This window comes from Rhea americana, unplaced genomic scaffold, assembly GCF_003343005.1.
Source record: "Rhea americana isolate MKP2758 unplaced genomic scaffold, rheAme1 scaffold_234, whole genome shotgun sequence".
NCBI lineage: Eukaryota > Metazoa > Chordata > Aves > Rheiformes > Rheidae > Rhea > Rhea americana.
In genome coordinates, this window is record NW_028186351.1 from 547,339 (window position 1) to 619,427 (window position 72,089).

Genomic DNA, 72,089 nt, shown 5'->3' on the forward strand with positions numbered 1-72,089 from the left:
AATACCATTCTGTCTCAAGCAAAGGAAAAAAAAAAAAAAAAGTCCCCCAAATCCCATATTGCTCCTTACAGTTTTATTACTTAGGAAACTAAAGGGAGAAAGTAAAGGTCARAAGAACTTTAAAACAACAGTAAACTGTTGAGAACAGGAGAGTTTTAAAGGAAGTTACAAGCTTGAAATTACTTTTTTTTTTTTTTTTAAAAAAAGAATCTCTGAAAAAAAAACAGAAATCCCCTTGATTTCCTACTCTCCCCTCACTTCTCAAGGGAAATTACTCAGAATTTTCTCTCTTAGCTTGTCAAGAAAAAGTAGCTTATGAAATTTCAGACATTTTTACAGTAAGAAAGCAGCCATAACTGAGAACCCCACAGGTGTCTTGACTGGATGCAGAAGGAGCTTTATAGCCCCTCGCCATCCTGGGATGACCTTCCTGATCTCTGCGTTTATACACAGCAAACACCACCGAGCATCCTTCGAGGAACCAAGTAGTGGACCTAATTCCGTACGCCCGATCTGGGCATTAATAAACAAACCATGTCTTCCCAGTGCTCCCGCAGAGCCCTGCAGTGATTTACCGCTGCCTGCTGCTCTGCACCCTGGTTCCCCTAATCTCTAATGATTAAGCCATTTCTTAAAATAGGAAAACCTTGGATGGCTCCTGTGAAAGTCTGACATTCACTGCCTTGAAAGGAGAGTTGGACATCTTGATTTTGCAAGTCTGCATCGTCATGCACCTTGAGGGAACTTCGAAAGCCTCTGAGCAATCCAGGTGCTCAATGCCAAGAGAAATCGAAAGCTAGCACTTGRCTTTATTTGAATATCCTAGGCATTAAGGCTGTGCATTTTTTCTAAGATATTTTATGAGGAGGAGGGGGAAGCACTCAGACAGGTTTTTTGGTGCTCCTCTCCTTGCTGCTTTAGTGCAGGTGACCCCATCCACTATGTCTCTCCAGATTCCTTTTCCTTCCAATCTATCTTTTCACAAGGGATCCCATCACATGTGGCAATAAGATCTTTTGATCCCACCATTTCCCTAATCCAGTAGAGCTACCCAAGTAACTCCTCTGTGCTATAGCTAATACCATCAGTGTGAAACTGCTGACAGAATGCCAGCCACAGCCAGTGAAATGTTTCATTAATTATCATAATTGATATCAATAGTAGATGTCAGACTTAATGAATGAGGAAAGTCATTACTGATAAGAGGAGTACGAGAGGAGTCTTCCAGTCCCTGACTTTTAACTCCCAGAAGGAATTTTCCTGGGGCTGTGAATGTCAGCCCAGCCTGGATCTTCCTAGCAATCARTAAGTGAAGGTAGATGCCCTGAAGAGAAGTGGTTTGGGGAAATGACAGCAATTCCCATCCTGCAGGAGTACAGAACGCATCTCTTTGGTGGTGGCAAGAGAAACCTTTGGGGTTTTTACTTTCAGAGGCTGAACTTTCTCCTTTGGTCCCCAGGGGAATCAGAACTGTTTTTAAAAGYGGGCAAGCAGCACCCTTATGTGGTCTTCTCACCATGGAGAACCTGCAGAAAAAGGTTAGACGGCAGCACCAGCACACAGCGTGGAGCTGGGAGGAGGAGGCAGCCCAGGCCTTCGCACGGGCAGGAGCATCGTGAGCCCAGCACTGGCTGTGCTTCATCACGGAGGGGACTCCGAGTCCTCCGAGGGTAGGGAAGGGGGTGGGAGGCAGGTGTCATGAGCAATGGTGAGGACCTCTGTCGACAGCTCTTCCCTAGCTGYTATGTTGGGTTTTCACACGCCTTTTCTGTATGTACAGCACAGGCTCAGCAAAGCTGTTCTTTACACCTGGGACTCCAGGCTGCTAGCACGGCACCATTCCCGCTTATTTCTACAGCACTTAATGAGAATAACCTCAAAATCCTGCAAAAATGTGAGCAACTCGGTATCCGGATCGCCAGTATGGGAGGTAAGAGAGAACAACAAGAAAGAAAACCTTCCTCATGTTCACAAACCCCTCCGCGGTAACAAATTAGCAGCTGAGCCTGGCTCGGGGCCCCTCCGCTCACCAGCAGTACAGATCTGCTCTCACTCACTGCCAACGAGACGTCAGTTCCTCAAAGGGGGAGGTGGGCTTGGTAAAAAGTTTTCACCCACCTGATTTGTAAACAGAACAAGCATCTCAGYAGATTTCTTTTTAACTTTCCTGAGCAAAAATTCATGTGATAAAACATCAGAAATGTTTTCGGGAGTTTTTGTGCTACACTATTTTTCTTTGGGCCAAGTGATTTGAGACCAAAGATCCCCTTGCTTTGTTTAGTTATTCTGTTTTCACCCTCTACCCTGTTTCCCCCCCCCCTCCTGTTTTTACTCGTGGGATAAAAGTCTCACTGGAACATCCCTYGTGGTTCTCACTTCTGCAGAAAACACACAACAACCCTCAAATGAGAAAGAGAGACATGCACTGAAAATGCCATTAACAAAATTAATCCTCATCTGAAATCTGATCAGAGCTAGAACAACCAGAGCACTCGATCTTGTGTCTCAGGCAGCTCTGAAGTCTTTCATTACTGGGCTCACTGGACCAGGGAGGCTACAAGCCTGTACATCTGAATATAGATGATGTACAATTTACGGGTCCGTGGCCTTCTCACTTAACCCAAGTTATTGGCCCATGATAGGGTTTGCTAACCTTGCCGTTTTAGGCAGCAACAAACATTTTATATGCCGTCAATTTAGTAAATCTATTCCCCTGATTCCCTCCTCCCCTCTTTGTCTGGTTTTGTTCATTAATCATCCCCTACTGTTTCCCTGGCAAAATGTGTTAATTTTTATAGGGATTGCTCAGCAAGTCTTAAACGACAGCGTGTTCTCTGGGCAGCGGAGTGTGGCTACCTTGCTGAACAGCCTGGTCAATGAAGGCTTTGTCCCAGMGCAGGTGTCTGGGTGGTGGTAAGAGATGATTTTTCATTCTATAGGATTGAACAGGTACAGAAGACCGACACTYACTGGAAGGCAATAGAGGCATCACTTAGATAGTGGCACACTAGGTCTTTTTCTTAGCTTGGACCTGGTCATTTTGGTAGATCTTCAGGTGTCTGGTGGTGAACATGTTGCCATAGATCRGTGAAGAAGGGTGGCTTGTGGATTTGGCTGATGCCAGTGGAGTTCTCCCTGCTGGCCAAGTGACTTTGGGCAGTTTACTACATCTCCCTCTGCCCCTACTCCCATAGCTTTATATCAAAGAGGCATTTTATGAGGATAACATCTGTTCAGGATATATGTATGCTAACTCCACAGGAATCTATAACAGGGGGAAAAGTGCTGCACAAGCAGGACTCTGCCCAAAAGGACCCCTGGCCTGAAGCAGCGACAGTGGTGCAGATGCCTGGACACTGCCATGATAGGACAGTGTACAACTACCTGTCTGTAAAGATCTCAGATTCTAGCAAAGTTGTGATATCCACAGTGTTTGAGGAGATCCTATTACTTAACAACTACACTGAGCAGGCCTTACATGACTGCCTCCTGGATGGAGAAAACAAAGGAAGAGTGGGAGAAAGGGAACATCTATCATGATGTGTTACAGCAGGGCCTGGAGACATAGAGGAGAGGAAGACAACAGAAGAGTTAGGAAGAAAATCTATGGTTTCGGAGACAGCCAGTGCAGTAGCCCCAGAGCAACCTTTCTTTTCTTTGCAGCTACATTTCAATGCAGAAAGCAGGAAAAAACGGACACTTTCCTGAATTAAGACTACCACTATGACTTTGATGTCAGGATTCAGTTGCACTAATGCAAGCCCATGTCCAAGCTGGCCAGCCAGGCCCTCTAGACAAAACCAGACATTTGCCAAGGGCAATTCAGCCACRCAATTTTCAATGGTTTGTTAGGACTGAATCAGCCGGTCATCCCCTGGAGAAACTCTCTTGCTCCWCTGACTACAGAGAGAACACAGACAGCCTACTCTTAGCGCTGTGTGAACAGAAAGATTTAGGGGGGTTATATGGGACTTAAGCATTTGCTTGATTGAGCTGGTGGGATGCACTGACAGCCCTTAGAGATGATCAAGTAGCTGGATTATGAGTCAGTAGAAGACTAGAGCCAAACTGGCAAAGCAATCTCAGCTTTCTCCGAATGTGTGTAAGAGAGAGCACATGCAAGCCAATAACTCTCCTTGCCTTGGTGACTTGGATTGATGGGTCTCTGCTATTCGCATCTTTGAAGAATCCACCGATCAATACTTTATGGCCCAGCCATCCCATCATCTGTGTGTTTGGCACCAGTTCTTGTAGGTGTAAATAAGAATCATTTCTCAGGCTGCCAGCCTTTCTGCCTGGAAGAGACGATGTTCATTTTGGCCCTTGACATTTGGCTGGATCTTTCCTCCCTTCTCTTGCATCCCTTTGGTACTTCCTTCTTTGCTGACCTTTTCCTTGGCACATTTGAACGTAACAGCAGGTCAAGAATAGATGCAGGATAGATGCATCCTGCCCTTCAAATGTCTGGCTACTAGTAGAAAAGTCAGCTCTCTTGTTAACATTTGAGTATGGTCTTTCTATTGCGGGTCAGGATGGTGCTCCATCTCCCTTCCCACTACAAAACCCTGTGCGCTTTTTATATCCAGTGACGAGCCATGTGGTTTTGCAGCTTAACACTGTGAAACATATTCATATGCATTTTTTCCTGCATGTTCCCTTCAAAGCTGTCTGCCCTGTTAGCATTATATCCACACCAAAGATTTTTTTTTTCCTTAGCACCCTCTCAAATGAATTGCGAGTTTGCTGAGTGAGAAAGTGTTGCATACTGAACACAGGCCAGCTCCCCAAAYCCAGTGCATGCCTCAGCTCCAACGCCCAGCACTGGAAGTGCTAATAAGCCTCTGCAGCTCCTCATCCAACATTCATCCCCTTCCTCTCTGGCATCACCCCCAGTTGGGGAAGACAGAAGAGCTCCACCGCTCGCATTGCAGTGGGCTGACAGGTAGAGACCGYGGGATGAGCCACAATGTTTCATTTCTCTCAGACTAGCAATAGAGCTCCTGTTAGGGAGTTTTTTCTACATAGATTTAGCTGTTTTTGTTGTTTCTTTACCTCTTCCTCTGTTGCTTTGCCAGAATGCCTGGGAGCTGTTGGAAATACTAAAACAATATTATTTTTTCTGTCCTTCTCCTCAGGCATTTTTCATAAACAAGATGACCCCAGCCAGCTTTACAAGCAGAGTCTACCGGCTTATCTTGTTCTACCCTGCAGCAGCCACAGGCTAAGCCAGGCTGCAAYGAGGAAGCACTTTCTCTGGGATGTCTGCTGCCCGTTTGCTGCAAGTGGGTAGGAAGGAGATCAGGTGATACATTTTGGCCACAGACATCCTCTTTCAGTGAAACATTTAAGAAGGTTGTGGAGGAGAATGCAGGAGGGACAGGCTGCTTCACCCAGAGCTATGGGGAGCAACATATATGGGGCAGGAAATATGTTCAAGGATGCTGAGATATAAACTCCCCGGAAAATTGGGGGTGACAGGGAAGGAAACCTCAGGCTGGTGGGTTCAGATTAATTGTGCTGGRTGGTAACAGGCAACAAGCAGAATGATACTTAGCGCTTTCTGAGCACTGTCCACACCTTCCTGAGGGCTGTGCACAGTACATCAATGCTAATGTCTTGAAGAAAGGCACTCGACAAGCAGCAAAAAGAGCTTCTCAAGCATGTATGCCCTAGGAGTGCATGTCTTAATGCAGGCACTTAACTCCATAATAATATTACTGTTATTATTACACTACTCCTGTGCCTGTTACAGTACTGTAGCATTTGATTCCAATTGCCACTGACATTTTGAAATGTGCTGATACAATGAAACTGCATCTCCCACAGCTCCTTAGGAGAGCTGCTAAGAACTGTTCTCCCATGAAGACTGGAGACTTGCCAAGAAGTTTGTTGTGCCGCTGGTTGTACTGTGAGGCAGCATCTGAGGCTCATGCCTGTTTATGCTGTGCATAGATGGTGCTTTTTGAAGACCTGATCAAATAGCTCATTCATGTGGTTTCCAGCTTGCTCTCCTACATCTCACAAAATCATCAATCCTGACAACGCTGCTCACTGCAGCTCTCTAATTCTAACCTTTAGCCTATGCACAGGCTTCTCAAGTTTAATCAACGCATGATGTATTAATGGTAAAACTGCTCCAAACCAAATTCTATAGCATTTGGGCAATCTGCTGAACAGGAAGGGCATTAGTTTTTTGACAGTCAGATTCTTGAAGCAGCCAGCTCTGGGAAGACACTGAAAACCCTTTGCTGCCTCTGGCTGTAATTTTGTGCCAAAATGTCTTGCATGCAACTATCCTGTGATCAGGAGCACTGGATTGTCAAACGAACAGAAAGGCTGTTCTCTTCCCAGGTGAGTTGTCCTCCTTAGGGATAAACAACCTGGTTCTTCTTAGCAAAGATGAAGTTGTCATCAGGAATTTCAGCTACAGGGAGGGGAGGGTTCACACGCTCAGCGTTGACTCACTATTCCAGAAATCTGTCATGGTCTTAGAGCACATTGCACAGGATTGCATTCAGGTGGATTTTGAGTATCTCCAGAGAAGGAGACTCCACAACCTCTCTGGGCAACCTGTTCCAGTGCTCTGTCATCCTCATAGTAGAGAAGTTTTTTCTCATATTCAGGTGGAACTTGTATTTCAGTTTGTGCCCACTGCCTCTTACGCTTTCACTGGGCATCACTGAAAAGAGTCTGGCCCCACTCTCTTGACATCCTCCCTTAAGGTATTTGTAGACATTGATAAGATCCCCGCCTCGATCTTTTCTCCAGGCTGAAGAGGCCCAGCTCTCGCAGCCGTTCCTCAGAGGCAGGTGCTCCAATCCTCTGATCATCTTTGTAGCCCTACGCTGGACTCTCTCCAGTAGCTCCATGTCTCTCTTGGACTGGGGAGCCCAAAACTGGACACAGTACTCGAGATGAGGCCTCACCAGTGCTGAGTAGAGGGGGAGGATAACCTCCCTCGATCTGTTTGCAACACTTTTCCTAGTCTATCTTCCTATCCTAACCCCAAGATGCCACTGGCCTTCTTGGCTAAAAGGGCACATTTCTGGCTCATGGTTAACTTATTCACCAGCACTCCCAGGTCCTTCTCTGCAGAGCTGCTCTCCAGTAGGCCAGTCCCCAGCTTGTACCGGTACATAGGGTTATTCTCCCTAGGTGCAGGATCCTGCACTTGCCTTTGCTGAACTCCATCATCTCATGGTCGCTGCAGCCAAGGCTGCCTTCAGCCTTAACATCTCCAGCTAGACCTTCTTTGTTTGTTAGTACAAGGTCCGGCAGCACACCTCTCCTTGTTGGCTCCTCCACCACCAGTGTCAAAAAGGTATATCATCAGTGCTCTGCAGGAGCCTCCTGGACTGTTTGTGCCTAGCTATGTGATCTTTTCAGCAGATACCAAGGTGAAGTCCCCCATGAGAAACAGGGCCTGTGATCCTGAGGCTACTTCCAGCTGTCTGTAGAAGGCCTCATCAACTTCCTCTTCCTAATCAAGTGGCCTATAGTAAACGCCCATAACAGTGTCACTCATGTTAGTCTGCCCTTTATTTCTTACCCATAAGCTCTCGACACACTCTTCATCCACCCCTGGGCAGAGCTCAATACGTTCCAGCTGCTCTCTCACATAAAGAGCAGCTCCACCATCTCACCTTCTTGGCCTGTCTTTCCTAAAAAGCACGTAGCCATCCATGACAGCGTTCCAATCATGCGAGCTATCCCACCATGTCTCTGTGACTGCAATGAGATCATGGCCCTGCAACCACACACAGATCTCTAATTCTTCCTGTTTATTTCCCACGCTGTATGCATTGGTCTACAGGCATTTCAGAGAGGTAATTGAGTGTGCAGGTTTCCCTGGAGAGGTGGAAGAGGATCCTTCTTAGCCAYGTCTCATACACRCTTCCCTGGCTGCATGGACCCACTAGAGGCATCCYGACTTAAGCTGCATTTTGCTGACTACCCTGTCTTTATAATTCTCCCCTTCCCCCATCTTTCCTTGTTTAAAGCCCTCCTTACCAGGCTGGCCAACCTGTTGGCAAAGACACACATGTTCCACCAAGTAAGGTGTATCCCATCTCTCCCCATCAGTTGTCCATCTTCAGTCAGGGTCCCTTGGTAGTAGGAACCAAAACCCTGTTGCCAACATTAGCAGCATAGACAGTTTTTAACTTGGAAAACCTATCTATTCCTCCTCTAATGGAGCATGTCTCATGTATTTTTGCATACTGATGTACATTTTTCTTCCTCCAATATTCCTTTAGCCACCAATTATCTTACTCACATGTAACTCACATCTTCTCCTTCCTATCTATCCATGTAYCCATCCATTTTTACATCTACCTTTTCTATATGTTAATCTCTTTCTTTCTTGAGACTGACACTATACTATTCTCTTTTGCCTCCAGGAATGAAAAAGAAACCTTCAGCAAATCAATCCTCCAACTAAGCCCAGTCTAAACCCCTAGCTCAACCTGCTTCTTTTACAGAGTTTTATACAGTTTACTTGATTATTTTATCCACCTCAAACATCATTATTTTCTTCCTCTCAAATCCCGAAGTGTGTTTGTGAGGGGGTGAGGATTCTGTGAATATCATTTAAAAATGAAAGCCACAAGCTATATTGTGGTAATAGTCTATTACATTTCTCCTCATATTTACCTCATTCAGCAATTTTTGACTTGATTTGACAATGAAAGTTAATGCTCTGATATATATACATCTCTACGTATTTTCCTTTTTATCCCTTGATTAGAACCRTGAAAATTTTCGGAGGTTTAAATTGAGTAAAGTGACTAACTGGGATCTTTCTGCTGGCTGCAACATTAGCTTTAATTGTCTGCTAATAGCTCGGAGCATTTAGCTCAATCTTCCAATGCACAGACAGAAATGCCTTTGTAGGAGATTTTTGAAACGATAATGGGCTCCTCACCGCCTGGCGCGGGAAGCAGCAGTGTTGGTGGCGGTGGGATGCTCCTGGGTGTGCATCACACCAMGAACATCCTCTGCGACACTCAGAATGACGGTGAAAATCGAGGAATTTTGCCTAGCCTAGTCCTTTTGTGATGCTTGGCACTATTCACCTTTCCTTTCTCTCCCACYTCTGTCACGGACTTCCATCAGCCCACGTTACCTCCCAATACTTTGGTCTGTGCTGCACGCAAGTGAAGGAAGGGCAATGACTGCAGTGTATCGTTCCCTCAGTTACTCCTGACTCATGCCACCCCTCAAGGGCCAGCTTGTCAAGGCAACTCACTATTTGTATTGGTACAAAAAGAGCTTTGCTAGAATAGTTTTAATCAGAAAGAACAGTTTTGCCACGATCTAAACATTTGGCGGGGACACATCAATTGCAGTTACGTTTCTGACGGGCAAAATTTTGAAATCGTTTCTTTCTATTGTCTTATTTTGTTTCAAACATGTCAAAGTACTTTGGTAAGATAAAAACGGCTCATTACAACTTTCTTGTCTTGTTTTAGTTTCCTTTTTAACTTTTATTCTCCAGGATTCCTTTATTGCTGAAAACACATAGAATTTCAGAGGTGAAGTCTTCTGTTATAGCATCGACTAGAAAGGTTCTGAATTCACTAAAACAAAATGACTCAAAACTGGTGGAAAGAGTTGCTTCTTTAACTTCAAAAGAGTAGGGTCAGAATTTTGGTTACTTTTGAAATCTTCTAGTTTAAACTTTGCATTATTTCTAAAATTGTATTTCTACAGTATTTATATTAACYTATATGAGGGCCAGGGAAAAAATAATGGAGAAATTTCACACGTTCCCATGGATTTCAAACTTTAAATCCYAAGTATTTCTACAAAATTCATCCACTGCTGCTGGGATGATTCTTACYGACGTTTTGCATCAAAACTGAGAGTGGCACCACCGAAGTTAAAAATGTGAGTTCACATAATTTGACCTAGAAGCTCAGGGTCTTTAGCCCAGATCTGGAGCAGACTCACATCCTCTCTAGATCAGACACGGAWAATACAAATAAATTGTTCAATAGTCCGAACCTGCCTATAGTTGCTTAGTGGGAATGTTGTACACCAAGAACAAATCACAGCTCTTTATTCTTTCCATTCCTATGGGGATGAACACGTGGGAGAGGACCCAATCCCGCCTGGAGTGTCTGAATTCTTGGAAATTATTCATAAGCTTTCTAGGTTGGCCTGTGAATAGTTTTGAAGCTGTAAGAGCTCCTATCTTTGGCCACATTTTTCCATGCTTTGCACCTGAGATAGGAATGGGAAACAGAGAATGAAATTCCCTGTATGTTGAACAGAGATTCATGAAAAATCTCAAAAAAAAATCAATACTAGTTCAGTAATAAGGAATGGGTACGCTCTTAGCCCTCATCAGCTGCACATTGCTCAGATTAGAAGTGCGTTACTTCTATTTCTGCGTGTTTACCCTGAACWGTATGAAGCAGTGTGAACCATACATCACCGCACGTAAATCAAACAAAGTCTCCTGGGCAGTCAGCAATGAACATCTGCATTCACGGCATTCTTGAAAACCAGAATGACTAGGTTTGAACCCATATTTAAGCCTCCGGTGCTTCAGGCGCTGACCACTGAAATTCTGATAGTTTTTTGCTCACTCTGATAAACAGCAGACAAGAACCTATTTTCTGACAGCCGCACATCGTCYGAGAGTCCCACAGAGCCGGGAAATAACGCAAACTTACAGCTGAACCAAAAAACAGGGTAGGAAAGGACCTCAGGAGGTCAGCAGGTCTTTCTCTTGCCCCAAGCAAGATAATTCTGCCTAAACCACTCCCGACAGATATTTGTCTAACTTCTTAAAGACTTTCAGCAGTGGAAGCTCAGTACCTTCCCCAGGCAATCAGCTCCAGTACTTCACAATCTGACCTTAACAAGAATGTTTTTAACATCTAACCTGTATCTTTCTTGCTGCAATTTAAGCCCATTTCTTCTTCTCTTGTTCACTAGGGACATGAAGAACAATTTCTTCTCTTACTTTTTACCTTTTCCATATTTGAGGATTGTTATCTTGCCACATCCTTCTCTAGGCTAAACTGCTTCAATATATTCGGTTTAGCTCTAGGCCATATTTTGAAGGCTGCTGGTGGTTCCTTTTGCTGCTGAATCCCTTTCAGTTGGTCCASAGCTTTCTTAAAGTATGGAGGTCAAAACCAGATGCACGGGTGGCTTTCTTGGCGAAAGGATGCACTTTGTGGGTTATATTGCTACTTACACTTCCCCATATATTCACCTTTTCTCTATGCCTGAGATTTTTGAGTCCTTTGAGGCTTTGAATCAGATTCAAATTCCCCATCCTTTCCTGCATGCCTGCTGCCATGCCAGCTGTTCTCCATCCCACGGTTACGGATTACTTCTTGCTACATACAGGCCTGACACTTGTCCTTACTGGATTGTATCTTAGTTTTTTTGCAGYTTGTTTCTGCGGTTTGTCACGTTTGCTTTGCACACGCTCTCTTCTCCAATATCTTTACATTTCTTCTCACGATTATAGAGCTCACCAATTCCAAAGCGCCGTTTCTCTATTCTGGTTATCCACGTCATTAAAGAACAYATCAGACAGTGGCAGACCCAGAGCGAATCCCTAGGCAGACCCCACTCACCCGGTCTTTCAGTTTTGACATGTCTCCCTTTAGCCAGGATAGCAAATGCTCRTGATTGGCACCTCTCCACCTCCCTGCATGACTACGGTCAAAACAGCCTGTTTTGGTGGAGCTGTGAGCCTGTGTCTTAGATCCCTCCTCATTTCTACGCCTGTTGCTGCTCCCCGGACTCCCACTGGGCAATGACTTGCTTCTTGCTACAGTCTGCCATCTCTCTGGGTCTCAGCAAAGGACGTTAAGCTCCTCAGAAACACGTTCTGAACAGCAAAGTGACTTAGAAGTTTTGTGCCATCTCTTTATCCATTCCCGTTCAGTAGTAGTTGGCCATGAAGCAATGATTTGTTTCAGGCATCTGGTTTGTGAGATATCAAAATGCTGCTCTTTCTCTCCCATCCATTTTCCATTTAAATGCTGAAAACTATAAAGAGAAAACCTCTCTGAAAACAAACAATGAAGAAACAATCTGCAAAGTAGAGAGTTAAAATCCTTCCAGAKATCAGCTGTGTTTGAAGAAGCCCCTTCAGGATAGGATTAAGTGCAAAACTGGACTGTAAAACCTGAAATCAGGTGGAGTATTCAAAAACATAAAAAAAMCTCCTAAGTCCTTTGCAGTCCCAGATATGTTAAGTTTCAGAGCGTGAGTTGTGACTCTTGGATGAGTTTCAAGATAAACTTTATAACAGTTCCTAATTAAGTATCASCCAAGAGATTTAAGTTTTATTAGGTTCAATTTTCAAGTAAGTCTGGGTACCACTGATTTTACAATTGGGTCTCATGTTCTGGCCCTTGGACTCCAGCTTTCATCCAGGTCCTCATTAGTAAGTAAGTCTGTCTCCTGTTCCATATCATGGACCTTTATTTCTATGGAGTTCTGGACTTCATTTCTTAAAGTAGCTTGAACACAACATCCCAAGCAAACACTAGATTATAACTGTGTATTTTACTTATTGTCACTTCATCAGGGCCCCATACTCTAGAAGGTGTTTCAACTAATGTTAGGGGAAATAAATCGATTCTGGAGGTGCCAATTCCTCCCCACTCTCCATAGAGGGAGGCTGAAGCTTAGAATTTATGCCTAACTTTTGAATACCTAAATTAGGGCAGGTGGTTCACAGCCTAGGAGAGGAACTTTGACCCGTTTGCAAAGGCAGATTCAAACTTCTAACCTGTCCTACTCCTCCTATCTTAGCGGAAGCCACCTCGCAAGTCCTCRGATGTCTCTATCTCCTCAATTCCCTTGACGTGCATTTTCAGTGTTTTTAAAAGTTTTATTTAACGGAATTATTATAATCCAACTATCTCTTCCCTTTCCTCTTGGTGGTAAGGGTAAAGCTAAGGTCAGGCTGTTTTGCAGACAATAAAGATCTTATTAAATTTGTCAAAGAACAGTGGGAGCTTCACCCTGGTGTTTAGCTAAATTTCCCTCGAAAATGTCACTGGCCCATCCAGACACAGAATCAGAAGGTCTCTGTATAAATTATGTATGCAACTTCCTGATAATTATGTACCCTAAGGAATATCATATTCATAAAGATCAAGGTTTAGAGGAGGTTTAGAGAGATGGAGGTTGCTGAGAAGGAGTTTGGGAAGGTAACAGCTCGATTTATTGAAAAGAAAGCACTCACGTCACATGCAATTCAAGTTTGGGGTTTTTTTTTTAACTTCATAGTCAGTCTGCTATTGCGTTCCCTGTGTTCCCCCATTAAACCTGCAGAGCATTTAATATAAAACTTGGTCACAGGTTGCATATTAGCTGAATCATCACATGCTAGGACACTGCATAATGCTATGGGGGACTGGAGTAGGTAGGGGTGGAAGGAAGATCAAGGTGAAGGGGAGGATTTCGGCAAATGCCATCCTGTAAGTCTGTTGGAGAAACACATCTTATTTTTATCTAAAAATCAGCACTACTCATACTTCTAGTGGCATCTGGGCATACTTGCAGCTACAAAACTGCCTATCACATGAGCAAGTGTTGCAGCGAAGTCGTGCTGTCTTGTGCCTTCACTCCATAGGGTTCACTGCTAAATATTTCTGTTGAGCAGCAGCTTTTTATTCCTCATGTGAATGCTCCGTGAAGCRGTGTCAGAGGCACACATCATGTCCCAACACCTAGGAAGTGAGCCTGGCCACCACAGGGAGACAGAACCACTCAAGACCAAAGCTGGGCAGGGTTATAGAAAGCTTGGGCATCCTTTGGACAGCAAGAAAATAATGCAGCCTTGTAACACAGATAACACTAAATACTAAAAAAGTGTTAGTGACAGAAAACTCCAGGGTTTAAGCCAATCTCAGAGACAGAAATGATGCCAGATTAAGTCACTCCTGCTTCCCGGAGGCTGCTTGGGCTATTCTCTGAGCAGCCTGGTTGGGGCTGCAGGCAGATTCAGGCACYGAGACTAGAAGGAACAAATGAAATTAAATTCAGACCATCAGTTCCCATGTCCAGCGGCCTTAGCACTGGTGTTGTGATCACATATTGCTCTTTGGCTGGTTATTTTTTTCCCTAGAGAAATGTCCCTTTGCTGTTTCACTCAAATGGGATTGTATTCCTCGGGAGGAACGATGCTGTGCAGCCAGAAGACACTGGCACTACAGGAGGCAGMACAGTCTGGAGGATCAGTTTAACCAGGACACGCGGCAGATACGCTTCATTTCTGTTTCTATAATTGACCCAATGTGGAGAATTTCACTACTTTTTGTTTTGCCCAAGATTRGGTGGAAACCAGGTTTTGCTTTTGGCTTGCTGGGTATTCCGYGATGTTAGGAAAAGCCTACTCCTAATCTAGTTAGGAGTTTAATCACAATTTTGGAATGTTTGGTGAATTCAAACTGCTGAATTAAATACATTTTATACTGATCTATAAAAATGAAATATTTTCTTTTGATTTCTAATTTTTTCTTACGTTAACAAATTAAGGAAATGTAAAACAATTTCTGACAGGAAGATTCACATTAACTTGAAGGCGCAAAACTCTGCTGACTGCTGAAACTGGGTTTTCTAAATATTTTGGAACATTTTAGAACGGGAAACTCAGTAACAGCAATACGGATTCACCAAACATTTTGGTGTAACTAAATCTGCAAAACTGATTCAGCGCTAAAAGAATTCCCTGTTGTYTGGTCTGGCATCTGGTCTGGCTTGTTACTGCTGTGGGATGTTCCCCAAATCAAGRAGCTCACTGAGCCTCGAAAAACCAGGAGGAAGAGGTCTGTCCTCTAACTAATTCTCTGCAAGGACATGGAGGGGACAGTCTGCACCGTGTTGGCAGCATCGCTGCTAAATGATTGCAAGCAGATCCTCAGGTAAGATGAGTCAACAGTTTTTTTTTTTTTTTTTTTTTTAACATAGCTGCTAAAATGCATATCCCTGGAAGGTCCAACCTGCTATTCCTCGTCCCACTTAGCACTGGACAAAATATTTTTTGCCCATTTTTTTTTTCACTTTAAAACTGGAGATTGGGATTGATCAAAAATGSTTTGAAGAAATGGAATAGAAAAAAAAATCTGCTAATTAATTTTTTCAACTTCCTGCTTCACTGGAAAAAATGAAAATTTTCATTTAAGGTTAACTGAAAACGTGTTTTTTTTTTTTCCTTTTGGCCATTGAACCAAAAAATGTGAGGTGTGTTAGCTCTTATTGGCATTTATTTTTGTTCAATGTTTTTGGTTCATTGCCTCTATTTTCAAGAGACGGCTACAGCTTTCTAATTGTATCATCTGCTGCGTTCAAGAATATATTGAGCAGAAGACTGTGGCTACTCTGGATGATTACAGGTTATTTTGTTTCGGTGCAGGAAAAGAAGAATATTCATTGGTCCATGTTGGCTATAATTTGCGYCCTCTCTCTACGTTCAGATCCACCAACTATTCTCAATTAATTGYATTATACAAGAATTCCGGACTGACGTTTTCTGGAAGAATGTTGCTGTCAGAAAATGCCATTTTAAGATGAGTGAGATATTGCTGAGGAACATGTCAACTTCAATCATTTTCTTTGGAAAAAAAAACTCGCAGAGTGGAACTTGTTTTGATTTTCCATTTTGAACTGATTTTTYGTTTCAGCTTTTTTTCCCTTTGGTATTATAATAACATTCAGTTTTTAAAAGTGGAACAGGAAGGAAACATTTCAATCATTAAAACCAAAAGGCTTTAATGGCCCCCAAAACTATTGAATTTCTTCAGAATTTTACAGGAAATATATATATATAAATCCCTTCCCAGAACTCAAAAAACCCCAAAAGAATAAGAAATGGCGAAGTCTCTTGAGAGCAGACAAAACAATTCCTGCACAGGCTTAAAAACCACTATTAGGAGAAGAGTCAACAGAGTCCACAGTCAATCAATAAAAGATCTATCTGGGTTTTTTTCTGKTTGGTTGGTTGGGGGTATTTTTTATACTTATATAAATCTTTGTCAAGGTTGCTCATAGGTTTGCTGGCTCTGATTTTACCAGAGTAAAATGAGAYACTTTCAGCAACCTTCCCTGCCCCAAGGCCAGAACCCATGGCACACCAGCTCATGACTTCACATGCTGGCTCCCAAGCAGCTCCCAGTTCAGCCTGTACCTCCAAACTGGGATGTGCTTGAGGGATCCGCAATGAGCCAGACGCAAAGCTGCAGTGGAGGTGACCCATCCTCGGGAGAGGCACACTGCTGGGGCGAGGAGGGGCCTTCTTCGGCCCCTCTTGCACTGATGTGCCCTGCGGTCTCCCACTGCAGTCCTCCAGACCTCCTCGCCGTCCCCTAGCCTGAAGTCCAGCTCGCCGTCTCCTCCACACCTCCTCCGAGGGCATGAGCAAGCCACCTGCCAAATCCCAGCTCTGCTCTCCGTGCCTTCCCCCGGGGCTGTTCTCCGCCCGCAGCATCTCCTGCGCAATGATGCATCATTTTCYGGGATAATAAACACCCTGTTTCCCCCCTCCATCTCTTAGATCTCTTTCCCTTGTCTTCAGCGCTTTGACAGCTACACTCCCCCCACCTTTTGTCAAAACACCGGCTTTGATTTGAACCAAGCAGAATAAAAATTGATGTGTGATTGACAGCAGCCCAAACAGACGCTCGATTTGGCAGGCTGAGGTTAGGGGGAATGAGTAAATAAACAGAGACACCGGTGCGGTCAAACGTGTCGCCGACATGTCTAGAATAACTAGCTAGAGGAGTTGCGTTGTGTACTGGAGTGGGGGTCTGAGACCTCCAGTTTGTACCCTTGGCTCATTAGCCAGGTGACTGGAGTAATTTTGCTTTCAGTTGTCAATTTTAAGTTCCTCACTTAGAAAGACTTTACAATGCTTCCATTTCCCTTAGCTTTTCTTGTTGTTTTTGATCYTAAAATTTGTAAAGGACTTGGAGAAGCTGCAGAGGGAAAATACAGCGGAGCAGCTGCATGCATTTTGCTCAGCACCAGCTCACATTTTTTCTCTCATTAGACGGGCTCYGTTTTCAAAGGGACTTCACGCCTGCTAACAAAGACACAAATGTGTATGTGCAAACATTTGTGAGTGCAAATGAGGACTACTTCAGTGGGTGAAAGAATAAAGGCACTTGAAAGCTAGGTTTCCTCCTTCCTTCCTTAGAAAGTGAACTTCCAGACAGAGAAAAATAATTACTCATTCCATCTTAATTACCAAGAGCAGAGTTTCTTCTTCTGGTTCACAATGCATTAAACCATTCAAACACTTCTTTGCAAATTACATGGTTGAACTGAACTTAAGCAACTTAACAAACAGCGACCACCAGCTAAACTTACGGAGAAAAAAAAGACCTTCCTCTAGTGTGTCACTGCCTACTGACTAGGTTCAGACAGGCCTGTTTTGGGAAAGAGATGACATTTCTCATTCCAAAAATAGCTACCATTTAGTGATGTCTTAGGGGAAGACTTCATTCAGTCAAAAGATAACCTTTTCAAAAACTCTTACTTAAAGCCTCCTTACAGCGGGAAGTTGTGCCAGTTAATTACAGCAGTGCTGTTCAACGCTCACGAGCCCCRTCGTGCACACGCTGCTGTGCCAGTACATGCTTCGCATAAACTTAATTAGGATTTACATGGTTGTACTGATCTACCTGCCTTTACGATGGACTTGCGCCTGTGCCATCACTTGTGTGCAAATCAACTTCTAACTGATGCACCCGCTACGGAGGTGGCACTGCCCTGCGATAGCCCGAGACCTCCTGGTTTCCAGAGCAATCTCGTYGCACAGCCTGCTCTGTACAGCCTTGGGCTCCCAGGGGTGCAGCTGGGCTGTGGGGAGCTCAAGGGCAATAAAGTTTCCTTAATATCTCCTGCAAAGGTGAGAGCTTGGAGGTCGGGAATCCCTGTTTCAGCCAGAGTTCTGGGGTCCCGTGCTGAGTTTTTGGGACTCTGAAAGCTCCTGCGGGCTGCAGGCTTCTTYCTATCATCAGGGAAGAGATGGACACTGCAGGTCCATGTATGCAAATCCAGGCCCAGGATTTTACTTGGTTCCCTATCCAAAAGGGGATCCAGGCTCTWGAGACACTTTTACCAGCAATCTGCAGGCTGCAGAAGGAATCTCAGCCCAGCAGCTGTTTAACATGACCCCATTCCTCTGCTGTGTGGAAATGCCGGATGCTCCCGGGTGAAGAGGAGCAGTCAGTGGCAGTCGTCCTGCCCTCAACTCGCGGAGCTCATTGCAAGCTCCTGATGTTCCCTCTCACACGTTTCTGATCTGAAATAATTCATCATTTTGCTTCCCTGTATAATTCCATGTGAATTGATTTACCACCCCCAGACTGAGGTTTTTGTTGTTGTCATTGCAGGTTTTTTAACAAGAGTATGAAAGAAATTCAAGCTGTGCTGCTTAGTTTCAGAGACATGCAGGGCAAGCAAGTCCTCTGATTCCAGTGACTCCAACCCCACTTACTGTGAGTGCTATTTACAGAGATGCTTTAAAGCCAGAAATCAATGTGTGGTTACTGTTTACCATGAAAATGAACATTTCAGCTTCTTATACTAAAAGGGAAAGAAATTTTCTAGTCACCTGTCATTTAAATAGCATCTCACACACAGTCACTAATTTAATGCAAATCTCACACAGCTTCCTTGTATTTGTCATTTCAGTGCATTTTTGTGCCTATAGTTTTTATGCTAATGATCTTGCCTCATTGCTAACTAGGTCTTTATACCTATCATTTCAATGATACTAGTAATTACACAGTTATGTGTGTATATATATGGATGCATGTTCAGTGCACTTAGCTCTCTGTCACCTCTTTTTTATTGCTGCCAGAGAGAAATGAGTTCTTGCCATCAACGTGACAGGGGGGTTTTGTTCGCCACGTTTTTCTGTAACTGAATCTGATCAATATCAAAATTTCAGCCACTGCTCCAGGCAACAATAAATAGAACCCTATGAATTTGGATAAAAAGTGGAAAATCTGAAGATGAAGTATAAGGACACACAACACCTTGCTCTGCTGGTCAACAGAACTGACACCTACTTCTGTCACCTACTGATGCCACGCAWGGACCTCTTCCATTGGCAGGCCCCCATCCCTTCTGTGTCTAGGATGAAAACAATGAGATCCTTATGGATTTACTGCTCAGGATCTAGTAAGAAATAGGAAAAAAAAAGCACTAGGAAGAAGAGAGGAATGAAAAACAGTTGGCTGAGTTGTGGATGAATCCATAGAGAGGGAATGGAAAGAGAGGACCACGTGTCCCAGGTGACAAGYGGGGAAAATAGGAGAAGAACATGGAGAACCATGGTGAGAAACGATGAAGGGTAACTGAGAGACTCCTTCACAGAGAGAGAGATGGAAGAACAGCACAGGGTGCTCTGAGCACCCTGTGCTCAATCCATAGCACAGCTTTCTTTGGAACTCATTGCTCTGCTGCGTTTTTTAACCACGACTCAAAAAATGGAGGGCAGGCATCCTGCACATGCTTGTCTCTCTGTCCTGGCAGCACAAAGTTTTAAGACTCTGCTCAGAGAGCTGTGAGATGCAGCAGTTGGGGGGAAGCAGTGATTTGCYGTAACGAGGAACAGGCTGGGAAGGCAGTTTGCTTTGAATCAGACTTCCCTAATGCACCCAGTCCAGCTGGAAAGACCTGAGGAGCACACTGTTTCCAGAAATCCCAATTTTCTTGTTTTACTAGGTCTCTCCCCATCCCTCCATCAACACAGGCAGTTTGCTCAACATGAGCAGCAATTGCTCTGCAGCTCTTTCCAATATAACACCGAAAACAAGGGAAGAAATCATTTCTTCCTGTGGTACCATAGCAAATCCCCGTCCCAATTTACATGAGCGTAAATGGTGACAAACCCAACTGCTTTAGCAAATCACTTCCAGCCCAGGGCTCTTGACCTGGACCCTCTGCCTGCGCCTTTCTCCTCCCTCCATCACATCTAACAACCAAATTGCCACAGACAGACTCTTTGCAAAGGGGTTGTGTAAACTCAATGACAGCCCAAAATGAAACATGACACACAGTCATTTCCAAGCATGTTGAGAAGAGATTAATGTGCAGCCCTGAAAAAAAGAAAGTTTCATTTTGTCCTCAGTGCTCTTGACAGAAGAATCAACTTCCTCGAACTTCAGCGAAAGCCGAGATGAGCAGCTGATGGCTTCAGCCTCCTTAYGGATCAGGCTGCTGAAGAGCAGCCAGGAACGAGGATGACTCCCCTACCCTTCTGCTTTGATAGAGATAAGGCTGAAATACACTTCAGATTAAGAGGCATTCAGGCTGCTGGAAGGTGACTGGAAATGCTGCAGAGGATGCAAGTGTAAAATGTAAACAGCAACATGGGGAGAAAATAATTGAAAAGAATCTGCCAGGCAGAACGAGCAAGCTAGGAGAGGTCAGCCCTGCATGCTGGCTTCTACTAGGGTTATGCAGAGAAACCTTGGGGATCCTGGCAATTAGAACATTGACGCAGAAGTGTTACTGTCTACTTTATGGAAATATTTCATCATTGGAAACAAAATCAGGCATTTTCTGTACTTGGTGCTGTACAAACTCATAAGGCAAAATAGGCAAGAACTTGGGAAACTGAGGCACAGAGCAGGGAGGTGACTTGCTGAATGAGCTAGGAGCTACGTACCTTTCTTGCTGCTTCTCCAGCCAATGCCTTATGCACCAGTTTGCAGCTCCTTTGGAAACATGGACCATCACCTTGCAACAGAGCAAGCCTTGAGGAGGGCATGGGACCTCCACAGTCAGCTGCAAAATGGTGTTTCTCTGCATGCAAGTCAGGCATGGAAGCAGGGATCAAGACTTGGGATTGAGAAGATGTTGCACTGCTTATTCAGGAAAAAAGATCACTGGAAACAAAAACCTCCAGCTCTTCAGAGGAGACAGACCAGGCTCACATAACAGCAGTGCAGTTCAGCTTATTCTTATTTCATATCTTGCTCTCTAAGCCAAAGTTCAGATGACTCTTGTGCTGTYAAAGTCACGTGCGTGTTTAAGAGCTAAACTCCACCAACAGGCTGGTGTGAGTGTGCAGGAGAGAAAGACTTTTAATCTGAACTGGAAAACAGCCAGAAACCAGTGCTTGGGCTAAYGTGCATGAAATGTAGATAAGCACCATCAGCCTGCAGAATTCAGATGAGGAACTTGAGCAACTGCATTGCAATTCAAGAGCTACAGCTAAAAGACTCAGCAAAATATCCCCACTGACTGATGTCCTGTGACTCCATCTACTACTCTTCTGCTTTTCATCCTGTCCCAGCCTACRCTGGCCCATGGAAGAGCCACAGGTCTGTCCTTGGACTTACCATTTCCACCAACATCAAGAGGGTATTGGCCACTATCAGTGTGTTGTCATTGCAGGCAGGACCTGCTGTTCTGAYGGAGAAGGGTTGGCAAAAGTGTGCAATGGTGGAGAATCTCAGCCCAGAGGCAGTAAGAAGGTGTCAAAGAGGCAGAGCCTGATCTGACTGCGCCGTCTGTACCAGCAATGGCCTTTGCAGCGTCACCTCTGGAAGGGCAGAGCGGTGCCAGGCTGGGTCAGTGAGAGACTAGGAAGAGCGGAGCTAAAGAAGTACGATTTTCTGTGGAGCCTTCCTTGATTCCTTGATGTCTAATAAAGGCGTATTATACAATACGGTCTGAATAATTTGCACTAATGATCAAGAAGCTTGTTTGGAAAAAAAAACATCAAACCTAAATCCAACAGTTTGGCAAATTAATCTGTTATGTACATATACTTAATTCCAACAGCAAAAAGCTGAGTAATGTATCAAGCAGTGTCTTTTGCTCATTTACTTGACAAGTATAATTTATTTTTAATATTTACACTAATGTTTTACAGCATTCTAGCAAATATTCTCCAGTATATAGTTTGAAAAAGTTAATGAAAATTCAGTAATGAGAGACTTTGTCACTGTTCTGTGCCATCAAATCTATGTAGTGTAAAAGTAGAAAGAAACAGAAAGGACGGCCAGAAAAGAGGATAGACTACTATTTTTTCTCTGTGTTAAAAAAGGCAGATTGCTGAGGCCTCATTGAATTATCATATTCATTGGTGCTTTGAAAGGTTTTTTTAAAAAAAACAAAGCATCTTTAGATCATCTCTGAATTTTTCTTTTCTCCTTCTTAAAGAGGAGACAAAGAAAGACACTAAATACAAATGAAATTAAATCAAATAAGTTCCTGGACTGCTTAGTATGGTATTTTACCCCTATTTAAAATATCCCTCAGGATACAGGGCTGATCTAATAAGCCTAAGAGATGTTGCAGTGAGGACTGAACTGCCTTGATGAAAGAATAGCTCAGCTGGGGCTGCATTACCCTAGGAACATATTCCAGTTTCTTAAAAGGAGTCTTCTAATCCATTCTTAAAATGGAAGGAAAGGATCAGGCAGAAGATATTTGTAAAGGGGATACATGCACTTAATACATATGGGATGGAAACTGTTCTAATCAAGCTGTCTAATTGCATAGAAAAGCAAACCACCACAACTTAACTGGTGAATTGAACATGAAGACAGACACTTTCAGAGGGAAGGACCCTTTTCTACACAGCCAATGATCTAGCTAACACTGCTGGACAGTCCAACTCTTCCCTGCGTACTGTCACATCCCAGGCCTCGAGATGACTTGGGTCTCCTTTAACTAGCAGTTCGAAGTTTTCTGTGATAATGTAAGCGGTGCCTGGGCACCTGGTTAAGTTTCTCTACAAGGTTAAATTTTGGTCTTCGTGAGTGAGCTACCCTCCAAGATCTCCCTAGACAAAAGAAAATAGCAGATGTCTAAGAATATTTCAGATGGCATGATTATAAACAACGACACATCCATCTCATGGGCCACAGGCAATTGGACGTGGTCGAGGTCCTCCCTGGGCAGGGTCTGATTAAACCTACCCTATTCACAGTTCCTGCGGCTGGGCAGGGGAAGGAACAGTCTTTCCATCTTCTCTGCAGTAGGGAGAAAGAGCCTCCTCCCATTCTGCAGTAAATGCTGTTCAGATACATTAAACTAACTGCAGAATCAGTGTCAACTGCAAAGAGACATCAGTTCCTCCCTTCATGAGCAGCAGGGCATGAGGGTCTGCCCTGAGCCGTGGAGATCATGCCACAATCCTCTTTACTCATTAAGGAAGTGGCAAAAAGCTCTCCAAAGGAACTGTAACTCCAGCAGCCACAATTTCCAGCCAAAACCGGATTTATTCTGATCTGTGTGGAGCCYGGGTAGGGAGAGGTTGTGCTTGAGTCTTCCATCTAGACATGGCTTGAATCCCATGGAGATCGACTGCTTGGAAAAGTCCAATCCAGCATCTTTACCACAACCTTGCAGAGAGCAAGCGGAATGCCTAGACCTGATTTTATAACTACTCTGCAGTGCCGCAGATCAGCTTGGCACTGGGAGACGTCTTACCTCTGGTGGCTCTGCAGAGGAGGTAGAGGGGAGGTGAGAAAGGAAGGTGCTGAAGCAATTGGCAGCTGAGCTGAGGGACATGGCAGTCTTGCAGGTGGAAGGAAGAAAAGCTGAGGCCTGATTTGAATGAACAGTCCTACCAAAAAGCAAGGAGTCTTTCAGTCCCTCCACCTGCCCTGCTAGCCACMCTGGGCTGGCAGGCATCTTAAGAAGCACATGGCAGAAAAGAGGTCATATGCTTCATAGACCCCTTCCCATTCCTGGCGTTACTACTCCAAAATGATCTCAACTGCAATCATTCAAATACAAACTGACATCTCACTGTGCTCCTACTCTATCCTCTCTCTACCTATCTCAGATAGCACCCAGTTCTGAAACACAAGTTATGAATGTAGCCAGGAAGGTGCACCACTGCATGCATTTTGGTTTAATGTCAGAAGATGCATGGTGTGACATGGCTCAGGGAAGCTGTTTGGAGAAATCTGCCTAGGTAAGACTCAGCTGATGCTTCTGAAATTGTGCAGACCCAACCTTTTCTCACTAAAGACAAACATAAGCTTCTCTGCACACAGTGGTAAATTCCTGACCTTGGAATAAACATATAGGAGTTGTTTTCAACAGCTGCATGGAATCATATGTTTTTTTGTACATTGGACCACTGCTGTCACTTAAATACTACAAAGAGTCCAGATCAGTCTTTCAGGACACAAGAAGCTATGACGAAAATAGCTCAGCTGGGAACACAGCTCAGCATCTTGGCTTCACTGATGCCAGTATCTCACGACACAGTCATGTACTTCCTCCATAAACCACAATAATGCCTCAAGAATAAACTATCCTTCTGACCTGACCGTTCAATCCAGGATGCGGAGAAGAATGGTAAAAAGCTTCCCTCACCTCCAGAACTGGTTGCATCAAATGTAGGGAAGAGGCTGAAGGGCCTTCTACATTTACAGACCTGTTTTCAAAAGTGTCGCTCACAAGCAATGAAAAGTGTTGGTCCATAAGGAGCTATTCCTGCACGCAGCCTCGCTGAAGTCAGGAAAGCTGCTGGCTGGGAAACCTCCATTTATCTTCTTGAGCACTTACTCACATGAGGCAGCCTAAGGGAGCCCCTAGACACCTGACACTTCTGAAACCACCTGATTTATTTTGGTGGTGAAATGTCACTTTAGAAACCTCATTTTTTCACTAAGTTTTGAAAGTTTTGGTGAAAACTTGTGACACTCCATAAACATCCACTCTCAAAAACCTTCCAGCTCATTGCTAGTCAAATGTTTTCATCTGTCTAAAATTTTTGATTAAAAAATAGAAAACCTGTGTCAGGATTAAAATTTCCATGGAAAAAGTCAATTTCTGCATAAATATCCTATTTTTAAAAATATCACTAAGTCCAGTAGCAAGAGCAATGACACGTTACCAAAAGGTTTGGATTTAAATATATACTTACGAGAAATATTTCAATTTCTAGTTCAACCTTTGCAAGTAAATATCCCCATAACAAAAACCAAACTCGGACACACTGTGAAAAATCAAGGCCTGTTTCAGGCAGCAGACTTTCACGAGCTCCACCAAAGTGAGATGTAAACCAGTGTGTGTGCCAGTGGTGAATTGTGACAACTCGTCTTTGTCCAGTAAATGCCAAATCCTTCATCAACTGGACAAGAGGGAGCTTATTTGAATTGCATGAAGACAGATTCTGACGCTAACACTGTTTAACAGTAATAACAGCAAGGATAGTGAAGCACTAGAAAAGATTGCCTATGGAGAACATACAGTCCCATCAGTTAAAGTCTTTAAGAATAGTTTAGGAAAAACAGCTGTCAGGGACAATATAAATAGCATTGATCCCACGGCGAGTAGAGAGGCGGACTAGATGACCTCCTAAGGGCCCTTCCAGACTTGTTCTTCTAGGAGTCTGTGATCTGATGAATATCAGTAAATAAATATTGATTGCATGTGGCAGCAACGGCATAGGGGCTAAGGGGTAAATCCCACACGTTGCTCAGGCCCCCCAGTATAGAAATTTATGTGTTGCTTCATTTCACGTCAGGGCTGCACAGTGCGAATGGCAAAACGCTTCTGAGTCTGGGCTACGACTCCTTTATAATCGAGATGTCTTTCACTTGACAACGGTTAATGATGCTTTGATATAGGCTGATTGCCARTGAGGGGGTGGAGGAGGTTCCCCGGGGCATCGCACTGACGCACAAGTGAATACAGGGTATTAATTGATGTTTTTATTCTTTAGATGCTCCATGATCAGTTCCCCCCCCCTCTCCTCCCCAATTTAGATTTAATCCAACATTTCGCTACAGGTACCTGACAAGGATTTCTGGTTGTGATAGCTCTATTATACAAAGTAGCTGCCTCTCTCACCACCTGGCCAGGCTTTGCTGCTGCTATTTTGTCACATCGTTGGGGTGAGTCACCTAGCATGACTGATAGTGTTGATGAACATTTCCTGGAGACACGGCAGAGCCCCCGCTGTGTTAACTCCTATCACTCTACTGCCGGTCCCCACACTGAATTAAAAATGGGAAGAAAGGAAGGGCTGTGCTCCCCTGCATCTCCTTGGCTTAATCTTGCAAGTCCTACTTAAAGCAGTTTAGGCCCATGGAGCTTAAATTATATTTACTTTAATTAGGATCTGAATGCRTTGGATATCTTTGACATGGCCTAAGTGACTTAGGGACCTGTGTGGCATTTTATGCAGTAAATACAGGATTTATTGCTACTGAGATCCTCACCAGCATCACTTGGCTGCCATCTCAGAGTCCCTGCAAGGTCTCAAAAGTGAGAATCGGGCTACTGTGGTCTACAGACCTGCCTCTTCTCAGAGGTTGTCCTTAATTCAGGGGCAGAGGAAGAGAAACGGAGCAGCAATTCCCTATCAAACATAAATTCAGTATTGAAAAGCCTATGAAATCCCCCATCTACCCAGAGGCTAAATTATCTCTAGCAGAAACAAACTTAGCTTTGCTAACGTAAATGATCAGAGCTCCATAAAGGCTGAGTCTAATTGTACAAAACGGTGATTAGACAATTTCCTCCGGGGATGTGGAGTTTCCTTCCGAAAAAGTGGCACTGGGGCAACCTCTAGTGGATGCGAGCCTTGTGCCGGTGCTGCTTCAAACCCTTGTTCAGCAGAGGGCTGGAGTCAAGCTGAGTGGAGCACGTTGGCTTCTTGTTGYGCGGTCGGGCCCTGCTGCCTGCCCAAGCTCCCCCGCTTGGAGCTTCTGCTCTTCTAGTTGTAATAAACGCACAAAAGAGCCCAAATCCTACAAGAACAGAGCTTGGGGGCTGCCCAGGATGGGGAGCTGGCCTTCCTGCATGCAGATATGGCAACACTCACGTTGCTACCCAAATAAGAATTTTGTCCTTCTTGCTAGCCAGTTCTCAGAGCTATTTCAACACTTGCTCCTACTTTACTAATTCAGTTTTGGAGTCATTTCAGGACAAGTCCAAAGGGAAAAACACGTTGTCTTTAAACAAAACCCCAGAAAATCCTCCCCAGATACTCTAATGTGTCTGTTTTGGAAGAAGCTCCAGAAACTACTAAAGCTGTAAACTGGGCACAAAATTGTTACTTATGCTTCTATTCCATTACGCCTGCTTCTTTGTGCTAAAAGATTTAAATGATCAATGCCGTGTTAATAAATTTCACTTGGCTCATTTAATAGATGACTTAGTAGAGGAGTAAGTTTGGCCACGACCAGTAATGAATTAATAACTGTGCAAGTAGCACATTCCCTTACAGAAATACTTTATACTGGTGCAATACTTTATTCCAAGGGACACACAGGTGCTCTGCAGGCCTGTGCTGCTTCATCTATACTAGTGTAGATGTAATTTTGGCATGGAGACAGATACGAAATGTCCCTTTAGGACACAGGTTGTACGGAGCTGTGCTACTAGACATCACCAGAGAGCTGAACCTGCAGGCTTCCCAGAGCCAAGTTTATATCCCAGCTGGCCTGACTCCTCCCGTTGCCCTTCCTAGCTAATGACACCAATTTCCCTGTGCATTGCAGTGCGTAGTCTTGAAACACCAGCTAAAAATGAAGTTTGTCAGCTTTGTTCATTTGGATCRTGGGAGCTGCTGGCTGACTGACATTTGCTTTGTAGTTTTTCCAGTTGTCGGCCACAAACTCTGAAAAAGTGCGTGGCCGAGGCTGCAAACGCAGCAGCATCGGGGTGGATGTGCCGAATGGCCAGATCTCAGTCCTGTTTATTCTAGTGATGTCAGAAGGCTTATGCACGCCGGAGGGAAAGCGTTCTCCATGGACGAGAGGGTTGCACCAACCACCCATGGTGCTTTCTGCTTCTGGCATCTCGTGCCAGCTTTTCAGCAGTAGGATTTTCCTTTAAACGAGGCTCATTCTGCAGGGAAAATAGCAGGCGCTGTGCCATGAGCACGAAATGTGGCAAACGAAAGCTGCAAAGGCTGAGTGAGGAGGCTCTTGGCAGAGCAGAGCTGCAGGCAGGCAGAGCCGGCTGTGGTCCCCCTYGTGCATGCCGTGCCAACAGGCAGCAGGCTCTGGATATATATTRCCGCTTTCATTCCTAGGCATATGAGGCAGGGAAGGGGGATACAGCTTCTGAGCAGCTTAGTCTATTTGACTTCTGATAGAGGAGCTTTGCTTGGTGTTTTCTTCTCTCCGATAAAGCAGCCTTCCCACTGCCGAACATCTTCAGGTGCAGGGATACCACGGACTCTCTTTACCCACTTCAGATACACCGGTTGTGCCTGGAGTTATGTTTCTTCTAGCACTTAACCAGCCRTTTCCCTGCTGCAGCCCCTGCCCGTTAGTTCTCATGCTGTTGTCAGTGACTAACGAGGATAATTTCTCCCTGTTTGCCCCGTAACAGCCTCTTCTGAGGTTGCAGACAGCTCTCCTGCTTCCGTACAGTCATCTTTCCTCCAGCCTGAGCCTGCCTATCTCTCTCAGGCCCAATTCTCAAAACCTTTTTATCATTTTTGTGGCTCTCCTACCTATTTGTACTGCTCTATGCTCATGATATGCATCAAACTGTTGTAACTTGTGGAGGGTAGGAAGGAACCAACTCGGTTGCAGTGGGCTGGAGGGACTTACACAGMTGGTCCCACCATAGCTAGTCTCATGGGGGTGCCACAGGTGGCAGGAGGGTATGTTATGTTATTCAAATAAAGCGGCTCAGCTGGCTGGTGCAGGGAATACTGTGCACCAGGCTCTTCGCACAGATGGGAGGAGGGGAAGGGAGATAATCAAGCCTGTGCTCTGCTATGTGAATGTCCCTGTAAAAGCCCATCAGAGGCCCCAGAAGTGTTGGTTTGGGCTGTTCTAGGCTGGAATTAGAGCAACACTAGCCATGGCTAAATGACAGAGATGCCACTGCTCACATCTCTTCGAGCATGCAGGAGAGTGGAAGAAACTGCAGGCTAAAATAGCTGCGAGGATCAGAGAACGAGTCCTGCATTTCAGAGGCAGCTGAGAAGGCAAGAACAAGAGTMGGAGCCAGTTTACGGCAATCCTTGCAAATGTCCTTTTAAACTAAGTGCAGGTGCGAAGCCAGARCAGGGGTTCCCCTATCAACAACGCAAACCTGCACGGCCATTTCAGTGTTTGTTGCTTCCTTTCCTGCAGCGCTGCTGTCTCCCACCTTCGTGGTGGGTGAATTAGTGCCTGTCTGGTGAGCTCTGCAGACCCTGTAGAGAGACCGAGAAACCTCGGGAGGAAAGATTGCTGAAAATGAGGGATTATCGTTGTTCCCCAAGTGGAACTTGCACTCCCTGAGCATCAATCTGTGCCTCCATCTAGTGGCTRGAGCTATATAAAGAGGGTAAGAGGTAGCTACAACACCCAGCCCAAGACATCTCTTTCCCAGGTGGTAGCAGCTCCCACTACTCACCCTAGCAGGGGCCAGCTGCACATCCCACTGTTGGCCAGTTAGCCACAACAACCCATGTTTTACCAAATGCCACCCAACTTTCACTCCAGAGACAGATGGCAACATCTGGGAATGGAGACAGCCACAGCCTAGTGGAACACATTAGCTTTTGAAAGTATCTCTCTCCTGAGGTTTTTCCCTGTCAAGGGACTTTAAGCTGGCAAGATCCCAAAGAGACACTAAYCAGCTGGGCCTTCCTTCACTTTCTGCATTGCAGTGACTACATCGGCTTGCCCTGCCTCTGGGTTTCTTCTGAAGAGGAAAAAAGRTGTTGCCTAAAGAATCAGAAACCAGGCTACCTCCATGCGTTGCCTGACCTTGAAGRTCTGTGTCTGCCCCTTGCCAGCCTTGAGTCCTGGGGCACCAGCTTTGCCAAGTAGCTTGGGATACTGCGACCAGAAAGCTGTGCCAGACCTGGTAACAACCAGCCACAGCCTGCTTGGATGCCTTGTCTGGCTATGCCTCTTCCGTACAGAATGAGGTCAGCTGGCTAAAACAGGACCAAAATTGCCCCTAATCAGCAGGAGGGTTCCCTGTACCTTAAAACACAGGGGCCAAATCTCAGCAGAGATTTAGTGACTGCAGCAAACCTATGATTTTGCAATTCACAACTGGGGTCTACCCTAAAAGTCCTTCTCGTCCCCATCTCCCTTCTACCCCATTAACAGAAACAAAACAGGGGGTAGGTTTTTGATTAAGATGCACAAACCGTTCCATTCAACAACTGATGCAATAAATGTGCTGAGTAAAATYGCTGCCAAAGCCCATTGCGGTGCTTTATGGGGCTGCTCTAAGAGTGTGAAAAACCGTTTGCTGCATATTATTAAATGATGAAAAATGCCAAGCTCGCAAACAAACTGTGCATTGAACATGGCTCGACTGCCCCTAGTGAGAACAGGATTGAGCCTATATAAGTGAGRTGGTGGGGAGAGAAGAGGGCTCTTCCTTTGTATTGCTGCCATGCTGTGCTGCAGTGATTACAGCTCAAAGTGACCCAAAACAACAAGTATCCATGCAGCCTCATTCCCAGCCTCCCTATCGATCCAGCACAGCACAAGTACAGGATGCACTCTGCCACCCCCAACCATAGCTCAGGTGGCCCAGACCCTAGATGTGGGGTAGTTTTTTTTGTACCTTTGGTAGCTCACGTACATAGATCATATGTGTGCAGCCAACACAATGCATGAACATGTCTCTCAACTTTGCCATGAAGGAGAGTCTGCTTGRAGGCCCTAAAGTCTCTCTTCCCTGGGAAGGTCATCAAAACACATAGGAAGGCAAGGAAAGTTGGACCTTTCCTGGACTTTACCTCTAGACATACTATAACTGCTACCTGAAATTTAAAAGCAGGCACTTCTGAGGAACTAACTCAGCCACYGGAGAATTTCAGGAAGGAGGGACTTATGGTACATGTTGCAGGCACCCACCTGTATTARGCACCCACCGTGCCCTTGGGAACAATGCTGAGCTCAGAGGACAGGGTACCATGTGCCTCTTCTTTCACTGCAAGAAGCCAGTCCAGTTCCAAAGCAGACTTGGTCCTAGCTCAGTTATAGAAGCTTGTTCCATTGCTGATCCGAAACTTATTTTGCAGAGGCACAGGGACAGCTTTAACCTGCTTCACCGAGGCAGGAGCAAGTACAGATGCTGCCAGCTTGACAGTTGTGGGCAGGCTGCAGAGTGCTGGAGCTCTCCCTTAACACAGACAGCAGCTTTGGTGGGCTGTCATGGATGTCCATCTGCTAAGGTGGCACTTTGTCCTGCTCTCAAGACTGCGATGCCAACTTCGATAAGACATAAGTGCTAATCAAACACAGATTTGAGTGGGGCAGCAAAGAAAGCACAAAGTGGCATTTTATCACTAGAAAGACTTCAGCACCAAATGAAAAACTCACTGAGCATTCCTGGAAAGGAACTGTTCCCTGGAATCTTGAAGTTATATGAAAAAAGTTCCCATTTGTTGAAAAACACCCTTCTTCTGTTAACAGTCAGCTGGGTATTGCGTACCAATGTTAATAGGGCAGCACTGCTTTCATTTCAGATCTATATTCTCCCTGGCCTGGGGTCACTCGAGCTGAAACCTAAGCTAAAGGACTCTGAACATGCTTGGGCATTCTGTTGCTTATCTTCTGTTCCTGGGCTGGGCTCGTTTTCTCTATGCTGGCTGGGGGAAAAAGAAAAAAAAAGCCCTTGTGCACAGACCAAAACCTGCCATGGAGTTTTATATGAAATAAGCAGTGCATGGGTCTTTCAGTGGCCTTTCAGATATGGAGGAAATTTCACTCACAGTGCACAGAGATAAGCTGCCATACACAAGAGATCAATGATTTTCTTCTCCCTGTGATCTAAGCTGGACTCAGGGAAACAACGTTCTTCTAGTAATTCCTGCTGGGACCTGGCCAAGTTTCGCATGCTGTTCCCATTCGGAGTTAGCAGTGAAACCTCTCAGTGATTTCATCTGTCAATGAATACGCGAGTCAAAACAGCAGGGAATCAATCCCTAAGACTCAACAGGCAGGTCAAACCTGCCCTAGGGACCAACTAGAAGTACCCAAAGACCCACACAGTTGATGGAGCGTAGCAGGAGAGAGGTTATCAAAGCAATTGAGAGAGAAACACTGAGCCCCAGGGGAAAAGCCAGATTTAGTATTTCCATTGCAGCTTCCCAAAGTCGGCCTAGCCTCAGGGTAACGATGAGATTGTGCAGCTCCTCAGTCCTCCGGACTSTACCTGTAATCTTAACACCTCCTTCCAGTGCCTTATTGTCTAACATAGTGCCTTGTGCTGGGAACGTATCTGTTCACCTTCTAGGGATAAAGATCTAGTTCTGGCCTATTGCCAGACCTTGTCATCAAAAAATAGTCAATAAAATCTACTTCATGTRAAGAAGTAAAAATTGTATTAGGTGACATGTCTGTTCCAGAGATGGAGACATTTCCTGTTTCAAAACTCCCTTCATTTTTTAAAAAAAGGTAAAAAAACTCTGAGATAGCCTCCTTCCCTCCCCCAAACATAGATTTTCTTTGCTTAGATTGAAGTGATTTTAGCTTCCAATGCAGTTGTCAAGCCAAAGAAGTCAGTTGCTCTCAATGCTAGAGCTAATCTACGAACGCTGCATAAATTGTCACTTACCTCAGTGCCTAATATCATGGTGCGGCTGAGCACATATTAAAAATTAGACAGGTGTTAAATGCAGCTTTAATGTTTGCACTTAAATGATGATCCTCCTCCCACTTCTTCTCTGATGCCCCTCATTCCCCCTCTCGCCTCCCTCCTCCCCGCCACGCCAGAGTGAGGACAGAAGAATTCCTGAAGTGTCTGATTCAGCATTGAAGCTGCTGAAAATTCACCGTCTGCCTTCCAGTTCCTGTGCAGACACGTGGGACCTGATGAGCTGGGTAGGATGGATTATCACATCAGTGAACAGCCTCCCATAGGCGTCCTGCCACCACCCATCTCATCCCTTAGGCTGAAGCTGTAGGTGCCAGAGRTGTGAAGATACTATTGCTGCCATGAGGACAAGGGGAATGCATTTTGCCAAGCACCGTACTTTGAGTTATAATCCTGCATAAGCTACATTTCCTACACAGAAATGGATTCATAACACCTGCAATTCAATATCTCTGTTGCTATAAGTTCTTTTTGTACAAGAGAGAGATGGATAGACTGTAAATTCAGTGTGAATTTAGGGTTCTGGGTTCAACCAGTGTTTTGAATCAAGCTGGAGGTAACAGAGCCAAGAGAGTCTTCAAGATTAACTGAGAAGGAGTGTGCTGATGTCCGCTGCCACGAGAGGACCACGAGAGCCAAAATTTTCCTCTTAGAGGCTCTCCCTCTGCCCCTGCAGGCCCCAGGCTGCATGTACTCTGCACCTTCTCAGAGGAGAGGATCTGTCCTTGTTCCCTCATGTCCCCAAGCCTATCTGCAACCCCACATGTGATCAAAACTAGTCCCACTGAAACTCTGAATATTTTCTGATCAAGTGAGTGCTACCTTTCCTCTCATTCTGCTGGTGCATGGGGCAGGACTGGTCCCTCTAAAAGGAAGCCATGGGTTTGATATCACATTATATCCAAAACACAAAGAAGCCCCACTCCAAATTGATTTCCAAAAGCCAGATGAGGTAGTTGCTGTAGATAATCACCATAAAGATTAATGTATTAGAAACTGTTTATTCTTGGAGCTCTGCCAAACACCCCAAGCCAGCTGCCAGGATTCAAGAGAGAAGCCACGGGGACAGGTGGCTTTGCACACTGTGGAGGAGGAATGCATTTGCCAACCATCTTAAAGCAAGAACGAATTCCTGCTACTGTGGATTAGACTGAGGTGCCAGCACAGAAGAGAAAATGAGCCTGGTATGAGCACAAAAGAAATGAGAGGAACATAGTCTTGACTATTTTTATAGTTGTAGGAATTTCATTCAGTCCACTTATTGTCTTTAGGCTTTTAGAGAAATGGATTTTTCCAGGCATTTAGGGAGGGTAATACTATGCACAGAATATTTAAGCTAGCCTATGGAATCCTGCAGTAAAGACTTAATTTGCCATTAAACGCTGTAGTTGGCTTTACAAGTTCCACAGAAAGGCTCTCACTCAATTCTATTGCTCTCAAGAGAAAAACTGTTTTATAAAGCATTTTTTTTTTTCCATCCAGAGCTCTCAGGGCATTTCTACTGAAAAGAGAGGGGCTAGAGATGCTGGCCTGCTTTACRTGGGGGGCGAGCATATGTGTGGTGGGGTCATCTGAAGTGACTTTTGAGGTCACACAAACAATCAGTGGAGGAGCCTGAGCAGAGATGTTCCAGGACTCTTCTCACGACGTAAGGTCAAGGTTCAGCAAAGGACTAAAACCAAACGCTGACTTCAGGCACAGCAAAATAGTACGCACTTAAGTATCATTGACTGAGTGGACAGCAACAGTTTAGCAAATAAGCAGGAAATGTGAAGTGGATATCGTCTTATCTCAAGAACCTAATCTGGACAGTGCTGCCCTAAAAGCTTTGAATTCCTGAAGCATCTGGAAAGAAAAGCACATGGCATGCCACTAAACCCAAGGTGAAGACTCTCGCTGGGTTTGGTTAGGCTTATGCCCATCTTTGGGAGGTAATTGCTGGAAATGTGTCATGTATTATTTATTTAACTGGGACTTGGATTTTGTAAACTTTCAAAAGTGAATTGTAATAGGATAAAAGCTCACTGTGGAGGTGAAAACAAACAGGTATTTATTCCTCCCCAAATGTAAGAATGGATGCCTTACTTCCACCTCTTAGAATTAAAAATGCTGTCCCAAATAGATACTTAATTTAAAATTCGTTAAAAATTTCTCTTCAGGAAAAAAGATGAAGGCAAAAGCTCTGGTGAGAACTCTAGACTTTTGAAGGGGGAAACTCCGAAGTATCCATGCTAGTGTGGTCAACCTAGAGTGTTTACAGACTGTTCCAGTCTTATATTTCACTTTTAAAAACATCTTAACATAGTTTGTGGTAAGTTAAAAATGCAACACTTACAGAAGCAAAACTTGAAAGACACGTATTTTTTTTCTTGGGAAGTTAATTTTAAGGTATTTTGTGCAGAAGCAAGTGTTAAATTGTGACATTWCCCTAAGAGCAGACACTGCTTCTCATAAACCTCTTCCCTAGAATTTCTGGGGAATTGCTGATGATAGAAGKAACGAGATTAAGATACTTTGGATGGCAGCAGCATGGTTAATCAACCTGCCCATTTAGTTCATATCTTGTCTCCTTCCCAACTTTCCAGCTCTGCTAAATGCCCAGGTATTCTCATCTGTAATCTTCTCTTTGGTAAAAAAACAAACCAGCCTTCAAGAGTTTCTGGAAAGGAAAGTTAAGACATTCCTCTTTTTTTTCCTCCCCTGCCTGAGTGAACAGTTGAAGTGARCCTTTGATAAATAAAGTTTAAGTGCTTAACCCCCAGCTACGGCATACGGCTTTGTGTGGGAGTSGCAGACAAGGAACATTAGCTTTTAGGTCTTGCTGAGAAGGGCACTGAAGTGCTGTCCACTGACAACAGCAGCAACAACCTCACTTTTAAGCTCAGCTCATTGGCTTCCGCACACCTTGAGATAATCTCGATGAAACTGTCGATATTTTATTTTTAGTTATCCTTTCAGATGCGTAGTGAGAGTAATTCTGGGGAAGCAGAGTTTAGAAAGAGAAGTTACCGTGAGTCTGAAAATTATTCTTCCCTTTAAGATTGCTGAAAGTGCTTGAAAGTTTTTGCAAAATGAAAAGAGAAACCTTTTTTTTTTTTTTTTTTTTCCCCAGCCACAACACCAGCATGAGAAACCTCCCAGCAGTAAGTGACTCTGAAATACAGTGGCGTCGATTCACTCAGGCCTCCTCGAAAGGGCRCTTAGAGCAGGAGCTTGTGGGTGGCTGAAAGCTCACACAATAACTGACACATCRGGCATGTCTTAGCGTCCACAACCTCTGCATACTTCACAGACCGGGCTGCCAGCGGCCTAATCACATCCAGCCCCATCCACTGCTCGCCTTGTCCCAAAAGCTCTAGACCTTCTCCCAAACCCTCMCATGGCCTTGTAGCTACAAGACATGCAGCTCTGCACCATCCGGCTTCTAATTTTCTACAGCCTCCTACACGAAGACTTTATTTCTACCCCATGTTCCCAGGAGGCGTGGGCCACCCAACGGGACAACACCAGAGACTCCAAAGAGAGGAAGTGTGGCTTGTAGTTAGTCATCTCCTATGTAAAGACAAGCAAATTAAAACGGATCATCTGCCTCATAATCACAGAGCCCGTAAATCTGCTGACGCTCAGTCAAATGTAACAAAAGTCCAAGCCTACAGCTCCCTTTTGACTGGCATATTTCACACTCTGCTCTCCCTATCACACAGTCCTCGCAGAAGCAACAGTGACAGGTCACTGTCACAATGAGAGTCATAAATGGAGCTGCATTAAATCACATCTCAGGTGCTCTCCATCACGAAAGAAAAATAAAATTTACGCATGAAAAGGCCCCAATAAAATTTGATATAGGAGAAATACAAATGATGCATAGAGAAAACTAAACCAAAATTATGGTTTTTTATTGCTACTTTGTCTCCCAGAGCAAAGAGAAAGACCTGATCAGCTACTGAGATGCTGCCAGTGTTAGCAGGCAGGAAGAAACAGGATCTTAGTACATTGCTCCTGACATTTCAAGACCAGATTTTCAGTTTTTACTGGTTTTACAGACAGGTTTTACAAGAGCAGTAGAGGTCAGCATCATGACAAACTTTTAAATGTAATTGTGCACACTTGAAAATGGAGAGAAGCAGAGTCCCTGTGGTTTTGTCTTTGCAGAAAAATATTTTGGAGATACCTGTGTACTTTTTACCTGACATTTGCCATGGACTACAGAAAAGGTATTTTCTTTATCACATAATTTTTAGGGAGCTGATGGACAGATGGGGGCAGGACAATAATGTCAGCTTTTACTACTGGACAGTGAAATATTTTTCTCTTGAGCTCAATCACAGCATGAAAAGTAGAARAAGAAAGGATATGAACTTACTGCTTCCATATGCTCCACCACAGTGACCAGCTGCACTGCCAGCAGGAGGTCACCCAAATCCCTGGCTTTGAGTTATAAAAGTGTTGTACACTTCCATCTTTTGCTTGTGTACTTTCCAGAGCTGTTCTGGAAGCAAAAACTTGAATTAAAGGACCAGAGAGGTTGGAGAACACAGTTGTTGTTCCCTGCAAACTGGTCCTGTTGTGTCCATGCGACAGATAAACCACACAGAGCGCGACGGGCAACTCATCACACAAACAGGACTACTCAGGCTCTGCTTTTAAGTGATTACTGCCTAGTCCCTTAGGAAATGATTTTCTTTTTTCAGTAGCTTTCTGTCTCAGAATCTTGTTCCTTTTCATTCCTTAAGAGCCAGCTTTTAAAAYGCTGTTGGTATACATCTAAAACAGCGCTGTCAGGATTCCCAGATTCCCTGTGCGTAGAGGAGTAACTGAGAATAGTATYTGCTCCCCTTGTCTTTTCTCCTTTTGTTAGTACAGAAAAAGCTGCCTTCCCCTGAGTCTGGTGGCAATTAGACTTTTATTTCAATGTGCCCCCAAAACACCATGCACTCGTGTGCACCAGTTTGGGATTTTGATGTACAGAGACCGCAAAACGAAGGGCCAGTGGGGACAAAAGAAGGTTCACTCGCACCAAATGGTAGCTCTGAAGGGCTGTCAGGGAGACGGCGATGTAACATTTTCCTATGGCATTTACTAGGGAAGAGGAGGGACAGTCTGAGCTGGATGAGCCTTCACTGCTTCAACAACAGCAGGAGCTTTTAAGAAAGCGAATTAGCATCTTCCAGTACTGAGTATTAGTTAGACCATGTCCTTTGGAGAGCTCGGAGCACCACAACACTAGTCAGCTTCGTCTCTCATCTCCCTTCGTAACGGGGATCAGTGTCCTTCTGCCAATGATGAAACACGTGCAAGCCACAAACAGAGCAAAAGTCACCCAAAGAGCTTGCGGTAGAGATGGGAACAGGGCAGGCAGGGTGGCGGGAGTCTTGGAATTCAGGATGAAATTCAGGTCCTCCCAGTTCCTGCAAACACCTCTGGGAATAGTAACTTATACACAGGAGAGCCCCTTCTCACTTCCACTTGTAGAAACTCATATGCACAGAAGTCCTCAGGATCAGGGCTTAGCATTTTTTTTTTTTTACCCTGACTTTACTCAAACAAGAGGTGATTGAAGTTAATCGAAGTTCTCCCAGGAAGAAAGAACAAGCAAGAATCAGGCCTGGAGCGCAGCAGAGCTCCTTCACCTTTCATATTCTCTTTTATCCGGCACGCAGCAAGCACACGCCGCTACTCTAACGCTGAACCATTTTGCGGTTCACTTCGCACCAGAGACAGCAATGACACAAAGTACATGGCCCGGCAGATTTGTGCTGGAATGAAGCACTACCCATGTATATAAGTGCCCCTAAGGAAAGCAGGGTGTATTTGTAAGAGCACAGCTGTTTCTTTGTATTTTGGTCAAGTATTTTCTGCTCCTGAAAGGCACTTACTCTGGGATAGTTAACAAGACAGATTAATTCATGTGGATCCTTGCAGCAGAGTAGGGTTGTCACTGGTGGGGAGAGAGCTTGATTATATTATTCCCCATTGTCAACACAGGCACTTTATAATAGATTTATGGCTAATAAAATCTTTTAGTAGTAGAGGGTCCTTGAGTTCCAATTTTGAACCTTTGGCCCTTGCTCAAATCACTGGCAGACGTAAGCATTAATAAAACAAAATAGCACGTGGATACTAAAGAGGCATATGGCCAGATACTCAAAAAAGGCCATAAAACACAGGAGAGGGATCTTTACAATCTGGTTTGACCTAGTGGAATCATTCTTTCAGTAATAAAATTAGTCTTTACAGAAACATGATACAGCACACCTCAGAACAATGAAGTAATTCTCTGAAAATTCAGGGGTTTAGAGTTGATGCTGCCCAATCTTTTCATTTTTTCATTTGAAAATCATTTCATCTTTTCATTTGAAAATCTTCAGTGAACTTGCAAACCTGGACCAATAAGGAGAAAACTGAATTTTGGCTAAGGAAGCAGACAGACACACACACACACACACACACACACACACACACACAAAAGAGAGAGAGAGAGAGAGGCAGGCCTTGGTGGAAAACTTTCTTTATGAAACAGTCTCTTTTCAGCTAGCAGCTCTGCCTGAGATACAGACTCTGGGATACTCTGCGAGAATCCATGAGGGATCTATCAAACTTTGTCTTAAACTCAAGCCAGAGACACTGCAAACCATAGACCGTGGATACAATTCAACCTCACTGCTGACCTATCCCCATCTATTTTGTTATCGATAATCTGTGTTACCTGCAGGCAGAACTAGGAAAAACCTCCTTAGCTGACGACATTCAGAAACTCGGTTTTGGATTCATTAACCTCGGGCTCTCTGGAGCTCAAGGCTGTTCTCAGCAGAAGCAGCGTGGAGAGCCAAAGGACAGCCTTCACCCGCACAGCGCTGGGTGGGAAAATGCTCTCAAAGTACAACCGAGCGGGWGTCTGTACGGAAACAGAAACAGACTGACTCCCGGAACAAGTCCGAGCATGAGAGGATGTTTCAGACTAGAGGCTGCCATATACATCTAGCCTACCRCATGTGAGTTTTCCTGCTAATTAAATCCTTTCTCCTGATCATTTACAGCCCTCTATTTACTGGCTCATTGATTTTAGAGGCCATGTTAGTTTTCTTTTTTACATGTCTGTCTAAACGGCTAGATTATAACTTATTACACAAAGAACAAGTGAACTGATGTCAGGGTGATCTATTACACAGATGGTCTGTGAGCAAAGAGTCTCTGTCATTGACTTGGGCATGCTGAGGAGACACGGAAAGATGTTGAGCCCCATTCATTTGATGTGAAATAAGGCTGTCATCAGTGGTTGCTTCGGGAAGCTTAGGACATAGGCTCCATGAAGTTTATTCTGGTGCTGGCTGAAGGTTAGAGAGGAAACAACGAGGGAGGTGGAAACAAAAGAAATCTGTGAAAACGTAGCAGGCACGGATGTTAAAGAGAAAGGGTTGATTGCTGCCCATAATAAGAGAAATATAGGATGCTAATTGAAATTAGCAGGCAGCAGGTTTGAAAGCAAGTGGAAGCTGTTCAAACATGTAATAAAGATGTGGAGCTCTGCCACAGGTTGATGTAGGAGCKAGAGATTTACACGATTTCAAACCTAGAAAAATTAATGGGAGAAGACAGCTCCTGAAGAGTTACTAAGTACAAAGTCGTTCTGGTTTAGGAAACCTCACAAGTTACTGTGGGAGTATTGAGAGTTGTTAACACCCTGTGCTTTCCAAGTCCTTATGCTTTACTCTTGCTTTACTGCGCAAGAAGATTTCACTAGAACATGCAAGAGAGAGAAACCTGGCTTTGTACCTATAAAGACCTTCTCTTTAAAGGWTTCAAACTGGTTTCCCAGAGTGAATGACCCTTTCATGGTCTATTTATGTGGCCCTCAGCATTAGTATCTTAAGCTTGGTAGTTTCTAGTTCTTGCACCACCAGGTAGCTATGAGAGAGCCATCAGCCCTCCGGTAGAGAGTTGATGCCACATCCCATGTCATAGAGCAGGGGTTACAGCTGCCTGAGGATAAAATTGGCTGTTGTGGTTTCTCCAAAGAGCCAGTGCATGCCTTGCAATCACATGACACTGAATTTTCAGCGGCCATGGCTATCATTACAGCACTGCAGCAGATACACATGGACAACCATTTAGCCTTTTCATTTAGGCAACTGTTCAGGACTGATCCAGCACACTGCCATATTTCAGTGCTGTTTCAAGCAGGAACCACTCTGAAGATCAGTCACAGAGTTGTAGCAGGAATCAGACTACATATAAAACCAGGAGTTGGTGACATCTACCTGTCTTTTATTGGAGGGTGCTAGAGCTCAGTGCAAGCTTGACTTATGGCCAGGCTTTGACACCATCTTGAGTGCCTACATCCAAACCTTCAGTAAAACTTGCTGCTCCAGCTGTAAAGTAGCAACAAGCCTCTTCCTGCACCTAATGTAGGATATCTGCACCGACCCTGTGCATACTRAGGCAGCTAAACCCCAGCCAAGGTGAAGCTTGTCTTAGACCCTGTAAGCTCTTCATGGCTACAGGCAGACAAAACTTTGTGCTGCTATAAGGCTGGGAAGCTGTCAGTTTATTGCTTTCTTTGGGAATTCTTCCAACTATTGAGTTGCCTGCTGTTATGTCAACCTGTACCTGACCTTTAAGTTTACAGTATGTAAAAGAAAACAAAACAGGTTCTCTCTCTCTCTGTTCCCCGATTGTTTTGTGCTTAAAGGAAATAAACTTTTGTTTCAATAATCATAAACACAAAAGGTTCCCCAGAGGGCTATTTAAGACTCCGAGCTAGTTAAGAAGAACATTTGCATGAATTAAAGAGCAACAACAAGTCACCGCTGATCTAAGCTTCCTTCTAGCGCTTAACTAGTGCCTGTGGGTGGGGAAAAAACAAGACAAAACAGTGGGAGGTAAGAAAGAAGAAAACTGGGATGTTTCATTCTGCCTTACAGAGCATTTCCCAAGCAGCAACAGGGGGAACAATGTCCTTGTCCTTCACCGGCCACGTGGTCACTTTATGCCTGCACCTGTAACAAAGCAGTCCGGACAGCAAGCCTTTCTGCAACGGCTCATGCTTTTTGTCTGCCGTAAGACAGCATCAGGAGAAAGCGGGGAATAAAGAAAGCTTTCATGCTGGTTCCCATTACTCAGAGCTGCTTTAGCACAACCAAGCGTGGCAGAGCAGGCAGCGGTTTGCTCATGCCTGTGTCTTACTGGTGTGCTATTCCTCATATATCCACTTGCCTACAGATATGTGACCCCAAGAAGTACATATAGTTTCTGTGTACTTGACCTGTCTATACCTCCTGGCTCATATTCCACGAGGGGCCACTTGGCCACGGGGAATTTCAGAGCAGGGACCGTTGGGTACAGGTGTCGTGCCAGGCTGCACTAACTCCCACTTCGGCCATTGCCCGTGGYGACCTCTGGATGCGCTGGCCGTGCACAGACCCCTGCGTGCCCACATCGCTGCTCATTCCCTAGCACTTGAGAGCTGAGGGGCAGGTTATGAGTGCAGTATTAACCTAAAAGCTTTGCAAGATGACTGCTATCAGTCACTTCTGACACCAGTAGCCACCATGTCCCCCTTTCCACCTCCTCTCACAGGTATAGGAGACATGGCCACTGCACATGAAGGAACATATTCACCCACATGTGAACCTGTATCCACCTGTATATTTGCTTATTTACCCACACAGCACAACGGGGGAAGCTGGGCAGATGAGGATAAACTCTTACAAGGACTGATTAAAATCCTCGGTGCGCTGTTTTTAAGGCTGCCACACAAAACAGACGTAAAATCACGTCCTTTGTGGTTAGTGCTGGAGTTACAGATCTTTGTCTTCCACTGCAGCTGTAGACRCGGGCATTGCTTTAAATGTTATGTTCAGAGAAGCCAACATCTTCTGACTTACCCAAAAGAATCCGTTTGGAAAGAGACTAAAATGTAAAGCCCCTTCTTACAGGAGAAAATCTCTCATTAAATGTATTCATGCTGCTGCGATATGCAAAACATAACAGGCAGATTTGACAAAGAAGATGCATAGTTTAAGGGCTCCAGCGAGATCACATACCCAAACATTCAGGTGCAACGTGGCTCAGATCTTACTTCATTCTGAAACTGGGAATAAAACTTTTTGCAAAAAGTTATGCTCAAGACTGTGAAGCATGGATGGGTTTGATCAATTATTCAAACACAGCCCAAAGTCCTTGTTAATCTACATAAAGTGACTTGCAGTAGAAAGCAGCAGGCTCTGTGAGCAGTCTTGCGGGGTAAATACAGCATAAGGGAAGTCGATCTCACAGCACAGGTCCAGGGTAAGGGCAAACTTGGTTCCCAGGGCCCAGCTGCTGAGACCTTCTTGGTTGGAAACTAGTTRTGAGACCACACATGCATGTCTACTGGACTCTGCGACCAGAAAATCCTKGCTTATTAGATCTTACAGTAAGGAGAAGATCTGGCCAGGCTAGTTTCAGGTTTTGCAATGCTGAGATTGTTACAGAAACAATTCCAAGAGCTACAGATTTTGTAAATCTCTCAGTCTCAAGGGCTCAAGATTACATAGCACGAGCGCCTGTCGTTCTGAATAGCTATTCTGCAGGCATCAAGTTAAGGAATGAACCGTGCTATGTGATTAGGTGACCAGGCATACCAAGAGACCATTTTGCAAGCCACCTCCTGCCTGGTCATTACCCAGTGAATCCACAGGAACCAGCTGAGAACTGGGAATCCTTCATCTCCCCCTGGAATCAGCATGAGCCCAGAGGGCTCCTCAGGTTGCCCACGGTGCAGCTACCCTCTGAACTGAGGTCTCAGACGTAGTGATTTCAGCAGGAGCTCGCCTGTCCCGTCTTCCCAGCCACAGGAGTGCCTGAAAGTGGAAAAATCACACCACGTTTCACAGAACGGGATGAAGTTCCTTATTTGACAAGTGGAGGGTTTATAAATCTCTCTGCCATAGGGAGTGGGATCTCCCTCCGTGTGAGCAGGAGGGTCCCTGCTGCAGTAAATGGCTCCAACGGTGGAAGCCACGACTGCTGTCAGCATCCCGGTATGAACTAGCTCTGATCCCGCAAGCAGCCCCATGGCCCTTTGCTGCTCTGTCCCCAAGGCCGACAGCTGCAAGCTCTGCTGCTTCCAGGGCTGCAGCTTGTGGATTGCACTAGTGTTTGCTCACGGACCGTGGAAGTGGCTGCACAGTAGGAAACCAAATCAGCAGCTCGGAGTTGACAGTAGTGATGGGAGAGCCCTTCCACGCACGACTGATGTCCTCCTCCGTGCTTTGCTGGCAACACTCACCCAGTGAAAGATAGAGGCAGCAGTTTAATTTCAAACCCCCGGAGGGACTCCCACAATGAAAAGCCTGCAGAACGAGCTAAACTCTCTGCTACTGCCACACACAAATATTTTTCCCAGCAGCATTGTATTTATCTGAGAGGCAATGTCTTCACAGAGCCAAAGCAAGACCAGGCCAGGGTGGCTCACAGGTTGAAACTCACTTTGTGAAGCATCATCTCCAGGGAGCAGGTACAGGAACCACCCCCAGGCATCTCCGAAACAAATCAATCTGTATGACAACCTGACACCACRCATGCTTTTATACTCTTGGAGAGTATTTCAGGTTGTCTTTCTCTCATCATCCTAAGAACATACTTCCACAGTAGCAGCCTGCCCGTTGCTGGGATGAATAGAGGGATACTACATGCTGCCCTATGGCTGGGCCGTGGTGCTCGTCAAGCGGTTTTGTCTCTGCCTGACATTAAGGACTGATCAGGCCTATTTCTTTCCTGGAACATGAACTAGTGGCTATTGCTGAGAAGAAATGTCAAATTCTCCATTCTCTCCTTCCCTCTGCRTCACTAGCAACATTTGCCACCCATCCAAAGTCAAGGCAGTGTCCCTGAGGCTGCATTTACTACTCTATGTAGAAAAAGTGTCTCCTTTTACACTAAACATCAGGCATAGCCTTACCAYTCTTTTCTATACCAGGGAGGAGGCAGTGTTGTTTCAAGTTCAGGTGTTTTCAGGACTTCAAACAATTACATTTCTTATCCTCATGACATGTGCGCTCCAGGTGACTCTGATAATGCAGTTCCACTAAAAACCTTCTGCGCATGGAGAGAGGGGCTGTGGCTAARGGTGGTGCTTTGTTACTGCCACGCACCATTTCCTCAGGAGAATCCACTTATTGCTGGGATGAGCTTGGCACAAAGGAAAAAGACTATGCAAGTTTGCTCTGAGAGGAAAATTGTCACATTGATTAATTGAAACAGTTTCTTGCTTGGCCAAAATCCATTTGAGCAGGACTTGAACGCTTTGTCCGCCTTCCCCTGCAGAGTCCTCTCCCTGCCAGACACACGCACAGTCGCTATCTGAGCGCAGAGCAAAGGGAAGGCAGCAAACAGCAAAGCAAAGCTGCTGCAAGCAGTGGCTGTCCTGTCGAGCCCAGAGGCTCAAACTTGAAAGCCGTTAAGCTCATCTACGAGAAATAGCAGCACACAAGTGTCTAAGTATTACTATTTGCAACAGAGAGAAATGCAAGCCTGCCTGCCAGTTTCTTCCAGTGTGGCTGGCCAAGGCAAAAGGCAAACTGGTGTGGATGGTCATTTGGGTTTGTTGCCACCCAACATCCATTAGTACCATGTTGACAGACTTTCAGGCATTCATCCACAGAATCAGCTAGTCTAATACATCAAAAGAGCCCCATCATTCCCCTTGTTTATCAGCATGTGAGATGTATGGGATGATGCTGGTGTCTTTGCCAGTCCACCCAACCCCTTCACTGGAGGCTCGTCTTGTTTTAGGCACCTCCCAGTTTTGAAAATCATTCAGAAAGGCCCAGTTTTAGTGCAGTTCCAGCAGCCATCCATAGTCTCAAATATATACATGGTTTGATACATGGCATACTTGCAGTTGGAGAATTGTCACCTTCCTGAATTGAGGAGAGCCAGGACACTGCACTGAGTTGCAGCTGCACACTGGGAAAGAGCAGTGGCAGAGTAAAATGTGGGCTTTGAGCAACCACACCACACACATGGACTGGAGTTTTCTGCCATCCCACCACTCTGACCTCAGAAATATGGTATACACTGGCAGGTGCAGGCAGGAGACATGCCAGATACACTCAGTGTAGACAGATGAACCTTAGTGCATCCAAACCACATCAGCTGGCAGGCAACTACCAAGGAACTTCACTGAGCACACATGGCTCTTAATCCATACCAGGTGTGTCCCTCCTGCCACCACAATACTCACCATTTTATTTTTATCAGAAGGGAAAGGATGTAGGTTCAGCCCACATTACTCCAATTCCAACTCTTACTATAGACCCCTACTTTATTTACAATGCAAATACTGAAACTCCCAGAGTTAATTTCCTTGATGACTTCYCAGTGGCTTAAGTGATTTTCCAATCCCCTATTAAAAGCTATTAATGAGCATAAACTAAGTTCCAAGTGGTCCTGGCAGACATCTGATGGGTCTATCAGATGGCCACTGTTTCAGCAAGGAAGCTGTGAGGGAGGAGAAAGGCCCCATGGGTAAGGTGTAGTCACTAATCCAAGGAATACTGTGAAGGAATAATTTCTTTGAGGCAAGCCTCTAAGCACCTGGGATTACAAGCACTTCTTATCTAGAAAGAAGTAACCCTGCTGACAGTTCTTATATTTCCAAACTCTTGTTTGATCCTTTACAAGATAGAGGAAGGTAGAAAACCCCAGCATCCTGGGCATGTGATCAATACACCTAAACCCCACTTTCATTTTGATCTCACACCAGGCCCTGATTAGTTTTTGAAATGTAAATAGAGCYTTTGAACACCCTTAATCTTCCCTTAAAGTCTGACTGAAGGAAAAGATACAACAGTTCAAAGAGCAGAAACAACTAAGCTGATCCCAAATCTGATGGCAATACGATCCGCGCTAGGACATTAACTTGCTCTCCTCTCCCTATCACCCTACGCTTTCCAGAGAGTCTAACTGGTGTCATGGCCAGAAAAGACAAGACCCCAGCAAGCTTTGTCTAACCCCAAAGCAGAGTCACTTACTCTTTGGGCAATCATTAGTGCCTAAAAGCCAGAGCATGGGACATGTGGACCAAACAAAAATAAGCTTCTCCAGAATCCAGCCAAAAAAACTAGTGCCAGGTAAGTTGCTCTGCAGCCACAGATGCCATCCCACCTGCATTCAGGCATCATCTAACAGTAAGAGATACCAAAGATCAACATCTTGCATAAACACAAGGCTTCTACCACAGATAGGAAACACAGGAAGAGAAACAACAGAGAACCAGAGTTCAGGATAGGAAGTCCTGTATTTATACAAGGACACCCAGGTGGGTAGGCACGCCTACGGGACTGATAGGTCTCTGCTCTCAGCTGTGGCCAGGCCACTGTCCAGGCTTCTGAGTAGTCAACTCTCCCCCTCCCAAAGCAGCAGCAGTTCCTCTGGGGACAGCTGAACATTCAACAGCACCTAGGAARAAACAAGAACCTTTCATTCTTCCCYCAACATTTCCTGCAGTTCTTTTGAACCTCCTTGCAAAGTTACTGACATCCTTAACTAGAGATCAGGGAAGGCAGAGGATGTTTCCCTTGTCTCAGAATTTATCTCAGTTCCAGTCCATGCATCAGACACAACCACCTCAATACCTTTGAGGAGAGAAGATAATATGTTACAGCTTATCTCATCCCAAGGTCTTCAAACTCAGGAAAAATAGTCATGGCTAAAAAGACTTGTCATTGACTGTAGAGAGCATCTAAATAAGCTCACATTTTGGTAACAGGCAATGTTGCAACACCTTCAGAGAGAACAGTGACAGTGCACACTGGTCTTGTTATAGGCTCCCAGCCTCCCACAGACTCTCAGGTGTCCTTCATCTACCTAGCTCCATAGACAGAGGTCCTGTTTATCTGTCTCCATAAGTCCCTGATCAATAAAATGAAAAAACATCACTTCTCCCCCTCCCCAATAATAGGTGGACAAATTGATTAGAAACTGGAAAGCTCAGAGACACTTTTAAAAGAAGACCCTAAATCAAATGAGCTGCTTCAATAAGATAGGCAAGTTTCAATCATCACTGCTAGTCTTCTCTGGAGTTAGCATTACACAGATAACATAGAGGCCCTGCAAACTACTGCTAGGAGATTTTTTTACACACATCCCAAAGACCTTCCTTAAACCTCTAACTCCCAGTTATCACCTAATATAGCAGCCTCAGAAAGCACAAGCAGAGCAGCTTACCCCCAAGCAAAGAGCCAGTCATGCAAAGGCTACACATACATATATCTTGGAGGAGTGGTGACAGGGGGAGTGGTAGAGGGTGGTTCAATGACTTGTCAGAGGATTTGGGGAGGGCACTGGCCAGATCCACTAATGAGTGGATGCATGGTATGGATCAGGGCTGCAGGGCTTGCTAAGGGGGTCTTCAGCGCTGAAGCAGTAGTGGTTGTGGTTGCTGCTTCAAGCACTTTTGTGTTCCTTTAGTTGTGTGCTGTCTAGCTGAAGACTTGCAGCGTAAAGCCTAAGACCTGCAGAGAGATCAGCAGAAGTGCAACAAAACATGCCCAGCTCTGCAGGTGAGGCCACCTCTGAAAACTGATTGAACTTGCTCAGGGCAAGCAGCTGGGACAGATGCTCACTTAAGGCATGAAAAGTTCTGCAACCAGGAGGATGAGTTTAGCCAGTGCCAGGCAGCAAGGTAGCATCTGGCAGGTAATCTGCTTGCTGAGGAATTCTAAAATCTCATCTGTTTATGTCAGTTATAGATAGAAAGAACAATAAATAGAGATCAGATAAAGGGAAAAAAAAACTCCTCGCTTCAGATCGTAACAGTTTCTGGTGACATTTTAAGCTCCTTCTGTTGGTGCTGCAGACTCTCTGCCCTTTCATGAGTATTCATCTGTATTTGGACTATATTCTCAAAACTGAGGTTGTGTTTGTTTTGCTTACTGGAAACTAAAGACACGTCAGGTCTTGATGAAATCATCACTCGTCACTTTAAGAACCCAAGTCCTTTATCCAAGCACAATCAAAGGGCAAGGCGCAGAGCGGCCTGTCTGGTTCAGAGAGCTCCAAGAAATATCAGCGTTTCAGGCTGTCTTTATTGCTTATCACATCAGGAAGGAATGGAGTCTTAGCAACATTATCTATTTATCAGTCCACCTGTCAGACAAATAAAGCAGTTTCATTAATCATAATTATCCAACCTCTTATCTGGAAGACAATCTTTGACTGAGCAAATCTCCCTAGCACAATGTGTGGCTGGTCTTGGTTGGCCTGGTAAGAGTAAAATAGAAGAAAACTAAACCCTCAGTAGGTTTGAGTCCTGGGCTGTTGCACTCCAAGTGCTAAGACAGCTTCAGCCTAGGGAGTGAGCTGTGGATGTGATGCCYTCTAGGACTGTTGAGAGTTCAGAGAGATTGCTCAGAAAAAGCAAAGTCTCCTGGATTTATTCATGTTGAGGTTTTAGGGAGAAAGCTGCAATGTTCCCATATTTCTGCRAGAACAAGCTGCTTAATATTGCAGGAGCCTATATCTTCTTGGTACGACCCACCTATGGACAACAGTGAGGTGGTCATTTCATGTTGATCAAATTGATGGGTTGTATCTCTGTAACCTGGTCTTGTACCAGCACACAATCCAGTGGGTATGACAATGTCAGAAGAGGATCCATTCTGGGACGCCACAACCAGAGAGAGAGCAAGAGAGCAGAATATCAGAGCAAACAGAAGGAGGGGGGAAAAAAAGAAAGAAAAGGCAAGGCTGGGAGGCACGAGGGGTCTGACTGTTTCTCTAAGCCAGGCTGGAGGTCACCTCCTCTGTGCTGTGTAAAGGGCTGTGGGTTAACATGCGCCTGAGGATCAGGTCTCCCCTCTAAGATGCAAATAACTGGCAGCACAGTGGTGGTTTTTAATATTTTTACAGTCAATGTTGCAGGAGATGCTACAGCTCATTTCTGTTCAGGCACCTTGTGTGGATGATGAATGTTCTTTAATAGCTGCAATATTTAGTGTTTAATGTAAAATCACTTGCTCCTAATGCTTTGCATTTGCAAAGTTATGAAGCTCCATTTATGCCTGACTGCAGAGTTGACAAATCCTCAGCCCAAGTGCATGGTGAAGATGAGTGGGCAAAGYTTTTTTTCCACCTCATCCCACCTTCTCTGCATCGCCACTGGGATGGTTCCACAAACAGCTGTGCTTCAATTGGCAGTAAACTCTCTACATCTTCCCATCCACAATTTCTCACAGTCACCACAGCACCAGTTGAAGGCTCCCACCCAGAAAAATCACTTTATGCAGCAAAAATCTCTCTGCTTCTGACTTTGTCTTTATCAGAACTATGCTTTTTGATTTTGCTGTCAAGACCTCAAGGGAGCTAACATGTGGACAGGAACAGCAAGGAGGGAAGGAGGCATGTGCATAAATATCAAAATACAGTCTACATCTGGGGAAACCAAAGCAGGAAAGGCCATCAGGTCTTCACGTTGACAGCCCAGCGCCCTGCATGCTGGCCCAGGCTCTGCGCCAGTACACAGAGCTCTGTAATTGTAACAAGCACACTGTAATGCAGCTTGGCTCTTGGAACAAGAAAAAAAAATATGATTTCTTGGAGGGATGGTTGCTTAAAATCCAGGGAGCAGCGTCAAAAGCACAGCAATCCGCTCCCGTTACTGTCATTTATTTTGTGCTGCTGGTGCTTGCCTGAGGGGAAAAATAGACAGAGATTTGAAAGACAGTGCTAATTTAATTTGCCAGTATGAATAAAGATAAGACTGTAAAGCATGTTAATGAAGCTACAGTATCACATAATTCACATGCAAGGGAAACACTGCCTTTCTCAGATCATGATTGTCTTTTCCACATTCAGAACTGATTAAAACAGGATGAGGGCATTTCATTACACGCCCTCCCATGAAAGACAATGTTCTTCCAGGGACACTGGGGCACATTTGGAAAAGGCTGTAGAAGGCAAGATAGATTCCTATTGCCACRGTTGGTTAAATGTACAGATTCAAGTGCATTCCCCACATCGGTATGTATTTACCTGTTCACACCTGTTTGTCTTAGCTACATGCTTATGCAGGATTCTTTCGCTCTCCCTCGGTCTTTAGTTTGTCAATTGACGAAAGAATATAGCCCAAATAAAAAAAAAAAAAAAAAAAAAGGCACTATAAGCCCCAGGGAGTGAATTATGCGCCTAGAAGAAGGTAAAAGATTTTATTTTCAGTTAAGCAAATTCAAATTTAGAAAAATCAAAATTCTCAGCAGCAGATGTAAGCCCTTCCTGGCTCCCCAGAGCACCCATGGGCGTTCCAGGCATGTGTCTTCATCAGGTCTTGGCTTCATAAAGCAGGCAAGGTTTATCCTGCATCTGTAAAGAGAAGATGATTCTGATCCTCAGAGATATGGAAACTCCTGCTTCTCACTGAGATCAGTGGAAGATCAGTTCCYAACTCTGTAAAACAAGGCCAGTAAGAGTAGTAAGCCAATGTCTGTAACATGGAAAGAAAAAAAGGATATTATTATTAAAAATAATCACCYATCAAGCCCCCTTAATCTTGACTGATCTGCAAGAAAGATGTATTTTTCTGGTCTAGCCAGAGTGGAGAAGAACTTAATGGGCTTTTAGGAAAGAAGTAAAAAGTACTGATATGTACGAAAGAAACATCAAGGTGTGGAGGAGCATGACCTCAGCTTGGTGGCTTGGGTATGTGATTGCAGCATAAGTTAGGCTACTGTGGTGCATACARTATGTTCAGTTTTAAGACACTTTCCTGCTGATGTGCACGATTGCCAACACAATGATTCAACTCCAGAAGGATATTGCAATATGAGTCACACACCTTATGCTTCATCTGGCATGAAGACTTCTCCTTTGTCCTTCTCTGAGGTTTCCCTTAATTGCCAAAATTGCTCAGATTGAACCTTTGGGATAGGAAACTACAGCATGCATAAGACATATCTGTGCCCTTTCACTTTAAAAAAATGCAAAAATAATAGTCTGCTCTCATCTACCTGGTTGACTGCAGCAAGCTCTGGGAAAAATGCTGGGATAAAGACCTGGCCCACTGCTCAGCAGTACAGTGGTCCACCACTGTCCGATGCAAGGACACGGCCCATAGTCTGTGCCGTGGATTGACAACGAGCAGGGAAGAGATGGAGACAGAAAATTATCCGTGCCTTAGTTTAGCCATCAGTGCTACTGAGTCCCAAAATCTTTCAAAGAAAACATGTTTTTAAGGACTGCAGCTACAGTCTCAACTCATCAGTGGCCTCTGTAGAAGAAAGTGTCCATAAAATGCTCCGCATCAGCGAACCAGTGGGCAGTGAGGCTGATGATCCTGGTACACATGCTGCAGCTGTGATGTCTATTCTCCTTACAAACAYCTCGCTCATCTTTTTGGGTCACCACAGTGATGGCAGCGGGGCTGTGCCTACGCTTGGTGCCAGGCACCATTAGAAGCCTGGTGTTTTGAGATGAGGCTCCCACATTACAGGGCAGGGCTGAGAAGAGGATGGGTGGTGAAGCAAAGTGGTATTTATAGGGGATGTCATACATTTATCCTAGCTATTTTTTTTCTAGCAGCTTTTGGATATCTCATTGCTCAGAATTTATTTTGTTCTTCTGCCTCAGCTCCCTTTGCCACTTTGCCTACTTCTTCTTTTTGTACCAYAGTATTTCTTGTGTCTTTCTCCATCTAGCAAAGGACTATCAATCCAGGAAATTCATCAACTCCCAGAAAGTTATAGCTCTACAAAAAAAAAAAAAGTATTCATTTGCAGCATGAAAAATGGTTCAATGTATATCTAAACCTGGGTGACTTTATAGAGCCATTACATTGCAGGTTTGAACTGTGGCGCTATATATCTGTCTGTAATTACTTGGTCTTAACTGTTCCTCAAACCTTCTGTTTTATACAGAGAAGGTGCAAGCGACAAAACCTTTTTTGTTTTTCCTTGAGTCTTCAGGGATAAGCCTGTRCTGGGGAGTCAGGCCAAGTGAGAGAGGTATTTTGGGGTTAATTCATGGAAAGTGAGTAAAATGGTGTCAGTTTTACAAAATAGACAACTTCACAAAGGAAAGAATTGAACTTCAAAAAATCATAAAGTATTTGAAATAGTAAATATTGTCTGCTCTCTATGTGTCTTTTGGTTTTCTAAAACCTTGTAAGCTTGAATGATTACTTGAATGAAGTATTCAGGCTTTTTTCTTCAGCCATAGAAAGCTTTGAGTTTGCTAAGGTTTTTTTGTTTTTAATGAAAGAAGAAATTCTCCTTTAATCATGAGCCTTTAGGACCAAGGGCTTTATGATATGAGACTTGAAAAACAATTGTGATATTAGCAGAATGACACARTCAGCAGCTGGGTTCCCCCTGCTTTGCAACTCATAGTTTTACATATATCTCTCCTAAATAGGTGCAGACCTGGCACAGAATGTCACCAGGACCCATTAATACTTAAAATTGCTTTTCTCGAGGATAAGATTTCAGCTTCAGAGCAAATATTTCGGGTCCTTCAGAATTCAACAAAGCATTATTTGTACCTTATTTTACATCTCCATCCAAAGAGCATATCCCTGTTCCACGCTGCATGGAGTTGCAGGTCTGCAGGAGCAGTCCTCCCACCCACAACGTGCTGGTTGCCAGCCACCAGTAAGCTTGTGAGGTAGAGCAGCCCGGGGTCCTTCAGGAAGGCCACGAAGCTGCTGTCTTTGTGGCTGTGCTTCCACAAACACTTCTCCGGCAGCACTGGCTCAGGACTGTGGCAGCCTCTGACTCTTCCTTTCTGCTGCCTCATCTCACTTCATCACTGCAGGCTTCATCTTATCCAACTTTCTCTGCCTCCTCCATGCTCTTCCAAAGCAGTTTTCTTTTAATAAATGACTTTTACCTTCATCTCAGCAGGGGAAGGGGTATGTGAGAGTTAGTGAGGTCTCTGTCAGATGTGACGTCCGTGGGCAGTGCTGCTGCTGTCTCTTGAAAGGCGCTCTTCCCCAAGGATATTCCAATCCTACTCCCGTGAGCCATTTCTCTCCAGCTTAGTGAAGTCCAAATGCCCTCCTACCTCTTAGCCTGAGCCTGTGATATATTAATGCATTCTTTCACCTAAAGGCAGCACACTGAGCTGTCGGGGAAACTGAGGCACATGCTGTGACAGTACTGCAAAATAAACTGCATTTTCCATACGCACTTGTGCCAAGAACTTGTGAAGAGCATTTCATGTAGCCCCCTCTGGAAATCTGAAGGTTGTTACGGATACTGAGCACTCCTGATTTCTGGCCAAAGTTTTGATAAAACATAAAATACATCTGTCACTATTTCAAAAGATTTCTTTTTTTATTTCCTGTCAGAAAATGTAATTTCAACTTTGACTAAAAATATTTTCTGTTTTTGAGTGAAAACAGACACYCCCCCCATTGGTGTTAGCATCCTCGGAACTCCATTTGCAAAATTAGTTTTGGCAGGTGTTGTTCCTAAGTCCTTTTCCAGTTACTTCCACTTAGGGGAGGAAGGRGCTATGCAGCGTATTTTTGCTGTCCTGGCTAGATCCTCCAGCCCACACAGTCCTTGCAGAAGTGGAGCCTTGGAGGTCTGGAGATGCCTACAGCCACAGCCAAGCTGGGAAAAAAAAGAAGCTCTCAAAAGAAAGCTGTCCCAGGTCGTAGTCAGTTCTTGGTGAATATTTGCTCTTGATGTGCCACAAATCTTTTCTGTTGAAGAATGTTATCATGTTTTAGGCAGGTTTTCCACCTCCTTTCCTACGGTACCATCTCATCCTGAGATGAGAAGAGCTTTTGTTTTYGATGGTGCCACACTGCTCCCAGTCCCCCTCTCCTTGCAGAGGGGGGCTTTAGCCAGCTCTCTCCTGCTGCTGGAAGAAGGAGCAATTTGGACACTGTAATCCCAAGCAAAGCTTTTCCCCGATTTTTTTGCTGGAGTAAAGAAAGGCATTAGGTTTGAGAAAACAGACCGCAGCAGCAGTCGCTTCAAAAGCAGGAGTTTTCTTTTCCCTTTCCTTCCTTTTTTGATCATTTACTTTGTGAGACAGGCTGTTTGCCCGAGTCRAAACCTCACTTTGAATCTTGGCCACAAAAAACACTATCAAATGAAACGAGCGGTTTAGCAGAGTGCTCACAGTCTCCAGAAAGAAACTTTACCGGAGAAAAGCGGAGAGTCGTAAAGGACAACTCTGGCTGACATTTGCAATGCAGCATGATGCTCCACAACTGAGTAACTACAGCAGGCGGAAGCTTAAAACAAGATAGCTTCAGGATAAGTGACTCAATTCACGCTGTAATGGAAAGAGTCTGAAGCTTCATGTTTATAACTTGCAACATGTAAAAGGAGAAAATATATTTATTACTCTTTTTTCCCCAGCTGCTCTCTCAGATTGATGTTGGGACTTATCGGAGAAATCTCTCTTCCCAGCCCCAGCCTTCATCATCCGCCCAATCTCAACCTGTCAGACCAACATTATCTTTGTTCATTTGCAGAACAATTCTGCAGAGTTATTAAGAAGGAGTCTTGCCGCGTTAATGCTTTTGTGCTTTGAGGCAGTAATCTGGAGTCACTGCAAAGTACAATAGATAGACAAAGCCCTCAGTGCATGAACACAAACAAGAGCTGCAAGGAAGCCAATACTAATTCTTTAGCTCTTTCTTTTTGTTTTAAATGGGCAAATTCTTTTACTCTAGGAAATAATTTATAAAGCATGTTTTGCTGAGAATGTTCATAAAAAATACCATGTAGCCATTCATCTATCTATCCAGAAACCCRACTATTTTACTATGGTAAAATTAAATTCAGGATAAATGAACCACAATTAATTTTGTAGGGAATGAGATATATTGGAATGCCACAAACTTCTCTCCCCATCAGTAATGCTTTAATTTATTTTTACAAGCATTTGGTCAGACAGGCTTTGTTACAGCAATTCAGACCAYTCAGGATGAAATTAGTCCTGGACTGAACAGTGCTGCCCCTGCTCCTGCACCAACAGCAGCTGGGTTTCTTACAGAGTCAGGGACTGTGCCATGGCATCAGGGTGCCGCAATCCAGCTTTCAAACCCTAGAATGAATTTCTCTCCCCCATGTCTCAGTGAGGGTATGYACTGAATCCCTGAATTCATGCGTTAATATCAGTAGTAGTTTCTTAGGGCAGTTTTTACCATGTTGGAGTAGCTTGATGGCCCAGCTAGGACATGACCCAGCAATGCTGAAGATGAGGCGCTCAGAGGGAATTGGCCTGTGGCTAATTCTATGGGATGACACTTGGGCGATACTCAAGTATTTAAGAACAGGCTCGGGCTAAGCTCTTCTAACAGAATCTGTCCAAAGACGAAAGAAACAGAGCTGAGCAGTGCGYAGTGTGAAGGACTCTTTTCTCAGCTGCATAAAATGATCTCAAATGAGAGGAAGGAATGACTATTGCACACATAGATAAAGATTAACTGGTCTCTTGGTCTGAAATGTCCCCCAGCTGGCTGTGAGTTATATAACTGAGCTAAGCAAACAAAGCTGTGCTAAGCCAACAAAGGTCTCCAGCATCTTTGGTCACCCCAAAGAGCTTCCATCACTAGGACTGACTTCAGGTCACCATTGTCCACGAAGTGGTTCTGGTGTCCCCTTCCATCCTCAGATTCAGGTATCTCAGTTCAAACTGATAAGAGCTAATTGTGGGGCTGGATTTTCACAGACCTCACTAAATTAGACACTCAACTATCATGCATTAACAACAGGAGTGAGTAATCTTAGGCATCCCTGAAAAATCCCTTCAGAACTGTATGGAAAAGCTTTTCAGGTCAGCATACAGTGGGCTCTGAGATCCTGCAGTATTTCTGCTTTAGCTCAGCCTTAGTAGCAGCATTGTACTTGCTTGGAAATTTTGACTTTTCTTGCAGACATCACTGCATCTATCTCAGGATAAGCACTCACTTATGAGACACATATAGGAAAGCTGTCCCCATATCTCAGTCTTTCTGTAGATTTCCCAGCATATAAAAGCCTCTTATTCCTTGCATTCATCACCAAGAACAGAAGCTTTGAATTCTTTGATTCCAGTAAACTACCATTTATTAGACACATTAAATGAGACAGCCAAAAGGAGAATGCAACAGAAAACTCCAGCACTGGAAAGCCTGCTTCTACTTCACGTTTCTCATCACCAACACAAACAGTCTTTCAGCACATCAAAGGCAAGCACTGCTATATAATAAGGCACATTGCAGTCAGTGAGATATGGGAGGATGTAAACACAGCTAAATAGGAAGATATGTATTTAGAGATAAGTTACATYTCTGAATTCAAATCCTCACTTATCACCTCTGATAAATTGCTCATGCATTTAAAGTTAGGACATGGTGTGTGTGTTTACCTCTCTCACTCAAGAGATGCATGCACGTTGTGATACTGAGCCTAAATTTTCAGTCCTAGGGAAGGCCTGTTGCCTGAGCAGTTCTTGCAAGGTTAGCTGGCTGTAGTAGGACTGAAGGGGGATCTCCAGAGCTATAAAATCTGGCCTGGCTTGAGATAGAAAGACAAGATTCTCTTACTAGTGGCTGGGAAAATTCACAGCAGCTGCTGGCTGACACAGCAGAAGCATATCGTACATCACTACGAGGTGTCTGCAGTCAAGAGGCCACATCCTGATGTTGTCTGTCGCTGGTGCTGTGAAGATACCCTGAGACATGGTATCTCATGCTAGGTGAGATGCAACATCCAAGCCCTAGAGTGAACAACGGTGAGAACACAGGGATCCTGCAAGACAGCCTGTGGAGGCTGATAAATAAACCACAGTGACATGAAAACTGTCTCGTTTGTTGTGCTGGAAAATGAAAAGCAGAGGGACTGGAAGAACATCTTTCTCTCTGGAGCTGAGAGTAGCGATGGAGGAAGGAGGTTACCTCTGTATCTTGCAGAGAATAACAAACTTCCTTGGAAAAGAGACCATTGACCTATTTGCTATAGCGTAGTCACTGACAGGCACAACGTCCACGAAGTGTTCAGAGACTAAGAATTAGTTTTAGGGTCAAGGCACTCTGTGAGTTGCTCTTGTTGCTTTGACTGAAGAAAATCTGTGGGTTACCCTTGGAAAACAACGATGATTTGGTAGTGATTTTTGGTAGTGATCAGTCGAACTCTGTGGCTTCTTTTGACTCCGGAGCTTAAATAGTTCTCTTTTTGCTTTTTCAAGTTCAAATCATACTTATTTTCTTCCCTTTACTCCATTCTGAAAGTTTTTTAAGCAGCTGAAATGTAAACTGTGGAACTCATTGCCCAGGTACTTCACTGAGAGCTGCCTGCAGGATTGTATGGATAAGGAAATCCATATTGCCCCAGAGAAGACTGAGGCTTTTGGAGCTAATAATCATTCTTTATCAGAGCAAAATGAACCCTGATCTGAACAGGGTTGAAAAGAAAGAGCCCAGTGACAGCAATCTGCTTGAAGGCTTCTGTACTTTCTTATGAAACCTGTGGCTCTGGCCGCATTAGACCATACGGTGGCTTGAGTGGCGATTCCTGTGATCAGGCCTTCCCTTGCAAGCCCATCGTTCTGGCTGATTTTCAAGAGCCATCTGACAAACCCCTGTCTCTGGAGAGGTGTTCTCTAATCCTACCCAGCTCCGAATGGGTTCTCTTTGATAAGCAACAGATGTGCAATGGCTATCTCTAAGTAGGCTGCTGCGATAAGAGGACCCAGCCTTCTTCAGATCTGTGACATTAGGGAACCTGAAGGGACCCACCTATCTGGCAAAGGGCTGTTATCTGGCAGTTCAACACATGATAATTCAGATCCCTGTGTAATTACAGCCTGCTCTGATCCCTTAGGCTTCAGGCCTAATAGGATTGTGTTTACAGAATAAATTTCCATTTAATATTTTCCGTTTCACTCAATGAGGAACAGTGAGACTACTAAGAGGGACTTAACATCGCTGGAGTCCAGTCACAGACACGAACCACAAGGACAAAACTCTAGAGATGCTGGCTTATTCTCCAATGGATTATTTCTCTTTACAGATTTTAGGACTTCAAAAGCCATAAATGACTGATGAGCTAAATTCCCCTTTCCAAAGGAGACCAAGCGCTGGATTCCCAAAGTCTGGATAACAAGGTTATCTTGATGACCAAAGAAGCTGGCAACTCATGGCATGTGTGACTGTGCTTTAGCCACTGCTGTTCCTAACCCTCCACTGAAAGCGGGTAGAAGAGAGGTATCTAAGTCACTTTACAAAATACCATTTTAAGGAAAATAGAAACAAAGGAAAACCAGAAATTTAGAAGCTCAAGAGTCATTTATATTCATTTCATTTCCCTTCTGCAGAAAGCAAGGGCACACTGACACTCCGACCTCACTGGCTAGAAACCTACTCAGACCATCGGCAGCCTCAGACAGGCTGGTGTTCTGCAATAGAAATAAAGATGTGTTTGACGGATCTTTGCCACTTCCATTCTCCTCCATGTGTCATTTTTCCTGGTGTCACTGTGGATATCTTCTCTGTCTTGGTGATTTATTGCACTTAAATACATCAAAAAGTACCTCGCTGGCATTTGGATCCCAGGCAGCTGGGACTGACCTGTGCTTCTCCATGCACAAAATGAAAGGGGAATGCACTCTGCACCTAGTACAGCATGGTCCTCCCTCTGCTATCCAGGAACCAGGTCCTGCCTTCATTTTCAAGACAAATCTCAGTCTAGACATCCCTGAGTCCTCCCTCATCTATTTTCATTGACGTCTATCAGGCTGGAAGACATTACTCATGTCATTAGATTAGCACATCCGGAACCAGTAGAACAAAACAACCCCCCACTAAAATCCTTTTCTCCCAATAAAGGTTTCTGACCTGGAGAGTTCTCCAGTAATAAGGCAAGAGCAAAAGTTTCGGGAGCAATTCGGGCTTTGAAGTTGGCTAATAAATCTTTTTGGCTGATCTCTGCTGTGTGCAGTGAAAGCTGTCACAGGTTCAGAGGCAGGATTCGTTGTGCATCCCTGTAAAAGTGCTTCTGAACGGTGCACGCTGCTCTTCGCTGCTCAGCGATGGATGCTCCTTTGAAGGTGAAACTTGTTAAAATTAGAAGTGGCCCCAGCCACTGTGGTTTCTTTGTTTGGTTTTGTTTGTTTCATCTGCAGAGAGCAGAGAAGGAAGGGCGGCCTGGGCAGGTGAGAGAGCTGGGATTCTCCACTCTTCCTCATGAAAGCCCCATCTGTGCAAAGCAGCAACACTTCACGCTCAAAGGGGCAAAGGCCAAGAAGGTAACAACAGCAGTTGTTAAAAAACAAAACATCACAGAACTCCTTTGTCAAACGCTATCCAAACATCCCGGCTCTCAGAGGCACTACGTTTCCTTGGAAACCACAGAAATGGCAGCTGGCAGCGAGACCGATGTATCAGGCACACATTTGACCATTCCAGGGCTCTTGGTGGCTTCTGGGTTGACCATCACAGAGCTTTTAGACTGTTCTGCAACCTCAAGTGGCGTGTCAGCTCATAAGGGTGTCTGGGCGYGCCAGACCTACAGCTTTAGGATGCCTCGTGGCTACTAAGTCTGCAAGACCAGCTCTCTAGCAGTTCACACAGGGGAGGCTGGGTCAGGCATGGGCCACGCTGGTGAACTGTGTGAGCACATCATACCTCAGAGTGTGGTGGAGCCACTGCAAAGCTGAACTGAATGYACCTGCGACTGGTGTTGCAGTGGGAAGCTATATGTCAGGGAGAAGATCAGGTGGTTCATAAAATGTCCTCTGGACTGGTAGGTTTTTTTTGCTGAGGAGCTAGCTTGACACAAGGAGCTTAGGGTTTGTTTTCTGCCTTTGATTCACTTTCTGAGTCTGGTAAACAATTCTTGGGCTGCATTTGTAATTCTGGAGAAAGACTTTTGAAAGCAGTTAGCAGCTGCTGCAGTGACCTCTATGGTCTTTGAACAGGCCAACTTTCCAACCCATCAGCTCTCTGGACAGCCTGACTTCCAGCCCTTCTGCGCTGCACCTGCCCCGGGAGCACAGAGGTGACTGACCATGCTTTGAAGAGACCTGTTGTGCCAAGACCTCAGCCAGAGCTGGGAGCTGCTGCACAGGGAGAGTCCCTATCCCAAGAGCCTGAACACAGAGAAAGCAAGTGAGGGCAACCAGAAAGGCTGCCCCATCCCCATCCCCATCCCAATCCCAGGGACAGACCAGCGCAAAACTGACTTGAATCTGGATGCCTGACACTCCTAAGCCTCATCGTCTGTGCAGCACCTTTCCCCTGCAAAGCCATAATGACAACAAATACCCTAGTACTACTCTTACTAGTACTATACTGACTTACCCCCGCTGTCACTCCTATCTGTATAGCATGCGCAAAACGGGGAGCAGAGCCTCTCGCCACATGTTGAGTCTCTGGGAGGACCGAGATGGCTGCAGCCGCTCTCCAGCTCGGCATTTCCAGCTGTACAACGCCATGGAAGATGCGTAACACCCCCCTCTTCACCCATCGCGGGGGCCGAGCGTAGGCACGAGCCGCACAGCGGGAATCTCATCTCGACGGAGGCCTCCGGGCACAGCAATAATGCAAATAATAACAATAACTTTTAGTCAGGTTTTTAATGGTAATGCATGCCTCTCTCCCGCTGAAGAATCCTTTAAATGTTCCCTTGCTCTTTATCTTTTGCTTCCGTTAAACTGTGATTGAATTTAGGACTAATGAAAATGAGAGTCTGAGAGCATTTACTGGAAGCCGGCTGCTCTTGCTTGTTCATCTTGCTCTCTCTCTGCTGGCCTGTCTCATGATCTACCTTTTCTGTGTCCACTCGGTAAAAGCGAACAAACACATTGCTCTAGTGGAGGCTGGCGTATAATCAGGGCTTGAGCGGGTTTGTGTCATTCATCTTTATGCAGACAACAAGGTTATGCAGTGGGCACTGCTTGCTTATTTTCCTTCCAAAGTTTTTTGCAACAGAGGATGGCATCTTAATAAAGCAGAACGTTTTTCTTTTTTGTCTTTTGCAGAGGATTAAAAAAAAAAAAAGGTTGCTGGAAAATCCAAACCTGAGCGGGTTTTACTTTTTCTGCACCGGACAACCAGCTTTTGGCTTTTTTGGTCTTTGGATGGAAATGAGGACTAAACAGTACTTAAATTCCAAATTGTGGTTTTGCTAAACCCCTAAAAAGCTGGTAGAATATAAGGAAAATACTGACACAATTTTTCACAACRGAGGAAAAAAAAAAGTCTTCCTTGGCAATCTGTCAGAAGTACAGTGTTACAAAAGCTCTTTAATGATGATAGCRGCAGGTAAAATAGTGTTGGTTATTGGTCTCATTTTGTTGCATTTGCTGGATCTCTTTGCTTTAGTAGCGTAGGACAGAAGTGTCCTGATCCTAACAGAGGGCTAAAGACCTGCAACACCATCAAATATCACAGAAGTACAAGTCATCTCAGCCTGGATATGAGTCATCCCAGATGGTGTTAACACCGGCAATAGAAACCTTCCCCCTTCGCCTCCTGGTAAATCACTGGTGAATGGTGCTTGCAAATATTGCTCCCTTTGGGTTTGGGGACTTTCCGAGACCAGGTCTGGCAGCTTTCCTGAATGTATCTGCCTGGTGTCAGCAGGCGGTCGGTGGCCCAGGTGACTGATGTCCACCTCACTTTGAACTGTAACTGATGTCATCCTTAGTGCTGGACAGTGTCATTGAAGTGACATGGCAATATTTCCCCTCCCTTTTGGAAACACTAGAACACTGAAGAAAAAAAGGGCTTCTTCAAATCATAAAATAATACAGCTGGACACTGCTATTTTTCTTCTCATCTTTTCCTCTCATGTCCCTCCTTTCATTAACAGTGCCAAAAAAAAAAAAAAAAAAAAAAAAAAGCTAGTTTAATGCAAGTCACTTTTCCACATCTGGCAGTTTGGAAAACTGCTAGACTTTTAGAAGGTCAGATCACATCAAAATCCTCAAGAGATTTCCTATCAGGAAGTTTATCGCGCACACACTAGAGCTAACAAGTTTGGCAACTGGCTTCAGCAGGAGCACGGTAAGGGCCTGAGCCAGGCTGTATCGTTTCGGTCTGCGTTTGTCAAGCGATACGGACACACGGAGCAGAAGCCCTGACCTCCGCCCGAGGTGCTGTGGCTCTGGTGCCATCATCACCATTACATACAGAACGGAGGGTGAAAGAAGGAACCAAGGGAATAACCACAGGAATGATTTGGCTGGAGGCGCAGGAATGAGGCACTGCAAGGGATGAAGGTTGCAGCAGGGCAGCACTATCTGCTGGGAAGAGAGCAACAAATTTGCAGCGCAGCATCTATTTTGGGAAGACGAGTGAACTATTTAGGGATGTACTAGCCCGAGCAAAATTCATCATTTCTCACTCATCTTTGTTTTAAAAAGCAGGTACGCAGGAGGGGGAATTAAGGGATCAGAGTTAAGAAGGAGAGAAATTCCAGATCCTAGCAAAATAAACTTGACACAAAACTAGAACTTAGGTTATAGGAGAGGGGAGTCCCTTTTTAATAATATGATAAAGACTTTTATTGTGGAGCTACATTAAAAAGTGCCAGAGTAATTAAGAGTTTCAGGCTGTCGCATAACAGGCACTCAGCAAAACAGGAATGTAACGTGCCAGCTCTTTTATTAAAGACAAATTGTCAAATAGCTTGGGATGGAAAACTGCCCTGTCTGAGAGTGATCAGAGAGGAGCTGCTGAAGTTCCCACCGCTCTGCTGTGAGAGACTGACATGAAAGCAGATGGGAGCAGAAAGGGTTGTGGCTCTTCTAGCAAAGATCTCAGGGAGGTTGTGCCTCCTCCTCCCTTCTGTGTGTTCAGTGAGTGCAGGAGGACTGAAACAGGCAGCCCTGGAGGCTGAAGTCCCAGTCTGGTCTCTCCTGACATACCTGTGCAGCAGGGCTCACTTTCTTYATATTTTTTGGGTTGTCCTTCCCACATCCAACAGCTAAGCCTAAGTCTCCTCCATCTTGTTCATTCACAGGGGCTGGCCAGACCCACAGCAGCACGGAGAAGGGGTGGAGAGGCCCAGGGAGTGCTGAGACTCCTTCATTCACCTCAATTGCCAAACATCGACTGGAAAATCTCTCCTTTCCCTGTTCRCATCCAGCCTCTGATCAACACTGCCCACTGCTCTGTCTGCAGAGCACCCCAGAGCGGGGCAGGAGCTAACACTCGGTCTGACTCATCGCTCAGCGCTTGTTCCTGCCTGCTGATTTCTGGTCCTACCTACTGAATAGATGGGTCACAGGAGATGGAAAAAAAAACCTCGGATTTCGTTAGCACCAAACAGCTGGTGCAGCCAATGCGGTTCAGAGCTAAGCCCCAGCACAACAAGGGAGCTCTGTGCTCCAGACTTGCTTGCAGCCTGCAGGAGCGTGGGAAGGCAAGGGAACRGTGAATATGCTCCCTTGTGGCAGCTCTTGCGTATGCAGCACGTCTACCCTTGAGCAGGCTTTGAAGGCAGGAATATRTAAGGCCGCAAGGTCTCATCCTGGCAGGCAATGTTCAGAGGAAATCTAGCCATTCGCTCACCCAATTATATTGATGCAATTAGGCAGGCCCCCCCCCCCGAACTGGTTCAAGTTTCACTCTCGCGTAACACTGGCACTTGGCAGGTTTTGCTCAGCCACCTCCGAAAGAGTCATCATTACCACGTTCTTTGCTTTGCGGGATTACGCACCCCAGCTGGGATCAGCGTCTTGCTGCGCAAGGAGCTGTCTGCCCCTCCTGGGAGGGCCAGTCCCTGCCCTAAAGCTCAGGCGGATAAATAGGGTTGGTTTAAGAAGAATCTCCGTCCGCAGGGAGCATGGCATGGGATTGTTTAAATGAGACACCAAACCTACGGCAGAGCCAAAATCTGAACCCTCGGCAGCTGGATTTTGAGGCAGGCTCAGTTGGTGACTCTTCAGCCTTCAAAATAAACTTTCAAAATAAGGTATCGCTGTGAGTCGCACGGTGCACGCTCCAGCCCCCGCGTCTCCACGGGCTGGTGCAGGAATTTCAGCAAGGGCTCTTCATTTTATTATGTGCAGGCGCCTGTGGCAACTTCTTGCCTACATCTGCAGCAACGTCTTAGTTCCTCTCAGCCAAGGTGAAATTAAAATAGACAGAAACGATTACTGTAGGGAAAGTGGAAAAGTTAATAGGGGCCTTGAACATGCTTGTGAGACATTCCTCTTTTTCCTTTTTTTTTTTTTTTTCCTTCAGGTCTCAGAAAATAGCTCCGAAGATAGAAAGATTTTAAAAAAATGAAAGAAGACTCTCTCAAATGTGCATGAAAGAGTGTAAGAAATGCTCTAATGATCAAATAGGGATTTTGTTCCCCATAGTTTATCTCCTACTATTATGAGAAGCCTGTAGTGGAGGTAAAGGAGAATCTGGGTGACTTTATTATAAAACGGATTGTTAGAAAAGCAAAGCTGCCTTGGAGAAAGGAGGAAAGTGGAAGCATGTCTTTATCTGGTCTAGTAGGAATTCATGCAGAGCCATCTAACGCCCAGGGAAGGTCTCTTAGTGGCACCTGTGGGTGTTGGATCAGGCCCACCTGAACCGCGCTATGTTCTAAGGCACGTACACGYATTTCAGCTCCAGCATGGAAAAGCATTCCTTCTGCAAGCAGGGACTGCGGGGGTGCCTTAATCAGGACCTAAAGTCCTGATATCAATCCTGGGAATAAAACAGGAATTATCTTTGTTTTACTGATGAGCTACCATGTGAGCACTTCCACCCCTAGTTTTTCTGTTCTCTTCCCACCTCCCTACCCCAAAACATATGTCAGCTTTGGTGAGTAGAGCCTACATCCTCCAGGGATGCTGAGGGCCACATCGACCTGTCCATGTCCGAGGCCATGACGGATTAGTTGGCCATGAATATGTTGCTACTCCAGCTGTGCTTGCCCAAAGGGTTGTTCTCCCCTTCACCTTTTCAAATCAGACCTTAGAGCCTAATGCACCCCAGTTGGTAGTTTCTGCGAGCACACACACATACAAAACTTGAGCTCTGTAATTTGCTTTTAACACAAGTCAGGAAGATGGATAGTTAGCTGCATAGATGATGGTTTGTAGATATCCCTGTCTTGTTGCTTAATCATACACTATATCAAGTAAACAGTCCACATTCTTAATACAATGGTGGCAATGTCTGACTGATTCTCCCCGTTCATAAACCAGATCRTTATCTCTTCCTATCTGCAAGCATAAAAACGCATGGTGTTATTGCACGACTGATGCCATCGTAAAATACTCCCCAYGTCCTCGCTGCCTACCTCCTTTCATTTCTACATTACCAGTGATCAGACTGAGATTTTCTACTCCTCCTGCAGCCTCCTGCAGCTCCCTCTGCCCCCTTTCCGAAGGGCTGATATAGGAGTCACTTCTCTTGTGCTCTTCACTTCCTTTTTGCTAGTGGCAATTTATCCCTCTGGCATGTTGGCTCTGTGCATGGGCCCAGGGTAGGCACTGTCCCCTCCCGTGTTTGGGGAATGTGTTTTCTCTTTGTCTCTCYGCACCCTCTATAAATCAGGGAGGCTAAAGCATATTTTATTTGGAGCATCTGCTGGAACAGCAATTAATCACTGTCAGGCTATCTGAAAATAACCATTAGTTTTTGCTTTATTCTTTACGGYATAAGCAGAAGAGATACGTCTCCATTCCAGTTATTAATCCACTTGCTCACTGAAGGCAGCCAGACTACACCTGGGAGCTGGCTTCTACTAATTGATCCTAAGAAATAAGAGACAGAGTTTAGGTGGAAAGGTGGAGCTTAGCTGGAAATAGGGACTGACAGAGAAAAGAGGGAGGGCTTTGCTGTGAATGCAGAAGGGACCCCGGCTCAGAAGAGGGAGGAAGCCTCATAGCTCTGCAAACAGATGTTAATGTTTAACAGGATGCATAAAAGAAACTGCTATAAAGCTTTGAGAAATTTTATTTTTCCTTTGTTAACTTTGAGCTTTTTWGGCAGTTAATTACAGGATGTTCGTWGAACATCTCCCTTTCAAATTTCTGCACAGAGCCAAAAAAAGAAAGTGACCATAAGCTTGGCATCCTAAAGTCCTCTATTAATTTTCCTTCTGTGATTTTAAAGCAAACTGTGCACTTCTTTTTAAGGTCAAAATATTTTTTTTTCCTAATTGCTAGGACCACCAATTCTCCTCCATGCTATCTAAACAATTCAAGCTACATTTTTTTAAATGCCAGACTTCAGTACCTGTAGTCAGGGTCCTGTAAATGAGACTTCCAAAAGCTTCTGTAAGATCTAGTTCCTAAGCCACTTAGACACTTCTGAAAAACCCAGTGATGTATAAAATTGGAGTGGCAGCACAACAATATATTGTCTCAGTAACTCTCCACTGGGTTCAGCTCTGCAGCACTAAAAGCCAAACTGCCTTTAAAGTCAGCAGATGTGATTCAAAGGGAGAGACAGAGAAGATCTGCTGGGAATGGAGGCRCCGTAATCACAGCTCTTTACATAGGAGATATACACAGTTCCACGATCTCTGCCAGTACATTTCACACTCTCCATGCATGAATGTGTTTACAAGTATACGTATATATACACACACATATATATACGTGTGTGTGTGTGTGTGTKAGCGGTTGGTGTGTATGTGACAGCACATAGCCACAAAATTTTCATGGAGTGATAATCATAAAAATGTTAATTGCATTTATAAGCATGAAAACTGTGTGTGCATGCTTACAGTTTTTGTGCCTACCAAAAGTGGCTCCGTGCTCATAGAAAGTAGCTCTGTACAAACTCTGTATATACCAGTATTAATAYGCTTTAGCACTCAAAAACACAAAACAAAACCAGACAAACCCTGAAACCCGAAACCCTGTATCATTCATGCTTCTCCTGATGCTGCAAGGCACAGGCCAGCGTTTCGCATCGTGCTGCGGCTGACGCCTGTGGGCATTGCTGCTGCTGCCAGGCCGTGGAGATACTCCTCTAGTTCCCATGGACAAAAATAATAAATCTCTAGCTACTGATGTCAATCTGGAATAAAAGATCACAACATGTGTGCATTGCTCCCAACCTGCTGTGAGGGTGAAGCTCACAAGCCAGGGAGAGAGGTCTGCTATAGAGGGTAAGTGGGGATTTTTTTGGATCATTTAGCCGTGGTGTGTGGTAGCTATGTGACTTGCCAGCAGTTCCCAGACGAGCTGGCCTGTGAGTTTGTATACGATATGTGGAGTAAAACCTGAACAGTACAGAGTTGAGGAGTATAAGCACGTCCCTCATGCCCCAATTTGTGCGGGAGAGACAGCATGGTGCACTGCAGGAGCCAGTAGTGGGTGTGGAAGGTGTTTCTGCAATGCAATGGGAAACTGCTACCACCCATTCCCAAATTAGAAAAAAATTCCCTAATTGCTCAAGTTTTTTCAGCAAGCGTTCCTCAAAATCTGTAAAACTGGTCCTTAATGAATCATTTCATCTCATTAATCTCTTTAACTGAAATAACTTATTTACTTAAAATTTTAAAATTTGCTACTGTCCCTTAGGTCATTTTGTTTTTAGAGATGCAGTCTGCTAGGAAGCTAATTATGTAAAACTGGCAAATTAATTTCTCAAAACCATGACAAATATTTGACTTAAAAGATGTATCCCTTTTTGGTGAGCTCCAGCCAGTTGTTAACTGCAGTAGCATATGCTAGGAAGATGAAATGGTGACCTGGCAAATTAAGGTCTTCACTTTATTTTTACCATATACATGTTCTTTGTTCAGCTGCTAGAGCTTCTCCACRCCCACGAGAAAATGCAAGAATATCATATATTCTCAAGACTTTCAGGCATTTCAGTTTACTTCTGCCCAAGACAACTTGTAGAAATTCTCTTATATCCCCTGGACTTTCTTCTCACTTTCTTCTCAGGGGCTGAGGCTCTGCCTTTCCGCCCACAGTCATGTCATTGAACCTTAAATATTAAGCTACATCATCTAAATTATTTGCCTAGTTTCCTTATGTTTCCTCTCCATGAGCTTGTGGAGAAAAGAGCAGGTCCATAGGATGCTGGCCCACCCACAAGGGGCAGYGTCTGAGCTATGTGTCCAGCTCTGTGGACAATATAGAGGCCCACCTCATACGCATGTGCCTCAGATAAGAGTGGATTTCAGTGTGATTAATCTGATCATGACAAAGCTTTGGGAGATGGACTTCCTGGAGGACTTCCATCATGCAATGATAAAGCTGCTGAGAAAGCTGGAAAGTAAACTTTTATATGTCAAAATGTCCYACAGAGCAGCAATTGCCAGTTTTGCTCAGCCCTAGAGATGGTGTCTCCTGGGCTGCACTCAAGCCCTCAGACTCCATTTGCACAAACTCCTTTTGAAATGAGCAGGAAGGTGTCAAAGACAAATGTTTGTGGGAAGCCGTCTATTGAGGCCAGCAGGTTCAGACCACCCCATTTTGAATGAGCACAGTAGGGGCARGTTGTCCACTGAAGTAAATTCCTGTAGCTCCAGAGGATCTCTGGCACTTACACCACAGGGTCAGATTCTCTGCACCTGTGATTAAAGTGATGCCTGGAAACAATATTTTTCCATAGTCCAAAGGGCTTGGGGGAAATATTTTTGTTTGTTTTTCTATGTGTGYGAAAGAGATTTATTTAACTCCCTGGCCAGGCATGTGACAGCATTTTAACCCAGCAAACCCATTTCTTGTGCCAAATGTTGCACAGTTCATGATCCCACATGTGCTTCCCGCTCACTTATTTATGTTCTACCTGCAGTAAAGATAGTCACTTTTCCTGTTTCTAAAACCTTGACATTACTAGACAGGATGGTCAAACAGTAACCAAAGCAAGACTTCTGTACTGTTTTTTTTCACCACCTTGTGTGGAAATGTATTGGCTGAAATATCCCTCTATATGGAGCTGAATTTCACTATTTGTGAATATGAAATGTCCTGGACAAGTTGCACCTTTACTTCCATTGGCTTATTCGATCCCCATGGTTCACGTGGGCACTTTTACCACTTGCAAAGTCAAGGTTACAGAACTGAAGAGTGAAATGGTATTACAGAAAAARTCAGTATCAGGTAGGAAGAACAGGAGTTGTTCAGCCTGGAAGCTTATTGAAAATACAATTGAAAACTTGCTGGAGGTTCAGAGACGAAAGTAATTCTTTACYTCTATTTTGCTTTCATTTTCAGTCCACCTCATTTATTCTCAACACTAGACGGGCAGAAGTACCCATAAGAAGGCCATTCCCACTGTATTTAATTGTTCCAGTTGAATGTATTAAATAGAGACTGAGATGAGGAAGATCTGAGGCAGCTAAAACACTCAGAGCGAGAAACCTTGCATTTTTTGAGGGAAAGAGCACTACTGCGGAAGCTGGTTAAATCAAACACCTGAATTACTGGAGACACCCTCCACTTTTCCCGCCTGGCAGAAAGGCTGTCATGTGCCAGTTACTTTTTTTCTAARGAAGAACTTTTCAGCAGGTTCATTCAAGCCCATAATTTTAGCTAACACTCGCCTGTGGGAGAATCACCTTGCCTCCTCCTGTATCTTCTCAGCTATTTGCACAAAATAACACTAATTATCTAAAATGCTGGTTTCCTCAAAATACCTGTTGGAACAGAAGATACAATTACCATAATTCCATTGCAAATTTCCCTTCCCATAATCACTCTCCATTACGGCAGACATCGTACCTTTTGCTTTACCTGCGAAATGTTGAAAGCAAGGATTTAACTCATTTAACTCTTTTCAGCCCATTTTAGGGAAACTTTAAGTTAAGAATTCTATAGGAGCTTTGCCCATAAGCATGCTGGACTGATGACTTAAAATCACAAGGAAGGTATTCATCTCACCTAAAAATTATGCATCTCCTCTGTTCTTGCTGTCTGAACTTGTTCAAGTCTAGTAGAGAAATACATGATTCCAGAAGGTAGTTAATTCATCCCACTTATTTCAAATGCTATATTTAGGCTAGGCTAAATTGCCCTCTTAAGATGCCACCTCTACTGACTAAGGTGTATGACTCGCCCAGACTAGACCTCCAGCTGTTTAATAGGCAAGCTGACTTCTTCTGTAAGCCAAAAAGTCTGCCTCTTCCGCTGTGTGGGGAGCATCCAGTGGAGGTCTCTGACATTATGAGAGTCTACCTACACCATGTATCTTCATTTTGTTTTGCTCTATTGTAAGCAGCTATCTGGACTCCTCGTATTGCTGAGATAAGTCAAGTGTAGAGGGGCACCTGACCAGACGCGTTTGTACAGAAGCTCCTGCGAGCCTCCAGGCAGAGCGAAGGCAAACGGAGCCTGCACACTTCCAGTAACAGACCGCAGAAGGTACAGTGAGGATGGGACATGGTACTTGAACACTTTGCACTTGCAAGAATTAGGAACTGCCCCATCTCACTCACGGGAAAACTACCCCAGTAGAGTGTTGAGGACTTCTTGGTAATATTAATTGCAAGGCTTGTCCCAGCCCCTTTGCTTCTCCACTCTTAGCTTCCTCTTTGGGAGAAAGCTTGGTCTTGGCTTTTCCAAGATAAAAATCCTTTTCCCTTCCTTGCTGTACTCCTCTGAGACAACCACTAGTTGATAACAAGAGAAAGCAAGACAGCATTTAATTCCCACTCAGGAATAAAATATTCATAGGTATTTCCGCTCAGAATCTTCTCAGACATCAGCAGGGCAAAGCAGGACATAGTCCCTGAGACTTGGTGGAAACAAACCTCTGTGAAACCACCCCAGGATGATAGCAAACCAAAAATGTTCATCATCAGTTCTTCCACCTGCTCGGATTAAGGTGCAGCAGGTGCTGTAATAGCTGCAACATGCGTCTCTGCAATTACAGCCGGTTTCGGTACCTCCTGATTCTCAGTGATTGACAAATGTTTGAATTAGTAACTGAGGCCTTTGAAAGATGAGGACTTGAATTTTAATAAGCTCAGGAATATTCRTTCTGCCAGCCTTCCAATACACATTTTTAATTTTTTTGTCAAAAAAGGGAAATGTTCCAACGCCTGYGATACGTCTGCCTTCTCACCAGCCCCCCAGTCCCTCCTGCCTGGCCATGTTTCCTGAGGGTTTTTGCTGGTCTTGTACCAGTTGTATGTGAATACATGCAGAACAGATCAAACTTCTGAAAAAGCAGCACTTTAAACTTCTTGGCACCCCCTCCAGAGAAGAGCAAGCCATTCTTYATAGTCAGTAAAATTGTGTTTATAGTCTCCAGAAATAACCTGAATAGACCTTGTCCCACCCTAGGGAACTGAACTGCCACAGTTACCAGCTAGTGATGAGTCTACAGATYATATAGGACTAATATAAGCTTGGCTGCAGGCAACCCTTCTGCAACTCTGGTGGTGCAAACCCAGGGTTTTATAACAGAAGGCTTTAAATTTTAATCTCATTCATCACCATAAAATTGAGGGACGCTCACAAAGTTGGTTAAGTTCTTTAGATAATTTCTTTTTTCCTTCATGCACCTAGAAATACATTTTACAGGGCCTCCAGTGTTACTAACAGAGCGAGCAATAGGAGTACGCAGAGCTAAAATACTAATTGGAAAAAAWGCTRTATTGGGTTCATTTTCTAGCAGAGTTTTCACAGAACTGYCAGTATAGATTTTTTCAAAGATC